Genomic DNA, 72,089 nt, shown 5'->3' with positions numbered 1-72,089 from the left:
CTTGCCCCACAGCTAGCTTTGTCAATGAGCAGTGGCTTGGGGGAGTGAGGTTTTATTTTGTTATGCCAATATTCCTGGCACAGTGTGCCCCTTCATAAATGAGGACTCATGAGTGCTTGCTCTCTCTTCACCGAGATGGATGCAAGAACACAGCCATCTGTGAATAAGGAGGAGAGATCTCTCCAAGAAGTCAACCTGATCTTGTACTTCTGGCCTCCAAAACTGCAAGAAGGAGTTTATGGGTTAAGCCATTCAGCCTATGGTATTGTTTGTCATAACAGCCCCAGCTGTATACTCTGCATGACCAAACAAATGCAAGCATTCTGTGTACAGAATATATTGTGGTCCAGGAGTGATGGGCATAGAAATTAAGAGCTACCAAATAACACTTCTTTGTACTGCTGGTCGCTGCAGAGTCGCATCGTTTATCTGAACTCAGTGCCTTTCTTTGTCAGGAAAATAAGATTGGCAATTATTTTGGACAACCACCCGGAACAGTAGAAAAGAATGCCTAAGATCTTTCAAGTGCTTTGTAAATGCTAGTAGAACAGGGAATAGAAGGGAAAATAAATCGTTCAAAGACACTGGCACGTTTGCATGAAAGAAAGCACAGGTAATGGACCAAATGCTTTAGAAGTTCTATAGCAGGCAGCTGGTCACTTTGCCTAAATAGCTTTCCTTTGCCTCTCCCTCTGCAAGTCAGGGCCTCACCAGATCCATTTGCATGCTGAGCCCAATTGGCATGTGAGTTTCCAAACCTTTGTCCAGAATAATCCCTAGGTTTTTTTTTTTTTCCTAACAGTATTAAAAGACGATTGGTAATAACAATAACAAAAAACACACAAGAGGTTCTTTTGGCAAGCACTCCTCAAAATTTTAGGATGGGTTCAGCTGTTTATGATACAAGTCTGTACAATTTGGGGAAATAGCAACACAGGTAGAATGCAGTCTCAAAAGGAAGGAACTGAGGATTCTGAGTATTTCCTAAATTAATAACTGTTGGCTCAGCCCTCTATAGATTCACACACACAAAACCCATACTAATCTTGTTTTAGAAGTTCATCAAACCAGTTATGCTTTAAAATGCATTTAAGAGGTATCATAACCACATTAAGAACTCTTGATGCAGACATCCCCGCCCATGGCAGGATGTTCCTTTCTGAAGTGTTCTGGCAATTATTAGATCTTAATACCATATTCCCTATGCAAAGACTCCCTGTTCATCAGCTATCCATATTTAGTAATTCCCAAATGCCTGTACCAAAGTTAAATCTGCCATCTACTCTTTCAGTTCCTTGGGGACTACAGGTTTCCTGACAGCTTCTCTAATTCAAAAGAACTGACTGGGTCTTTACCTAATAGCATCACATCAGTTACCTGCCTCCAAGGTCTCTTTGGTTCCCAAATTTCAGCTCATATCAACCGAACAGCTTGTCAGAATAAGACCTCCCGGGTCCCATCCCCAGAGATTCTGTTCTAGTGGGACTGAGGTGGGCTTGAGACTCTAGATTTCTAACATGTTCCTCAGTGATGCTGATGCAAAATGATATGAGACCACGAATCTGCCTCCTAAGAGTGGGTGAAATCCGGTTCTAAGCAACCTGCAGGCACCCTGACCAACACAGCCATACCAGTGACCCACTGTGCAGCAGGGACAGGAACCAGGTGGACTAACATAAGTCCACTTCCCCGTGGCCCTGCCAGATAAGTCCCAACACTCATGGTGAGTCACAGACCTGCCTGGGATGATATTGGCAATCAGAGTTATGTATTTACTTCATCAGTGTTCAGTTAAGGAAATAGCCAAGTTCAGAAAAAGGTGGTAGACTTCTAGTGGGTGCTTTAAAAAAATAAGATTATATATATACACACACATATATATATGCATATATATGTGTGTGTATACATATGTATACAATGCGTATACATATATATATAATTTAATTTATATATAATATGTATGTAAATAATATATATATGCACAAACATATACACTTGATAATATAGATAAATTCACATGTTCAATCCTTATGTGTACATATATACAATTATGTGCGTGTGTGTAAATGTATACACCCCACACAATCAGCCCATTGACACACTCTCACACACACTCATCTTTAAATAGGAACTTTTCTCTTTCCCTCTCTCCTTTGTGAGAATGCTCATTGTCATTTGCATCTTAATTTCTTCTTCAAAGTTGCCTGGATCTTCACCCTTTAAAATATTTCTCAATAATAAAGCTGCCAAGAGTGCGGGGCTGGTGGTGCCCTACAATGGGGCTCCTATGACTGGGCCACCCCTGGGGGCTGCCTGTCCCTGGCAGAGGATATCTCCCTAATCCCTATGTGACATGAGAGCAAGCTGAAGAGAGGAGTCCGCTTTCTGAATTCCTGTCTCTGCTCAGCCCTATAGGAAGCATGAACTCCCTCAAAGGGAGAATTCTGATAGGAAAGAAATGTCTCTCTCTCTGAAACTCCATCAAAGGAAGAAAGAAGTAGGAGCCCCTTACCTGTTGTTCCCAATATGAACAAAGGGACATTTTCCCTGAGGGTCGATGATTCTCAACAATGTTGTTGTTGACACTTTTATGAGAGTGTACAAAGGTCATGTTTATTGTACACCAGAGCCAGTAGGTCAAAATGTAATGTGTTCAAAGCAGTTATATAGAGGAAAGAATTAGAGAATTTTTGAGATTATTGCTTTATATTTCTCTCTCTCTCTCTCTCTCTCTCTCTCTCTCTCTCTCTCTCTCTCTCTCGTATTATGGATTGAACCCAGAGGGGCTTTACCACTGAGCCACATCCCCCACCTTTTTATTTATTTTTATTTTGAGACAGGGTCTCACTAAGTTGCTTAGGCCTTGCTAAGTTGCTGAGGCTGGTTTTGAACTCAGGATCCTCCTGCCTTTCTGGTATTACAGGCATGTGCCATGTGCCCGGCCTACTCTCTTCTTTGTGGAAGTCCACTTTGGTCACAAAGGTGACATGGTGTGGGCTCGCTCTCAGATCTTTCCTGCGTGTGTGGTTGGGCTGCCTGATGAAGACCTTCTGTTCCAGTGGCGTATGTCTGCCTTCTCACCTGTTACAAGAGCTTGCCAACCCAAGGCTTAGTCAGCAGTGCCCTCTTCCCAGAGTTTGTCAGCATCTGAAACCCCAAACGCACTGCCTCCCAATACCCAACTCAGGGGCCCTTATTTGAGAAAAACCTTCTGAAGAGTATGCCTCTGTCTTTTTCTCTAGACTCTTGAAAATCTGTCTTTGATTGAGGAACACCAAGAGAGAATGACGGTAGATCAAGGTGTTGGTTAAACCACGTTAACCCGATGGTGCTTTTCATTTGCTGTGTATTATTTGGTTGTCTAATCTGAGACATCTCCATAAGAGCAGAAAGGGTCTATTTACTCCACCAGCTGTGTCCACATCACCAAGAATCAATTTCTGAGGCATTTTGGGCACTCTGTGGTACTGTCCTTGTGACCTTCCCCTTTGAGTGAATCTTTGACTTTCCCATGCTCTTTCAAGAAGCAACTACAAGGATAACCTCCCTCCATTCTCATCTTCTCTCTGCTTTTTCAAGCCTTCCCTCCCCTGGCTGTCTGGTTTTCTTCTCCTCTCATTTCCTGTCACTTTCCTGAACAAGAAGCTGGTGGCTTCTTGGAAAGTCCCAGCACCTGGCTTTCCCTATTGGGCTCAGCTCCCTGGGAGCAGAAGTTCTTCACCAGACCCAACTGATTTTCAGAAGAGATTCAGGCTGATATTCTGGAGAATCAAATTCTCGCGTAGAATACTTGCACATCTCGCCAGCAGGGTGGCTTTGAGGACACGTGATCCTACAATCGCATGGGGCCATGCACTCAGAAAGGACTGGCCCTTGTTTTAAGGCTCTGTTGCTGCCATCTTGAAATTCTTAACACTTGTAAACAGAAAACCTGCACTTTTATCTTTTATCACTCTTGTAAATTACGTAACTCTCTGTGTTTGCAGGGCATACCGTGGTAGGAAAGAGGACAGGTGGCAGGATTAAAAGACTTACCCGTTTGGGGTTCAAGAGAAAAGCAGGTAGAGAAAGGGGCAGGAGCCAGTTCTCTGTGTTCATAGCTCTTCCCCACAGAGTACCTGCTCTGGCTTTGTGGCCCTCTAGTGTGAAAAGACTGACAGGCGTTCTTCCTCTTCATTCTGAGTCTGAGGCTGAGCACTGAGACTTTTATCAGAAATTACCAGGATGTGATCGCGCCTTGCTGAACTTTGAAGCTCTGATGAAAGGGCCAAGGACATGCTGGCTTCAGTTCACGCTGAAACGGCTGCAGAAAGCCAGCCTCCTGCGGTACTTATCCTTCCCTTGCACAGTTCAAAGCACTTAAGCATCATAATAAATTCTCTGTCAGCTTCCTCAGCTGAGGGGGAGAAAAAGCCTTTCTTCAACCCTTAATGGACTTATAATTTATTTATTCGTGAGCTGAAAATTTTGTTTCTGTTCCTTTTATAAAGAATGATATTAGAATTATTTTTATGTTCTTCAGCCTACATTCTATAGAAATAGTTGGGGCACAGTACAGGGAACTGCAGGACCTAAGCAAATGTAGCCACTGTTTCCAAATCACTGTGTTGGATCAATGGTGATGGAGAATTTGTTGTCTAAACCGAGTTCTCACGGGCTGAGGCTCCTTGGGTGAAGGACCCTGTTTGTTCCTCTTCATATTCCCATTGCAACACGCAAGACTTGGCACTCAAGAAGAGTCAACATAATTTTTTTGAAGGCATGACATTTAAAATTGTTTGAATCCCAGTAAGAGGACACATTTCAAAATGATTTTGAAAAGATTTTGTTGAATAACCACCTGTACCATTTATTGATATGGATCAGGCACTTGACCTATGCTAAGCCTGTGCCAACCTAATATAGTATTATTATTAATTCTATTTCAATAGATGGAAAACTGAGGCCTGGAGAAGTCAAGAGATTTTCACAGGTCCAACTAGATTTTTTTCATTTTTGTTTCATAATAGACTTTGTTTAGAAAGCACATAAACTTACTATAATTATGTTTCCAACCTAAATTTGTCTGTGGACTAATAAAACATTTTATAACCAACTGTAGAGAATTAAAAACCCTGTAATCAAAAAGAAAACTACAACATTACAAACAAGCTTTTTACTGACCATCAAAGGAAGAAAAAATGGAGAGAACCCTTTCTGCCAAGGTGTTCAATGAATTCAGTCAGTTTGGACCTGTTAGGTTCTAAGTCTTCCAGACACATAGGCAGTTAAATAATTTGGGCCAGAAAATGACACTAGATACTTAATGATGTTTGGTGTGGAGAGACATAGATTAAAATGAAAATTATCCTTCCATGGAGATGAATTCCAAATAATTTATGAGATACCCATCCTCAAAATAATGAAGCCTGTGTCTCAATTCCTTAAGCGTGGGCTGCACATAGTGATTTTCTTTCACAGAGTATAATACATACAGGGAGGAGAAGAGTAACTTCACGGTATAAGAGCTGACCAACATTTCCTCTGCCAGGTGATCAAGGTCAATATCAACAGCTGTGAGTCATGTTGGCAGCATGTGCCATGTCACAATATGAGAAGGCTTGCACAGTTCAAAGCACTCCACCGTCGTACCCCACAGACACCCACAAACTCTGTCTAACCATGAGAAAAACAGAAGACAAATGACAGTTACTCCTCCAAATAGTCAAAACAGACTGTCATTCAAAACAAACTGCTTTAGTCAGCTTTTTCATCGTTGTGACCAAAAGACCTGAAAAAAACATCTAGAACAGAAAAAGTTTATTTGGGGGCTTCTGGTTTCAGAGGTCTCAGTTCATAGATAGCTGGCTCCATTTCTTGGGGCCCAAGGTAAGGCAGAATATCATGGTGGAAGGTCATTGAGGAGGAAAATGATGCAAGACATCACACCAGGAGAGGGGAGAGAGAGAGAGAGAGAGAGAGAGAGAGAGAGAGAGAGAGAGAGAGCTCAACTCACCAAGGACAAAATATATACCCCAAATGTACCCCCCCAGGGACCACCACCTGCAGCCACACCATACCTGCCAGGGATCCCTAACAGGAATTAATTCACTGATTAGGTTAAGGCTTTCATAACCCAATCATTTCACCTCTAAACATCCTTACATTGTCTCACATGTGAGCTTTTGGCGGATAGCACACATCCAAACCCATAACACAAAGACTATGAGAAACTGTCACAGTCTACAGGGAACTAAGGAAATCTGAAAAATTCAATAATAATATACTGATATTGGTTCATTACTTGTCACAAATGTAAAATGCTAATAATAGGCCAAACTGTGTTAAATGGTGTTTGGGAGGTCTCTATACCATCTCTTTATTTTCTATAAATTCAAACCTATTCCAAAATTAAAATGTTATTTAAAAAGATAAAAGTGAGTTTCATCATATACTTAGTCATATAAAATTACTGGTTAAGCTCTCTTGATTGAGTTGTTTTGCTGCAAACCAGAAAGGCATGCTGGGTGAACATTTTATAGCTAATTTAACGATGATTACCTTCTGTAACGAGGGAGAAACCACAGTGTCCCATAATGAACCTGCTGCCTCCAGGAAGCACTCACCTCAGATCAAAGGCAGGGGAGCCAGAGGGCGTTGGAACTAGCAGATGGTGTCTGATGACCAGTCTGTGACTTCTGGTCTCAGAAAGGCCCAGGGAGCCAGGCAGCAAGACTTCTCCCTCTGAAGCCCCTGTCTTTTCTGAAGCAGGGGCTGCCAGGGCTGGTGGAGTTTAATTCAGAATGTTCTGAATGAATCAACGGGTGGCATATGAGTACTTTCTATCACATTAATGTTAATGTATTTCTACATGCTTAATGTGAAAGACTCAAAAATGACATCCCAAGGTTCCTAGTGAGGGCTCTCAGTACAACTTCCTTATCATTTCTTTGAAGGGGCTTATATTATGCTTCCAATTTTAGTGGAAATTGCAAATGGTAACTTTTGCACATATACCTTGGGGATTGGATGAGGGGATTAGTATCTGTGTGGAATGAGCCTGAGTGAAATGGGCTATTAAGGTAATATAGCCTTAGCAAAGGTTTCACGAGGCTTTCTTAGATGTGTAAGTCACAAGTCTTTCTGTGACAAACACGCAGGCACATGTCCTGCTCATGGAACAGTAGTTGAAAGGTCTGTGTGAAGTGGAAGACAAGAATGTCTTCCATGCTTTTAATATCAAATGGAAAATTAGCTGTAGGCATAATGCAATAATCTCAACTCTGAAAGCAATTCAAAGGTTGCAAAATTTTGTCAGATGTTTGCACATTATTTTACACATTTGCCAGGAAACATTTAAACCTCAACAGTGTGATGCCATGGATTTCCTCCAAACTATTCATCATTGGTTTTTACCATATTTCTTGTGGCAGAAAGAGCATACAACCTAAAAACCTGGCTCAGGTTATCAATGTCAGAAAAAATGCATTGTGTGGTGATAATTCGGTTCTTAGAAAATGGACTGATCTTATGTTTATAGCTAATTTAACGATGATTACCTTCTGTATGTTTGCCAGTTTCCATGTGTTTGATAACAAAAAAGCATAAAATGGAGAAAATTCTCACTTATACTTGAGTATCTTAATGATGATCACATACTGCTTATGTGGTGAAAAATTACTTTACCCTTTTTTAAAATATTTTTTTCATGTGTTATCTTAATTTTTTTTACTCTGAATGTGTGTTGCATTTATAATTGGAAAAACAAAGGTAATATAAAAAATCATTATGTTGTCTGTGCTTAGAGACTATGAAATATCAATTTGGTTTATTTATGTTTCTTTAAAGAGTAAGCCCTCTTTTATGAATATTCTATCTTTCATCTGTCTTTTTTATTTTTATTTTTTGGTGCTTGGCATTCAACGGAGAGATACCACTGAGTTACATGTCCAGCCCTTTCTAGATTTTGTTTTGAGACAGGGTCTCACTAAATTTTGCCCAGGCTGGTCTTAAAACCACCATCCTTCTGTCTCAGCCTCCCAAGTAGCTGGGCTTATAGTCTTATGCCACCAAGCCTGTCTCATCTGGCTTGTGCTTATGTTTCTTACCTTTCTTTCATAACTGAAGTGTGTTTTGTTCAATATTTACTACTCCAGATATTTACAGTGAGGTATACTGTGAAATTTTCTTTTAATCATAGTAAATTGAGTTACATTACTAATATAATAATAATTGCCTAGGTAGGCAATTATTAACCTTATTAATTCTGAATCTGATAATTCCTACATTACAAGAAAATTATATTTGCTTTGCTTTTAATGAGAGAAAGGTTTCCTAAGCAATCTGATAGTATCCCCATGCTCATCAGAGGATATTAATATATACAAGAGAATATGGGGCTTTTCGGAACTCTTAATAACCCTCATTTGCATATGATTATTCTACATAACATTTATTTGGTACATTAAAGATTATGCCAAAGCACTAGCTCAAATCTCAGTTTTTCTCATAAAGTGTTTAAAACTAAATAAGTAAGACAGAGAATATTTGTTCATTGTATATATGTGGTAATTGAAAAATCGTCAGGCTGCCCTGAAATATAGGCCAGGGGTAATTCCAGGTTCCAGAACTCACCCCTGGCTTCCTGCATTGATTTCTACCTTTGTCTGATTCCTGGAATTACTTTTGTACATGACATTGCCTTTTATCTAGAATTAGAAATGTATCTAAATATAAATATCCCAGGAATGGGGTCACATTGATTTAATTATATTAAAGTAGACATTGTTGATAGGATATTTTCTAAGGACAGTATTTGCATGTTGATTTCTTGGTTTATTTTTACCAAACTTATGTTGGGGCGGGTTGTTTCCTCAAATAGATGATTAGAAAGCTTAGCAAGGAAAATGCAATTGGGAGAAAAGGGAAATAGGAAGTTGGCATAAAGAACCACTAAAAAAATGCTAAAAGCTTTTGCACACATTTATGTGGGCATAATTGATCAACTGGCTTCAGAGTTCAAAGTTAGTTCTAAATGAAGATGGAAGAGTAAACATATATTTATTCACTCCTCCCTACAACCACCCCAAATAACAAATAATGAAATGTGGTAAAAAATAATCCTTGATGAAATAAGAGAATGGTCATACCCAAGCCATAGCCTCTTTGGATTCTATCTTTTAAATAATGTGAAATCTACAGTAAAACAGGTAGAGATACTCAAGGATACACACAGGTTCTCCGACCCTGAACAGGAAATGGAATTAAGTTTTCTAGTCACCATTACTCTCTCTGCAGTTACTTTGGTTACATCTTGGAGCTCGGGAGTAACTGTGGGTCTCTGAGGGTGTCCTTTCAGAAATTACAAAATTGGAGGGGAAATGGAACTAAAGGAGAATCCACTCCAATGAAGCCACTTCTGCTTGATCACAACCCAATCATCTAGCACTAGAGATTTCAGAAGTGAGGTGAGGAAGAGCAGAGAACATATAGAGCCATTTCCTCAAACTTTATTGTGTCTTGGATGCTGAAAATTGAGGGAACATGTACTCACAGAGGAAAGAAGGAACATGGAGGAAGAAGCAATCAGAGTATGTGGTGGAAAGATAAACACCAAGAAAAGAAATGTAAGCAAAAGGAAAAAACAAAAGATAAAGTATACATAAAAGTGGTTGTTTAAGTCAGCTTTTCATTGCTGTGACCAAAAGACTTGACAAGATCAATGTGGAGGAGAAAAAGGTGAATTGGCTCACAGTTTCAGAGGTCTCAGTCCATAGAAGGCCATCTCTGTTGCTCTTGGCCCAAGGTGAGGCAGAAAATCATGGCAGAAAGGCATGGTGGAAGAAAACAGCTCAGGACATGGCCACCAGGAAGCAGAGAGAGAGCTCCACTCACCAGGGACAAACTATATGCTCCAAAGGCACACCTCCTGGGACCCACCTCTTTCAGCCACCCCCTACCTGCCTAGAGTTAGCATCCAGTTAATCCCTATCAGGGGATGAATGCACTGATTAGGTTAAGGCTCTCATAATCTAATCCAGTCATTTTTAATCTAAAACTTTCTTGCATTGTTTCACACATGAGATTTTGAGGGACACCTAACACCTAAACCATAACAGAGGCCTTAATTGTTGGAGTCTGTAGACAAGTCAAAATAACACCTGGCATTTTGCCAGGGGAATGTTAGAGTTCGTAAACAAGTCTGGATGGTGCCTGGCAAAATTCCAGAGGGAGTGGTTTGAGAAGTAACAAAACCGAGCCATTAAGTGTAGAGATTCCTTATTGGTTGACTGTTGTATCTAGTTTATGCTAATTAGATAAGCTGTGTGGAATGTATAAATACTGCTCCTGTCCTGCAATAAAGGGCTCCCACTCCTGCTGTATCAAGCTACACAAGTTATTCCTCACCCCCCAGCTATTTTGCCCAGCCAGCCGGCCAGCGGCACTTAATCATTAAAAAAACATAAATAAACAAAATGGTATTTCAGTCTGAAAGTAATCACAGGCCACACAATGTATTCCTCTATTCCTTTTAAAGAAATTCAAAGGAGAGAATCAGGGATTGAAGGGAGAGAGGCAATCAATACCACGACACAAAAGTAAACTGGATGTTCACAGAAAAGCCACGAAAGCATAAAGCAAAAAGTATTTCAGAGATGAAAAAGCACACAAAAGCAACAGAGAATAAAGGAGGTATGACTAAGCCTTTTGCTCTTGGTCTGTCTGTGCAAACCCCAAATAAGGAAAGAGCAAAGGCATAGATAGAAATTATTATGGGATCCAATATACCCACAGAACAATGGACTTGAAAAAAATATGCTGAAAGATATAATAGAAAAAGCTTTCCTAAAATAAGTTTGTTAAGGTGCAGATTGAAAATGCAGTGTCTTGGAGAAAAAATAATTGAAACAGAATGGTCAACAATGAAACACATTCTTGAACATCAGAATATGGGCAAGAGTGGCATGTACATGTGGGCTGAAAAGTGAGTCTCCCATATAAAAGGAGAAAATATCAGATTTATTTCAGAATTATCCACACCCAGCATAGAAAAACGGGAGTTAATACTTAAAAAAAAAAATCTGGCAGTATTGGGTGGAATCAGAGGAAAAAGTATAACCCAAAACTTTATACCCAGCCAAACTTTCTTTCAGGTACAAAGGAGCAGGGCACATTCTCACACATGCAAGGATTCAGGGGAAACAAAGCCAAAGAGCTCTTGAGAAACCAAAACAAAAGTGAAAGTACTTTTTGTTGTTAAATTCTTGTCAAAACATTTGCATAAAAGTAACTCACTTAGGAACAGAAAATATAAACAGAGTGAGGAGGATATTGGCCACTTCCACATATAACTTCAAGATTAAATAACTTTGGAAATATGGTCACAAAAGAGAATGTAGGGGTTATAAAGCCTAATAATAATACCAAGATGGGAAGAGGAAAAGCAAAGTGCACTTATTTCCTCCTTGTTCATAACAAGGAGTCAGTTGATAAATACTAAAATTGAAAGCATGGGGTGGAGTGCAGCTGGGGGAAGGAGGTCTTGCCTAGCATGCATGAGGAGATGGATTTGATCCCCAGCATTGCAAAAGAAAAAAATAATAATGATCAACACACATCAACTTCTTCATACTGTCATAAACTCCCTTTTATATAAATTTCAGATTAAGTTTCAGGAGAAATAACTATTGCTTTGGTGAAGAAAGGCATATCTGAATTTTAGCCATTTCTTCACTATTACTGAGATTCATTTTTTTTTCTGTGAAATATAAGTTCAGTGCATTGCAATGCTCTGTAAAGCAGAAATAGCATCAGCAGTTTGATCTGAATTTCTGACCAACCTTTCCACCTTTAGAAGGCTGTGGAAGGTAGAGGTTAACAGCATCAACCCTGAAGAAGAGGTTCAAACCAGGACTACCAGTTGCACCTATTTATGCAAACTTCTCCTTGCTGTGTCTATTTTCTCTTTAGGAAATGAGGATAAAGATAATACATACCTCGGAATTACTTAGAAGATGAAAATGTCCATTTATTTCAGTGTTATTATCCCTGGCATATTGTAAGTAAAAAAGAAGTCACTTTCTCCTATGCTGTTTCATCTTTTCCTATTAGTTGAGCTAATATGTAGTTGGAAAATGACATCATCATTCATAAAACATAAATATTTTTAATCTAGTGAGTTGACAACTAGGACACAACCAAATTTCCTGATACTCAGTCTTCTGATTTATTTATTGAATTATGCCACCATGACCCTTCAAGAAAATCTTCACCATGATTTATTGGCACAATATATAGCAGGTTCCCATGGCTGAGACATTAAAAATCTATCAATTCTATAAATATTTCTTTTGACCAATTTCCTTTTCCCCATCAATCTTTAGAGCTGGGAATTTAACAGAAAATTGGTGTCAGTTTGGAATACTTTACCTTTGCACTTCTTACTTTATCTTCTGTTACCTTCCTGTGTCATTCACTGAGCTGATCCCATATATTTGAAATATGAAAAGCAAATATCTAAACAACAAATTAATGGAAATGTTCTAGACTTTCCTGACAATTAAGATCAACAATTCTACCAAGTTTTCTAGTTTAAAAGGAAACATAGCTCCTGGTACCATGTGGTTATAAAAGGTTATGGAAATTGATCCAATTACTTTATCACTCAATAAAATATTCATTGGGTGTCTACTCACATAAAGTATGTACTGAGGCAAAGAGTTGTGGACAGGAGTGATGTGATTCCTGCCCCATGGATCTTGCATCCTGGTGAGCCAGACAGGAATTTAACACTGATTTCATATAACAATTCCTTGAATAAATTTGTGAATATTTTGTAAACCAATTGGCCATATAAAAAATAAGCTAATAATATCTACTTCAGAAGGTTTAATATATATGATGTCTTATTATACATACTATGACCTCCCCCCTCTTAGTATGTTTTCTTAACTGCATGTTGTTTGAAAAGGAATCAATTTGAGGATAACCACTTAAAAGCCATTCATCATTCACATATTGCTTTATATTAAATACCACTTTGAGATAAATTTCATTTTTCAAAAACTTCCATCTGTTTCTCTAACAGCACAGTATCAAATTACTAAATTTTTATAAATATTGGCATTTCAGGAGTGTTTCTGAAATGAATTTGGTATCATCGTTTTGTTGCTAACACATATTAGACAACCCAAAAGTGCTCAGCCCTTGTAGATACCCACTTATCTCATGGGACACTCTGAATTCATAATATTTTTTCTGCTTGAAATAGTAGATCTTACAGGAATGTAGGCTTGCTAGCCTAGCAAGGAGACCATCAAGTTCAGGAATAAATTGAAATTTGAATGAGTGTGCCAAACCATAGTAGTTAGTGTTCCATCCCCTTCAGCTCTGAATGTTCTGTAGGAAAAGGTCTTGACTGCATTGATACAGACCAATAAAATCCGTCTAGAAAACCACCCACACACATAGCATCCCTTAATTTTCAACAAAGGCTCTGAGTATACAATGGGGAAGGCTAGAACATTAAATAGAAGGCACTGAGGAAACCGGATATACATATGCAAAAAATGAAATTGGACCTTTATCCCACACCCCAAAATGAATTCAAAATGGGTTAATTACTTAAATGGAGGACTTGAAACAACAAAAATTCTAGAAGAAAACATGGGGGTGAAGTTTTTGACTCCAGTCTTGGAAAAGCTTTTTATATTTGATCACAAAAGCATAGGTAACAAAAGAAAAAATAATCAAATGGAACTTTTACAAACTGAAAAGCTTCTGTACAATTATCAATAAAAAATTAAAAAGGCAATCTATGAAATAGAACAAAATATTTGCAAAACATATATCCAGTGAGGGTTAATATCAAAAATACATAACAAACTAGTGGAATTCAATAATAACAGTATCAGTAATTATCATCATCATCATCATCTCACAAAAAAGCCAAAAAAATCCCAATTACCCAATCAAAGGACCTGAACTGACACTCTTCCAAAGAGGACATACAAATAGGCACCAATAAATTAAAGTATGCTTAATATCACTCATCATCAGGGAAATATAAACTAAAACCACAATCAGCTATCACTTCATGCCTGTTATCATGACTGTATGAAAAAGTCAAAGTATAACAAGTGTCAGGAGAGCATGGACAAAAGGGAACACTTGCATACCACTGGAAGAATATAGATTAGCAGGGTAGAGCACTTGCCTAGCCTATGTGAGGCCCTGGGTTCAAACCCCACTATTGCAGAAAAAAATAAAATTTTTTTAAAAATTTGTTTTTTAGTTGTAGTTGGACACAATACCTTTATTTTATTTATTTATTTATTTATATGTGGTGCTGAGTATCAAACCCAGGGCCTTGCACGTGCTAGGCAAGCACTCTACCACTGAGCTACAACCCCAGCCCCCCAATGCAATTAGTACCGTTTTTTTTTTTTTTTTTTTTGCAAAAGAGTGTGGAAGTTTCCTAAATAACTGAAAACAGAACTATCCAAAGTTAAAGAGCCATAACGAGTGCAAGGAGAGATGGGGACAGAAGATGGAAAAGCTAACAAGCACATGGCAGATCAGGATACTAAACTACTTCTCATTTATCTTTTCCACCCTGATAGAAATTTAGGTGGAAAATCATAACCCATTATATGAAAGGACATCTCTGCTTTAGGAGGAAGTGTAAGAAAAATAAGAGGATGTGTCCATGAGAAAAACTATGGAAAGCTCAATAAGAAGACCAAACCAGGGCACATGAGTCTTTAAGAGGTGTTTAGATTCTGGTCTCCTTTCCTTAGAAGAGTCATTATTATTTAAAAAAAAATTGAAATGAACAGTCTTAATTTTTTTTTTTTTTTTTTTTTTTTTTTTTGTAATTCTTCAAACCTGAGCACCTCATCTAGTGGGTATGAGAACTAATGTCCTCTGGTATCATTTCTAAGAAGGGCGTTAGTATTCCAACAATAGCCAATGTCCCCTTGGCTGGGAGGGCATAACCTCTCAGAGACTGTCTGGAATGTCTACATTTAGTTTTCCATCAGGTAGCTTGCTCTTCTTTCTTTCATGCCCATATGGTAGATTAACAACAAAATAAGCCAGCCCCATCTCCGTGGAAACAAGCACAGATGTTCTGAAATTTGCCTGAAGAACCCACCAATGAACAACTCTGTATTTCTGTAATTAATTCAAATATTTTGCTGTCAGCTCTTTCTCTTTGAAGTCACAGATTGTTTTTCAGTTTGAAATTCACTTACTTCCCAATAATAGGAACAGATAGTTTTTTTTTTTTTCCTCTGGCGTGTCAAGATTCAGAAATCAGATTCCTCTTGAAAATCCCAGGCTCAGGAGTAACTCATCTGTAATCACCACTTGGAGCCCTTTATCCTCCTCATAAAGGTCACACCACTGTCACATGCACAGCATTGCTCTTCTTTTGTTATATCACCATCTGCTTCTGGAAGGATTTCTCCTGGATGGGCCAAAATACATATTTCCATTTCATAAATCAGAATCCTACACAGCTCTGTTTTAATAATTATGCAAACACCTTCTAAAACTTTTATCGCATTCATCCAATATTCATGTCCCCCTCCAAGTATTCCTGTAAACCAGAAGACCACAGCCCTTTTCTTCTTTGCTTTTTTCCTTCCTCTTATTGTTCATGTGGACACAGTACTGAAACCTGACCTTGGAAATGGACTTTACCTACCTGAATTCCTCAGTTGGAAATGGATTACATTTCCCCCCTCTGCTTATAGGCTGTGATGAAGAAATAGCGATCCATCGGGCAATAAGACAAGTTGATTGAAGCTAACACTGAAAGAAACTACCAAATGGATTTGTTCAATAACATTGGAAACTATTTTAGGTGAATCATAGCTTTATTAATAGACTGTTAGGACTATTAATACACATTATTGATTTTTAAAAATTTAGTGATAACATTCATTTGAACTTGAACGAATTTGTGTCCCCTGAAGGTCACTTGGATGGGGAGCAAAGAGACTCAAAGAAAATACAGATTAATGCAACAGGTAGGGTGAAGCTTTAATAAGGCTTTCCTGCCTGCCAAATGCCAGATCTCTGGGGAACGTTGCAATGGGAAGCAAGCTGCTCACACACAGATGCTAAGAAAGCTCCAGCCCCACCGCCCCCCCCAGTCCCCAGATGAGTTGAGGCAAAAAAAAAAAAAAAGACAAAATTCTTACCATTTCTCTTCTGTGTAACCCATTACTGCTGTGGAAAGCAAAATAAACTAACAAAATTAGAGACACAATTCTCAGGCTTCATGGATTTTATCATCTGATAGGAACATCACAAGAACCAGATATCTAATACTATTAAAGTTCTGTATCAACACACACTGATTGTGGCCATTAGGGACGCTAATGTGAGAGTAGAGAAGCCTGAGCTAAGTTATAACCCATGGATTACATAATGCTTCTTAGAATGTTCTTAATTTGTATCATAATGTCAGAATTATTCTTATTAGATGGAAGTTCATAGTTCTTACGGCAATTTCATAGTTCTTACGGCAATTTCATAGTTCAAGCTATTCTACTAGAAGAAATTATCTTCAAAGTGCATATAGAACAGTCATTTAAGTTTAGGTGGGACAAAATGATGATATGCATTTATGAAATATTTTACTAATGTGTTTTTTGTATAACTCAGAAACCAGAGGCAATGTTATTTAGGAAAGATGAGACATAATACATTCTTTATGGAAATTTTACCTCAGAATTTCTGTGCTATCATAGTTAAGGAATCCACAAATTTCTGTCTTCTGGGATATTTGGAGCTATAAGTCATGCCTCTGGATTTTATTTCTTAGCAATTGCCTGCAAATAATAAAGATTGCTGTATGACAGTTACCCAGAATTCCTAAATGATATCTCAGCCCTGAGATTTCTACGTACTTAACACTATACTAAATCACTGATAAACAAAGCAAACCTTGGGAATTCTAAGTTCAGACAAAAAACTTCTCAGTTATAATACTTTGGATCCTTCATTCCCATATATAAAGGGTGAAAAGCGTGTTTCATGTTGAAAGGACCATTTTACAAGGTAGATGTAATTTGCAATTAATAGAGGACACTGTGGCTTATCTGCACAGTCATGTGGTCCAACCAGCTCTTAATGATGCTTTGCTCTGGGCTTGGGGACTGCATGGAGAAGAGCACACAGTGTGGCTGTCAGCCAGTAGCACATGCACAGGTGAAAGTGCAACCGTGGCCTGAGGAAGGAGGTGAGTGAGACTGCCTGGGTGAGGTGATGTGGGGAAGGGAAACCTCACCTTGTGTGGCAGGTGGGGTCTCACTGGTGGTGGAAGGGTGGGAGATCCTGTGGGGCAAAGCCCACCTGTCCACCCTGGATACTAGCTAAGGAACTGGATGGAGAGTGCTGTGGGACCTCCTCAAGAAACCCAGGGATCTGAAAGCTGGGCACACGGTGGCACTAATGGTGGCACTGCTCAGAGTAAGTGTTATTAACCAGACCCAACAGAAATCTGGGGGCATTCAGGATTTTATTTCTTAGCAATTTTCTAAAAGTTATAGAAGGCATTCAGAGAAAACTAGCTATGATGCCGCTGCCAAACAGTGACCACTGTGATGGACGGCAGTAGATGCCACAGGATCAGCACATCCTTGAAGGAAGGCAGGAGTCCTCAAGAACAACCTCCTATGTCTGAGCTCAGTAGCAACCTGAGTCTTGAAGAGTTTAAGTACCTACCCTGCTTCTCATTCCTGTGCCCCTGGTCCAGTCTGCTCAGGTTGCCAGAGAGAGTCTTGCAAACCTTAAGTTAGGTCTTATTCTTTTGCTAAAGGATACAGTGACTCCTCTTTCAGTCAATAAGCATTACAGTTCTCACGGTGGCTCTGAGGCCTCATGTGAACTGGCTGCTGTCACTCCTAGGACTTGTCTCCTCCTGCCTAGTTCATGGTTACCTGGGCTGCTCTTTGGCTTTGGGATTAGGATGCCCCAAGAGCTCCTCCCTGGATGCTGGCTAAACCAAATACCTCCTGTGTCTCTGCTCACAGGGAACCATCTTAGGGATGTTCAGCACACCCTCCTGTTACAAAATTGCAACCTGCCAGCTAGGCACACACCTATAATCCCAGTGGCTCAGGAGGCTGAGACAGAAGATCACGAGTTCAAAGCCAGCCTCAGCAATTTAGTGAGGTCCTAAGCAACTCAGTGAGACCCTGTCTTTAAATGAAATACAAAATAGGGCAGGGGATGTGGCTTAGTGGTCCAGTGCCCCGTGAGTTCAATCCCCAGAACCAAAAAAAGAGAAAAAAAGAAATTGCATTCTGCCCATCTTTCCCCTCTGCTGCCATCCCTGATCTTCTCATCCATTCATTTTCTGACTTTTCACTAGGTTTTCTCATCTTCTCTCAAACTATGTAATTCACATATTATGTTCCCGATAGCTTTCTCCTCCTCTAAAAAGTGGGCTCAATGAAAATAGAGATCAATACCCATTTTCACTAATGTATCCCAAGTATCTTTGCTTAATAATGAGAGGAATTTCAGCAAAATGTTGGATGGAGGAATGGAGCCAATGAGTGAGTGAACTGGCAGATGACTGCATGGGGACCAGCGGCAGGACTAGGATTCATATTCAGGTTGTTTTCTGCCATTCACTCATCAGACGTGGACCAAGTGCCTGCACCACTGTGTACCAGGGAGAAAACAGAGTTGGCATTTGAATACTTCTGCAGTATAACTTGGGCTGCAAACTGTCCTAGAATTCTGGTCTGCTACATTAAAGCATAGCACTGCACAGACCGAGACCTTTATTCCTGTCAAAGAGAAGAGTTTTGATTCCCTTATGGATCATCTGTAATCCTATTCTTAACCAGCATAGGTGAACTTGAGCATTAATGATCAGAAGAACTTTCTCCGGCAACTCACTGAGCTGATGACAATAGTTCAAGATGCAATAATAAAACTGTCATCAGCTGAAAAATCTGTGGATGGCCTCTGTCCTGTGTCTGTTGCCAGCTCTGGGAGCCTCAGTGTTCGGAGTAAGAGTAGGCTGCTGCCGGGGTGGGCAGTGGACTTAATTAAATCATTAACCTTCATCGCCAGTTCTTTTTAAGCAGACAAAAACCCACCCCAGATGTAATTGGATGTTAATATGAAATATGGATCTTTAAGACTTTCTCGTATTCCATTTTTAGAACACAGACATAATTATCATGCTTAGCTGAACATGCTCTGGAAGGTGAACTCAATGATGGCACCAGAAGGCGTGCATAATTGGGAGTAAGCCCCCTGAGGAACGTGACGGTAATTTTTATAATTCTGCCCAAATGCGAGTCTCATTCTGCGGGGCCAGCAAACCCAGCATTGCATGGCAGAAATGAGATTACTGGGTCATGACAGTTCAGGTTCCCGGGCCAATAAAATATAAGCCACTTAGGTTATTTGTAGACACTTCAGTCAAGGTCATCACGGGAAATATAGACCTTCACATACCAGGGAGTGGTCCAGCTTGAGTGACAAGGTGGAAAACAATCCAAGGCTTGCCGAGAGTTCTGGCTGTGTAGCAGGCAAGGAAGCCCAGCCTGGGCTCTTCAGCTATTAACCAAGAGGGGACTTCAGCTCTAGCATTTCCTCTCAATCCCTCCTAAGGAATGATGCTAGCAATCTGTGTGAAGGCACTTAATTTTTCTACAGTGTTCTGCAGACATTCCCAGACCAAATTATGCTATAAAAATTTGCTAAATGAAATACAAGAGGTATCTTCCTGTCTGCAAACTGCAATGACAATGAGAGTCATGATATCCTGCGGTGCCATTTTGATGAAGGTGTGATGGCCACACCTCATCACTCCTTATGCTTGGGTCTGGAGCTACAGGGAAGGAGGGAGCCCACTCCCACAGAACCTTCCCATGGAGTCCACTTTTACATATTACCCAATTCTGTCTTAACAAGAATCTGACAGGGAGACACTGGTATTTCTCAATGTCAAAAAGCAAAAGGCTCAGAGAGGAATTAGGGAAACTCACCCTTAGTCGTGCAGCTAGAAAGGGCAGAGCAAGCAGCAGGTTTGCCCCACCTCCCAGCTTCACCTGTCTGTTTTTGGAGGGAGGACATGAGGTGTCCCTTAATTTTGTTGGATACTTGTAATTCCTCAGATTGTCACTTATAGCCTGGCAGATTTTTTTTCTATATACCTATGTGGGGAAGAAGAGACGTGTTACAAAGTCTAGAACAGACAGACAATCTCCAATTTATAATCATCTAAGTTATAAAAAAATTCCTAAAAACAAAATTCCTCTTCCATAAAACAACGGTACAGAAAATTAGAAGAGATTTTTTCCTTTTTTTTTTCTTTTGAGAATCTGTGAAATTAGAAAAGGAAACTATGAAGAGATGAGAGTAGATAACAATCAAACTCCATGGAAAGGCTGGCTGTCCATCTGTCTGGGCTGCACATCTTTAGGCCCCCCTCACAAATGCTCTGCCCAACCTGAGAGATCTCTCAGTTCACTTCTGCCAAACTCTGAAATGTCATGAAACAGAGGGTGTTTTTAGATTGAGGGCATCCACATTGGAGAATCCACATAGTTCCAGGTATTTTAATAGCTGCGGTTCACTGATCCATTGGGAATCATTTTTAGGGGATGGCTTCCAATGTCCAGCGAGTGTCCTCTGCACTCAGATTTGGATGAGGAAGGACTTGAAGCATGAAGTCTATTGGAAATGGAAACAGAACTGAGTGGAAAAGTGTTCCCAAAGGCAACTCAGGAAGGCTCTGGTCGCCCAGTACGAGCACAGCTGCCCGAGGCCAGTGTGAGTTTGAGGGCAACCTCAAGAGGTAATGCATTTTCACTTTAGAGGTGGCCAGTGGTCTGGCATGAGAAAAAGACAATCTTTATCAAATGAGGAAACAAAGAAGCTGTTGCTTATGGAATAAGAATGGATGTCCTGGGTAAGTAGCAATAATACACATCTGCAGATTTGGGCCATAATGCTAGGATGGTTTCTTTGGCATATTTTCAGATTCTCTTATTGGGTTAATTCTGTCAGAATGTTTTCAGAACTCTTAAAGGGGACAGGCGAATTCCTTTTAACTTGGTATCTCTCAATCAGGTTGCATATTAGAATTACCTGAGAGAGCCTAATAAGTCACCAGTGCCCAGAGATGATTCTGATATGATTGGTCTGTGGTGGTGTCCAGATATCAGTGACTTTATTCTGTAACCACCATTGAACTTAAAATTATGTACTCATTTAAAGTCCTGTAATCCTGAGCATCAGACATAGAGGATCAAAAAATATTGTTTTTAATCCACTCCCAGTATGTGAACATAAAAACTGAAACACATCTCCTTTGCCAAGGGGAAAAAAAAATCATCAGTCTTTGCAGCTTGGTTGGCGGGACAGGGTCGGTGCTTTCACAATGCGGAAGGTGGCACCAAGTGCTAACAAATTATAACAGAGGATGTTGGGGCAGATGTGCTTTTGATTGGACTGCATTTTCTAATCATCGGGTGGAAATTGTGTTCAGCAGACTGTGTCTGACTATATCAGAGCACAGAGCAGTGCGTGGCATGAATACAAGAGAAGCCCATCTCTAAGAAAACCAGAAAACTATAGGAGTTAAATTCAGTACCTGAGATAAAAGTGAATAATAGACTACAGAATCAAAATTTTTAAAACATAGTTACTTAGGGCCCTATGCAGACAAAATGATGCCGTGGGCCCTTAGGAATATAAAAATGAATTGAGGGTGGAGAGCTTATCCATTGCAAATGGGTCAAAAAGCACGTAACTATCACCTACAGTAGAAGAAAAGGTGTTATTTGAGACATCCAAAAGAAGGTTCCAGAATGATTAAAATGCAAAGATGGAAAACCACAGAGAAGTTTCAGAGCCAGACACACCAATGGTTTTATCCTTATAGTTTTAGTCACTAAATGTATATCTAGCTTTAATTGAGAAAATTAACATCTACCCAAACCTGGGTTCCCACGTGGGAACAAGGAAACCAAGCTTAACATCTTGCTGCAATGTCTACTAGTTATGAGTGTTATATGCCAGGAACAGACAATTGGCCCCTTGGAGATGGCAGAGACAAAACATTAGTGTGACCATGGAATTTGTCATCCAAATGGGGGCATGCTTTAGTATGAAAGGGGGTGATTGAATAATTACTGCCATAGCAATGGCAGTCCAGACATGGAAAGTCCCGGGAAAGCATCAGATATGGCCACCCTATACATGATACTGGGATGGATTGCTGCAAGGTTTCAGGAATTAGGGACTAGGGCAAAGGATGTGTAACAGACTATATGGTTTTAAATTTTGTATTTATCACTCACCTAGCTATGTACTCTTGAATCAGTTAACCAATGGGATTCTCAATGCCAAAATGGGGATGGCAATAGCATCTACTTTATAAGCAAGTATGCAAACTAAGGGTTTAATGTTATATCATGGGCGAGTCTGTAGGGCATAATAAGTACCCAGGAAGGTTTAGTCAATGTTATTACCACCAGGAGTGGTGAAAAATTTACAATCGGAAGTGGGACAAAAAACATTGGAAAGTCAACTGTTATTAATAAAATAAAGGACTTTCAGAAGTACAGGATGCAATCCGCCAGATGTGGAGAAAAGAACAATGGGTCATTTGAGAGTAATTTACTAGTGTTATAAGACCCAAAACCTTGCAGAATGAGTGAGCTGGAAAGAAAAGAAAAGTGCCTGTTGCCATAGAAGAATCTCCCTCAGAGGTTGGCAGGACAATAGGACCCAGGTATTTGGAAACTGAATGGGAAAATAGGAAAGAGAGGGAGCTCTTGGACCCTCTCATTGACCAAGAGGAAGGTGTTCATGGAGAAGGTGTGCTTGAAGTAGACAGCAGGGTAATTAGCAGGGGTAATTAGTAGTTCTGAAGGCAGGGTCAGAATCAAGGTCAGCTATGAGGGATTTGAATTTATAAAGATAGGGAAAAACTGCCTTTTGTTTGCTAAGCTTTCTCTTATTGATGTGAGAAAATAAAAAATAGGAGCAGACATAGAAAAATGTTTGTAGGGAAGCCTAATTTTGCCTCTGGGTTCTTGCTTTTCTGGAAGTAGAGGGAGGTCCCCTCCATAACCAACTACATAGGCAATTTTGCAACAGCCTATTTAATATGCTCTCACCCTAAACAGTCACTAAGAGTAATAAAGTTCCCTTGAGTCTGCATCAAATCACTCTCCTCTCCTCATCCAAACTTCTTCAAAATTAATTAAATTTCTCTCACTGCTTAGCTGTTCTCATTTATTTCTAAACCCATTGCCACCTGGCTTCTAATCCCATCCCACCCTATCATATTTGGGGCACTTAATTTTTGTTCTCATATTGGAAAGCGTTATGGTTTAGATATGAGGTGTTGTTTCCAAATCATGTGTGAGACAATGCAGGAATTTTCAGAGGTGAAGTGATTAAATGATAAGAGGTGTAATCTAATCAGTGGATTAATCACTGATATGGATTAACTATGTAGCTGGGGTGGTAGCTTACTGGGGGTGGGCCTTTGGGTTTTCTATTTTGTTTCTGGTGAGCAGAATTCTCTCTGCTCCCTGGTTGCTCTGTCTTGAGTTTCTTTCCTCTGCCTTCCACCATGATGTTCTGCCTGACTTTGGTTCCAGAGCAATGGAGTCACCAACCATGAACTGAATCTCTGAAACCATGAGCCAAGGTAAACATTTCTTCTTCTATGTTTTTGTCAGGTCTTTGGTTATAGCAATTTAAAAGCTAATTAAAACAAAAAGTGAATGGAGGCTTTTCAGTGCTTATACTAATAAACCTGCCAGACCCAATGGCTCTCAAGTTTCATCGGAAACTTTTCTTTCTTTTCCCATGTTCTCATTCTGACCATCATCCATCTCCGCAATGCTGTTGCTCCTCAGAGTTCTGCTTCAGCCTCCCATTCTCACTCTCCATAGTTTACTGGATGGTATCAGCTGCTCTACGATGTTCTTACCTAACTCCTTGCTGAAGGAAATCTGGGTTCTGACACAGGTACCAGAAGCCCAGCCTCTCTGAAAGAGAATTCTCATTAAACACTCCTCCCCTTCCCACATCTCCAAAATCCCTCCTTAAAGTCCAAGTGTAGGTTCTGAAGCTAGAGTGCCTGAGGATAAATTCTTGCTCCATCATTTCCCAAATATGTGACTTATGTAAGATATTTAACATTTTTATACCACCTGTTTTTCTCTTGACAATGAAAATAATAAAATTTCTCCTTGGTTTCTTGTGGGGATGAAATGAAAGTAACATGAAAGCCACGTTGAAGTGTGACTTCACAGACGTGTGTGAATCTCAGTAGTGGGGAGTGCGCAGGTAACACTAGCTGATCCTGCTCCTGTATTGCGCTCTCTTCTCCCTGGGGCATTACTGCCCCTCTCTCAGGCTAGAAGCCTAGGGAGCATTTGTGATTTTGCCTTTTTCACTTTCTGCATCTCATCAGAGACCAACCCTCAGTGATTTTATTACTAAGGCATTTCTTGATTCTGTCTCCTCTTTCCATGACTGATATTCCTTTCAATTTAAACACTCATTGAGTATTTCTGGATTACTGTCACAGTTTCCCAAAGGGCCTCCTGGACACCAGATGCGTCTCCTTCAAATCCATTTTAAAATCAGCCTCCAGAGTGACTAACTTGAAATTCAAATATGATACTCTCATATTCAAGTTAAAATTCAAGTTAGAGGCACCTGTGTTGATGCAGGTATGTGAACGAGGAGCTTGATGCTGAATCTTTAAAGCACTACAGGAGTGTCATGGAATCCTGGACATAAACATGGGCACTCAAAGGAGACTGGTTCAGCTGGATTGGATAGACTTCCAGAAAAAGATGCTCATGGCTGTTGTGGAGAGTGCGAAGAGCAGCAGCATTCTCTTGTTCTCTTACTCAAAATGTTATGTTCTTTAACTCATACAGTGTGTGTGTGTGTGTGTGTGTGCGCGCACACGCACGTGCATGTATGTGACTACAACATGAAATACAAACCAAGGAAAATGATCACTCTCTACTAACAGTGCTAGTGAGAGCAATTATGTCATGGGGCCTGGGGGAAGGCTCTGATAAAAGAAAAAAGGCCAAGAAAAAGGTTGACACATGAAAAATTACTGGAAAATTAGTTTATAGCAGAAATAAGAAGAGATGGTAGGTTAAGTTCATACAAAAAACAAACGATGGCGATTTTAAGCCTCAGGAGAAGTTTTAAATTAATAAGTATATAGAAGATTCTCTCTCTCTCTCTCTCTCTCTCTCTCTCTCTATATATATATATATATATATATATATGTATATATATATATATATATAATCTATGGAAAATAGTTGTAAATAATTTTAAAAAGGGTTTTCAAAAATAGGACAATTTATTTAATCATTGATTGTAAGCTATTATCAGAACAAAATAAGATTTGAGTTAAGAAACCCTAATGTTTCATGTAGATCAAGAGACCACGTTGACTGGGTGAGGTGGTACACACTTGCAGTCTCAGCTATTAGGGAGGCTGAGTGAGGCAGGAGGATCATTTAAGCCAAGAGTTGAAGACCAGCCTGGGCAACACAGCAAGTAAGATTCTGTCAACAAACAAATGGAAAAAATAAATGCAAACATACTGGAGATTGAGGTGGGAGAAGGGGATTTGAAGTAAGCTGGAAATTTTAATTATATAATGACCTGAGGTCCTAAGGAAAGACCTGAGACCTTCTTAAATGTCTGCTCTGCTACATAACCACTCTAGTACATAATCATTTTGGCCATCATCCTCCAGCATGCCCCATATGGCCAAATCAAAACACAAAAACAAACAAACAAAAAAAGCAAAAAATCTCAAACAAACAAAACGACTTTAAAGACAACCCAAAAGTCAAACATATTTATCAGAGATAAAGATATAGATATTGATATGGCTCTTATTTGAATATCATTGGATAATAATTTAAAAAACCTTTTTCAGAAGACTTGGAGTATATTCTCTTCCCTATTGTATTGACTGGGACTTATATCATATTCCTATTTCTGTACTGACTACTGGCAAACATTCCTACTGGCAAAAGAGCAGAATGACCATCATTGAACTAGAATAATTTCCATTCTCCAACTGGACCATGGAGCAAGCCTTTGTCCTGAGCACACGAGAGGAGAAGGAATGCCACAGAGAAAAGGGCATGACTGTTCCGCAGACTGCATCTGTTTTCTGAATATTTCACTGTCATTTAAATTGCAATAGTGGGAAAAGCAGCAAGTCTGGATAAAACCTCCCAGAATAATAAGCCCCCTAATTATTGTAAGTTTGGCTCCTGTATTTCTTGGTATTTCATTGAACCAGGGATGGAGAGTTCTCTTGGCCTGGCCTGCACTGCCACCCTTGTGGGTCTTTGCAGAGAAGGACAGTGGGAGAAGCAGATCTTGGACAGTGTCCCATTGCTAAAACATGTTAATGGCCTCTTTTAAATTGCAAAAGCAGAGATTCAAAGTGAGCTCACTTCCAGACATATCTTTGCAAAACATGGCTGGAAATGTGCTCATCTGCAACTATCAGATGGAGTCACTGGGAGGAGGGACACCCTGGGCAGGGTGACATGACTCAAGATGGAAAGCTAAAACTTTATTATTCCCTAGAACAAAATTAAGTAGATTAGCTTGAAAATAGTCAAATGTCTAATGATAGCCTAGAGTAAAACTCTAATTTCTTGAATTACTTGGACACTGGCATTGCAGTTTTGGTCATCTCAGAATTAATGGGGGGAAAAGGCTATAACTTAGGTGTAAACTTCTATATTTTCCCTGCCTTGGGAAATATAGTGAAAGTTATTGAACAAAATGCGATTTAAGTTTCACTGTGTATAACTCTTAGATATTGCTGATGCAGATATTAAGCTGGCTGTTTTTTTCTTTCTTTCTGTATTTTTTTTTTTAATTCCAGGATATATCCTAGGAATTTGATTGTGAAATGTATATGTGTTTGATGGAGAGTGTGTGGGAGACATTCCCCCAAACCAATAAAACAAAACAAAACAGAAAGTGCTCAAACCTTGATTGATGAATGCAGTTTATGAGTTGAGTTCTATTTGATTGACATCTGACTCTAGATTACTCTTCCTATTTTCTGCTCCATTCATGATTCCTCTCTCTTGCATCAGCATGAACCCACTTTCATGAGTCATGTGCATCTCATGGCTCACAGAGACAGCCCCAGTGCTTCTGATGGTTCATAATCTGCATTTGATTAGATGTGTGTTCACGTGCCTTGTTGACCTAATTCTTACAGAAGCTGTCTACATTCAGCAGAGCAGGCCACAGCATCCCTGTTTTATAGATAAATAGAGTTTAAGGGTAAGTCGGTTTTCCAAGGTCACACCACTGAAAGGTACTAAATTGGGATTGAAGCCCAAGTATTTTTCACTAGGTTCAGAATTCTATCCACTCCTGGTATACAAAGTCCAAATATATTGTTATGTCCTAATTTGACATATTCCATTGAAATTCTGTAACAACATTCATACTGGTGAGAACATAAGGGTGATTTCTTTACAAATAAACATGCAATGAGGATGTGCTGCTGTTCTTGTTAAACTGGAAGGATTCCCAAGGAGGAATCAAGGAGGCTTTTGAGTAAGTAGGCTAAATTGAAGTGTTGTCTAATGCTTGTCTCTTGTGTTTTCAACTCTACCTTTTCCTGCCTTCTGTGAAAGTTTTTTCTAGTCATCACATTTTCTTTGAATATACTTTACTTCCCAGCAACATTCAAACATGGTCCTTAATCTCACCCTCCCTCTTCTCCATTACCTTCTCAGCTAATCTCTCCCTTTGGGGGCCACCACCAATCCAAAGAACTGTGTTAACTGTGTTTCTATTTTAATTTCTATAACTTAATTCTCAGTCTATGGCCTGATAGTTTTTAGATTACTTAGCACTACAAATTATACCAATGATAGTTCAATCACTTGTCATCTAAAACGGGAAAAATAGGAGAATGAAAGATGGGCTACTCATGATGACACCCTTATAGTATAAATGAGGACCTTCCCGGGCACACCAGTACCTATGGGAATCTTATAAATCAGCACCTCTCACACTCCTCACCTGGCTTGATTGCTTGGGAGCATTGCTCCCTTAAACCTTTTTTATAGTATGTTTTTTCACACTGCCTCTGTGGCAATGCACACTTTGGTTTTTCCATAAACTTCTGGTTGTTCTGTGTAATTATATGAGGGATCCCACTTTTTCCTATTGAAGTTGTGTGTTTCCCAGGGGTGATTCCAGTCTTCTCCTCAGCCTCTATGAATGCCACTCCTTCCATGGTTTCAGCTATCATGTAACGATGCAGACTCACAACATCCACAACAGAGGCTCCTGCTTCTCCTTTGATACTCAGGTCCCTCTATCCTACTGTGCGCAAGACCTCTACTTTTGGCTGTCCCACAGATACCAGAAATCCAGCATGCCAAAATCTAAAATCACCGACCACCTTGCCTTTACTTCCTTGAAATTGCTGTGCTTGACTTTCAACTTCAGATTGGTCACACATGCTTTCTGATTCCTATCTTCTGTCCCCTTCTATTTTTCACCTATCTCGATTTGAGCCTGAATGTTATTTATTCCAAAGACTCCCCGGATTCCAATAAATTAGTTATAAATGTTCCCCTTATGAAAACCCAGAAAACCACCCTGTACTTCCCTCAACACGGCTGTTACCAGGTTGAAATGCATTGGCACCTTGATGCCCTGCTCCCCCAGTGGACAGCAAGAAGCAAGGCAGTCAGGAGTCCTTTCTTGTGTGTGTGTGTGTGTGTGTGTGTGTGTGTCTGTCTGTCTGTCTGTCTGTCCATACCCGGGCCCTAACAGAGTCAATCACATATAATATGTGTATAATAAATTCATATGGCAGAATGTACAAATTATTGAATGAATAATAACATTTCAGTTGATCCCTGAAGAATAGGTAAGCTCTAATACTCTGCATTATGAAAGATCTTCCACATACAAAGATAGTATGTCACAATGTCACAGTACGTGGAGTTAGAAAGTTTGGGGACATCAATTAGAAGCTGTGAAGAATATACCTGGACAGGAATAGTAAGTAAACTAAATAACAGAATACACCTGGCATAGAGGAGCCAGACCGAAAGTTGGAGCAGTAATAGAGGTGAGAAAGGGTGCTTTTGATAAGAGTCTGGATATTACAGGGAACCTTGATAATCATGTAGATGGATTTTCTGACTACATCAATGAAATCAAATCAACAATGGTTTTATCCTGGCTGGTGACTGGACCCACTATTAGAGAAAAAAAGAAGAAACAACAACAACAATAACAAAGTTTCCAATACTTAGCAAGTGTCTAGAAACTATCAGTGTGCTTTTCTTTCTTGTCAGCAAAAGCCAATGATAGATTTTTGTTTTCCAGTATAGAATAAGATGTTAGCAATTAATGGACTGGTAGTATATATTATAGCTCAGGCATTTTAAAAGCTACTTTGTGAAAACATGGGAACAAATACTGTTCTTTAAAGTTTCTTTATTTGAGTAGCTCTCTCCCCAGAATATTGCACTAAACCCTGAATATTAGTTACAATTAAGGTAAGTCTGTTTCTATCAATTAGAAACATTCTGAGCACCTAACAACAAAGGTGCATTCTGCTGAATTCATTGAGAATATTTCTAAGATATTCTCCTTTATAAAGTGTTTTTATTAGAAAAGAAAAAAGAAATTATCAAAAAGTAGAAAAAAAAAATAGTCCTCAGATTTGTTCTTAGAAGAAGTGTGTGACACACACCAGGCACCAATGGTCTTTAAAACAGTAGATGGTGGTGATGACCAGCATCAGGTTGTTAAAGGATCAATGAGGAAAGATTTGGACTTCTCTGAACACAGAGAAGCTGAGCATCCAAATGACTTCTTATCCTAATTCCCCATCCTAATCCCATCCTTTCCCAAATAGCAAAACTTCACTTCTGAGGAAGAGGGCAGAAGGCAGAGCAGACACATTATAATTCTCAGACATATTTCCTTGTTCATGAGTCTTTTGATCAGCATTTCTCAAAGTGTGTTATGGTTTGGACATGAGGAGTCCCCCAAAAGCTCATGTGTAAGAAAATGCAAGCAAATTTAGAGGTGAGATGATTGGGTTAGGAGAGCCTTAACCTAATCAGTGCATTCATCTCCTGACAGGGATTAACTGGGTGGTAACTATGGCTGGAGGAGGTGTGTCCCTGGGGATGTGCCTTTGGGGTTTATATTTTGGTGAGCAGAGGCTCATTGCTTCCTGGTTGCCATGTTCTGACCTGCTTTCTTCCACCACACCTTGTCACCATGATGTTCTGCCTTACCTTGGCCCAAAGCAAAGGAGTCAATGAGCTATAGACTGAGACCTCTGAAAATGTGAGTCCCAAATAAACTTTTCCTCTCTTTGTTGTTCTTGTCAGGTCTTGTGATCACAGCTACAAAAAAAGCTGACTATGGCAGGGCTATATCCAATGTTGATGATCATACAATGTGGATGATCCACATTATATTTTATAAAAAGTAAATAGATAAGAACAATAAATGCAAGCCTGGGTCACATAATGTAGGGCTGAACATCACTCTGTAAATTTTTGTTTCTGTCATTCTGTCATGTGTGTATGTGTGAGGAGGGGGGCAGGTCTCACTGAGTCATATGTGCAATACAATGTCAAATACATTTCTCCCATTCATGCACGAGCAAAAATGTTTGAAAGATCCTGCCCTTCCTCAGTCAGCTCCCCTGTTCTGTTCTGCATTCAGCAGAGTGTGTTATTACCAGAAATTTCCACTTCTCACATCTCCTTCAACATAAGAGATGAACACAGGCTCTCTTCATAGGTTGTATGTTTGTGTGTGTTGAAAAACTAACAGAAACAAGTGTTCTATTTATCCTTCTTTCATCATAATTCAATAATATTCAGGCTCTGGCTGAAAAATGTACAGAATGGTCCAATCCTTGGTCTCCATGCATGACCTAAACCTGCATTACAGACTTGGTTGTTAAAGAATTTTACCTTTAAGAACACTTTATCCCAGTGGCTTTGGAGGCTGAGGTAGGAAGGTCACAAGTGCAAGGACAACCTCAGCAATTTAGTGAGACTCTCAGCAACTTAGTGAGAGCCTGTGTAAAATAAAAAAAATAATAATAAAAAATAAAAAACGGCTGGGGGTGTGGCTTAGTGGCTAAGTAATAACTCCTATGTTAACTTTCTGGTACAAAAAAAAAAGATTTTATACTTAAATGGAGCCTTACAACTATATTTTTATTTATTGTCTGTCTATTCTCACCCTTGCTTCCTCTATTTTTATCTTTTGCCCCACTTTTACTAATCCTTGACATTCATTTCCAAAGAGAAATGGCTTTGAAGGTTATATTGATGCAGCTGCCCAAGCTTTCAAGATCATAAGAAGATAACTGTACAAATTGCTAATGGGAAAACCTTTTTAAATACTTAAGAAAGTGATGCCAAAGTAGAAATTGCTTTAACAGTGGCCTAAGGACCCAGAGTTCCAGTTTTTCTAATAATGGAGGATTCAGTAAACTTCATTGTTAACAAAGAAATTCAATCATTGTTGTTTGGTACCATAGCTCTGAGCTGAGCAGTCAGATGGTGTCTTTGCTCCACTGAACTTATCCTTTAAAACGGAGGATTTGGTCATTCAGTAGCTCTGTGGAGATGACAGTGAGCTTAGTACTGGCTGTCTCAGAACTGCCTCTTTACCAGACTAAAGTCCACTTTTTTTGTACCCAGGATTGAACTCCAGGGTAAAACACTGAGCTACATCCTCACCCCCTTTAATTTATTTATTTATTTTTTTCCTGAGACAGGATTTCACTAGTTGCTTAAGGCCTTGCTAATTTGCTGAGACAGGCTTTGGATTGTGCTCCTCCTGCCTCAGCCTCCTGAGTTGCTGGCATTACAGGTGTGCATCACTGCGCCCAGCCAAGGTCCACCTCTGTTAAGTGGTCCTGAGTCTGTCTGCAGTGATGAGAATCTAACTACCTGTGTTATGTCCCTCCCTCGCAGGAACTCTGGAGGGTGAGCCAACAAAGTGGAGGAAGCCACTTGGTTCCTCAGACAGTGCCAGACACAACAAGGAACAGATCCATTCTTCGGGCCACCCATTTCAAGAGGTAAGGCATATGGAAAATCATGGAAATAGTAAAAGCAAGTGATCATGGAAGCTGGAGGGATTATAGGCCATGCATGGTGGATGATTGTGGCAGTCCATGAAACTTGGGTCCAAAGCCACAGCCACAGTTTGTGCTTTCACATTCTAATAATGACATACCTGTGCCATGCTTTTAGTTTGCACTTTGTAAATTATGTTTATGTGTTACTTTTGGGGGAGGTTTGGGGTACTGGGGATTGAACTCAAGTGCACTCAGCCACAGAGCCACATCCCCATTCCTATTTTGTATTTTATGTAGAGACAGGGTCTCACTGAGCTGCTTAGCACCTTGCTGTTGCTGAGGCTGGCTTTGAGCTCAATCCTCTTGCCTCAGCCATATGTTACTTTTGTCTGATCCTTTCAACGTCACTACGAGGTAGTACGGAACTGTTTAAAAGGCTTTACAGATAATAAAATAGGCAATCCAAGAGATTGAATAATTGCTCCAGTGTCACAGAGTCCCTTGACATTAGAACTGACACCCGAAGGGGGAGCTACATAATATCATGCAGCTTGCAGAATACCATGGGGTAGTCTTGGAGAGTGTATTCAGTGACCGGTTGATTAAACAATCAAGAAGAGCAGAGATGGGCTGGAAAAGAGGGCAACTAAATAATCAGTGACCTAGGGATGGGGGAGGCAGGTTGAAGAAGCAGCTCAGAATGTGTAAGAGAGTAAGTAAAATGACAAATGGCCCTGGTGCTGGAGGGACTGGAGAGAAGGAACGCCAGGTTAGCATCACTCTCAGTCAATAAGATGCTTCCATTATGCACTGTCTGTTTGCATTTCCCTATACTTTCCATAGCAGCCTAGTAACTTTCAAATCAGTCAAGTTCTCCCAAAGAACTGTCACCATCCCCTGTGTTTCTTGAGACCACAATACTAGCACTTCAGCCAACTCAACCCTGATGAGCCAAAACTTCAATCCTTTGCTGGGTCCTGCTCCTGCCATTGAGAATCTATCATGCTAAAAACAAAACAAAGCGACAACCACTCAGGACCCCAAAGCAAGGAAGCTACCTGCTGGTGATCTGGATCATTGTGCTTGAGTTCTCCCGCAAGGTGTCCTATTTGCCATCCAAGAGGAGGAGGTGAATTATCAACAACAAAACACACACTCCTCAAAACTGTGGCTAAGAAATAACAGCTGATGTGCATTATTTCTAAATGGATTAGAAGCAAAGCTGTTAATCTATTAGGGTGGATGGTGTGGAAGGAGCTGGCTGGCTCCTCATGTGTGTGTGCATAATTTTAGACCTGTAAACTATCTTGAGCTCAATGTATGGGTTGCTTAGAGAAAAATATACAATTTCCCTTAGCAATTACAACACAGAATAGGGAGAAAAATGAATGATTGTTGAAATAATTATACAAAGCACTACTAGAAATGAAGTCCATGTTAACCTAGGGAGAGGTCTGTAGACCTGCTGTCTTGAAGGAGAGGGAAACTGAAATCATAGATGTTTTTCATTTTCTTGTGGGCAGTACACAGAGCAAAAAGTGATCTATTAGGATGTAGAACCCTGCATTTTAATTCTCCATTTACCCAGTTGATCATCTATTAATTACTTTACTCATTTAAGCAATACTCATTGAGTGCCAGGTACATGCAGGTGCATTAGGAGGAATAAGAGCAGTCTTCTAGTGGGAAAGATAGTTAATTAGTGATATGGTATGTGACCATGATAAATGCTACTGAAAAATGAAGCAGAATAAGGACATGACCAATCACGTCTGGAGAACACTCTTTAGTTTGACCAGAATTTTGTGGAAGGCAGAAGACTGAGATGACCCCAAGATCCCCTCCCCTGTGTAGACACCCTGTGCAACACCCTCTCCTGGGTGTTAATGGGACTTAGGCATATAATGAGATTTCATATATGAGATCATATTAAATTGTAAGGTAAAATGGATTTTGCAGGTATAATCAAGACCTTTGATTTATTGACTTTCAGTAAATTAAAATGCAGATTTTCCTGGGTGAACTGGACCTAATTTAGTGGGGCCCTTAAAGGAGAGATTGGAATCAGGAGAGACACTCTCTTCCCTGATGGCTAAGAAGAAAGTTAGGAGCCATGTTGTGAACCATCCATGGAGGCCATATAACAAGGAGCTGAACATGGTCCTGATGGGAGACCTATTTAACTTCCAGTAAAAACCTGGGGTATGGTCCTACAACTACTAGGAGCCCAGTTCTTTCAACAACTGGTATGTCCTTGGAAGAGGGCATCAAGTTCCAGATGACACTGAAGTCAGGCAGGACTTTGGTTTTAGTCCTATAAGACCCTGAGGACAGCCTGGTGTGGTGGTGCGCCTATAATACCAGTGACTCTGTAGGCTGGGGTAGGAGAATTCCAAGTTCAGGCCATCCTCAACAACTAAGTAGACCCTGCGTCAAAATAAATAAACAAACATAAAAATGGCTGGAAATGGCTCAGTGGTAGAGCACCCTTGGGTTCCATACCCAGTATCAAAACAAAATAAAACACACAAACAATAACAAAATCCAGCTATGCTGTACCTGGAGTTTGAACTTACAGAAACTGTGAGATTATAAAAGTTGTATTGTTAACTAAGCAATAGAAAACTAGTACAGAATTACTTCAGGAGTTACTGATTTTGTCTTCTTCAAAGGCAAGCCATCCAAACAGCTTGCCAATACTCCTCACCAAATCTCAGAATGTCAAACCTGCCAGAAATTCACTTTCCAGGGAAAAAAACAAGAGTTAGAGCAACCAGAGACCCTCATGGTATCAGTCAGGATGACGGCTTCCTTTAGCACATCGTCTTCCCCTTGCTACCCTACTGACCACTTTTGGGGGGACTGAATTGGTCACCAAGCACACAGTACAAGAATGTCCCAGAGACAATCCTGACTTCAAGAGAGAGAGTTGGCTCCCCTGCCTCAAAGCTCCTTAGTGTAATGATGTTTTATTGCTCTTTATGACAGCCCATTACCCCCAAACGAAGGGAGGACAGCAGAAAATGAATATTTTATTGGCTCCCATACAGTGGGCATGGCCTGAAGTAAAAATAAATGTTCTATGACATTCATCTTTATAAAATGCCTTCTCCCTAACCATAAAAGGGATCCAATGATCTATCTTTTTACACATCTCTCAGCAGTAATGATAGTAAATAATTGTGGTCATAGTCTCAGATGGTCTGCCTGCTGGGAAAAGTTATGTCCAGGTAGTAAGAATTTTTTTTTTAACACAGAGGACTATCATAAATGTGCTGGTTGGGGATCTTCTTCTCTTCAATATTGATGGTAGATTTTTCTCGATCAGATGAAGATTGACATTTACTATAGGATTATCCAGGATTTTCTGTAGAATCATGACTTCCAGTGTATTGATATTTCAGAAAAAAAATATAAAATTAACAAATATCCCAAACACGCAATTCCCTTTTGCTGCAAATGGGACTGAGGACTTGCTATGGCTATGAGAAGATTCTCAAGGAGGGTAAACAAATAAAGAAACCAGAGGAAAGAGTAAAGTCAAGGGAGAAAAAATAATATCCCAAAAGTTTCATTCATGTTACAGGATGGGTTAATAGTTCAACTGGGGCAGATTTTGATGGTTATATCTGGTTTAATCATTGAACTGTCCTATACATTGTATTAAATTCTGCTTATTTATCTTGTAGTTTTAGATGGAAGTTATCAATTACTTTATTAATTTCTTTGCATCATTAAAAATGACACACTATTCCTTCTTTGTTAAAACATCCCCTTCTGTCGTATTCTTTTTCTCTTCATGTTGTCAATTTTCATCTAGCATTTTAGCTATTCAATCTCATTTTATTCTTCCAGCATTTTCTCCTCTTATCAAGCATTTCATTTTGAAATTTCTTAGGATTTGTCTTCAAACATATTCACTCCTCGCTCCACATCACATGCATGCCTATTACTTCAATTACCAGTTACATTCAGAATGTTGTGGCAATATAGCTACTGTATTACTAGACACATCATGATTTCAAGGTGTCTTAGTCAGTTCGAGCTGCTATAACAAAATTTCCGCAGACTGGGTAGCTTATAAACAACAGACACATATTGCTCATAGTTCTGGAGGCTGGAAATCTGAGCGCAGGATGTTAGTGTGTTTGGAGTTCTAGTAAGGACCCTCTTCTAGGCTACAGATGGATGACTTCTCATAATATCTTCCAATGGTAGGAAGAAGGTAAGAGAGATGACTGGTATCCCTTTCATAATGCACTAATTCCTTCCATCTTGGTCCACTCTCATGACCTACTCACCTCCCAAAATCCCCTCCTCCTAATATCATCACATTGGGGGTTAGGATTTCAGTATGTAAATTTGGAGAGACACAGACACACATTCCATAGAACCAGGCAGAAGGAAAGGAGAAGACCCATAGTGTGGGCACAAGAGTGCACATTGGCTAGGAGAGGGAAGACCGTTCTTGAAGTTCCTACCAAAGTTCTTTTGGGTGTCTTGCAGGAGCAGGCTGAGCCATGGGACCAACCTGATGTGTTACGGATATTAAGGAGTGAGCTTTTAGTTGAGTATATTGTATCTTTAAACAAAATCAGAGTTTTGTTGGCAGTGACAATGAGGATAATGAATTATGGGTAGGCAATGACTCCCAAGTCTTTATCTTTAGTCTTGATCAAAATTTGAAAATCTAAATTGATGTATAAAGTGTCTTAACATTTTCAATCAGATATCTTTGAACATTTCAAAGAGTCTAAAGTAATATTCCTCACTCATTTTTTTTGTGTCTTCATTTTTCTATTGTCAGGAAATGATTCTGTTAATTATCTGATCAAAGTCAAAACCTTTACATGATGTTTACTTCTTCCTCTCTCATCATTTCCCTCTACACAAAAATTACCATGTCCCATCACATCTTGAATTTACTTCATTCTAACCTTTCTACCCAAGTCTAAGCTACCATCCATCCTTCCTTGCCTGGAATAATGTAATAGCTTCCTAACAAGTCTGTTTCATCAAATTTCACCTATTATCAATATATTCTTTTTAAATTTTTACTTCCAGTAATTTTTAAAAAATGAATTTTAACCTCCTCTGGTTAAAGTTAATTAATGTTCTTTTACCCTTTGATCAACATCTCCCTTTTTCCCATCCACTCCCTGGTGATGGATTTGTTAATTAGCCCAATTTAATCATTCCATATTATAAAAATGTGTCAAAACATCATGCTCTACCCCATATATATATATATATATATATATATATATATATATATATATATATATTATTTTTCAGTTCAAAATGAAAATTAAGCAAAAAACAAACAAACAACAACAAAAGAAACAAAATAAATAAAACACTATATGTAAGGTTCTTGCTTAGCATCTGGACAGCCATCTTAAGTGACAGCCGCCATTTTAAGAAAAATTTTGTTTTCCCTCCCAAGGGCATTTCTGAGAAAGGCTCACCACTCCCACATACCAACCCGACCATTAACCACCCATCTTAGGACCCACCTCACTCTAATTCCTGAGCTTGCCCCATAAAAGTCCTGAAACCCCAAGCCCGTTTTGCCTCTCTCCATCTATGGAGAGATGGCCTTTATTTGTCATCTCTTCCTGGTCTCCATCTTTCTTTTCTCGCTCTCACTCTCCCGTCTCCCTGTTCCTCGCTTTCCTTTCACCATAGTTTCCGATGTGCTTACTGTGGTCTAAAACCCCTGTCCTACTAGGCCCTTCCTCTCCTCTCCAGACTCCCACTACTCCTCTCTCCACTTGAAGCTCTGGGGGCTCCCCCAGTGTTTGAACATGGTATGCAGAAGTGCTTCATTAGTAAACTAATTCTTGTGAGACTACTGTGAGAAATGAGCATATTCCTTTCTATAAACAATCACTGTAAATGCTGCTGTGGATGAGTTGGAACAGTCCCTTAAACTCATTTGTGACTTTCCTCTGAAGGGCAGCCTTTAGGGCAATGTGGAAGCAAGACCCAGCATCCTGTCATTCTAGTCCCCTGGCCTCAACCACGCCATGCTTACACCCTCACATACTCATACCTTCAAAGCACTCGTGAGCAATGTAGATTTCGATGTCATTTTGTGGGGAGAAGCAGGAGAGGATTTACATTGACTACCACACAGGAAACTGCTTAACTGATACCTCTCAATGGGCCTTTGGGCATTATGTCACCTGCCCCCCATGACTCAGTCCTTTTCTTCTTACCTGCTTTCCTTTCTTTCCTTCCTTGATGATTATGAGGCCAGTCTTACCCCACAATAAGCTGGTCAAGATGTCAACAGTCATTCATTTATCCAAACCCACAGCTGGGCTTTCTGGGTTTGTAGATGTCACTCAAGGTTCTGCCTCAAATATCTAAGTTTCCATGGCTTGGACCCCAGCTGTATGACATGTGGCTTCCTGGTAATGCACTGTATATATAGCCTGAGTTGCCATTTGGTTCAACCAGGGTGGTGAGGGCTCTAGGCACAAATTATGTTGAAACCCCTTTGCAGTTTTGATTTGTTATCACATTGGAGGCTAGTTAAATGTTGTTCAGAAGTAGTAGGTCAATACTGTAACCAACGTTTCTAAATTCAAATTCCTTACTGAGTTTCATAGTGTAATAAATCAAATACTAATTAATAGTGGAAAGCTAAAAGAAGAGTAATCACTTTGTGACAATAAAATAGGTCATGGATTTTGTGAGTTGGGTAATATTCTGTTCAGTAGAATTCATTTTTAAGCTATTTAAAAGAATTGTTAAATTTCCAATTGTTTTTATTTTAGAGAAGAGGAATGAGATTTAAAATGTTATTTGCAGTTTAGCTTTATAACCCAGATCAAGTTAATAAATCATTTCTTCTAGATGATATGGAGCATCAGATAAGTGCTGGTATCAAGCTCAGGTGAAGAATGAAGACACTTCACTGGCAATAAATCTGAAATCTAAGAGATGGAGGAGGGTTGATTAAAAAAAAAAACCCTGTAGAGATAGAGAAATAAAGGATTCAATTATAGATTATAGTGTGCTATCAAAGGTATTTTAATGCAACTTTTAGAGAAAATAAATTAAATAAAGAAATTATAAAATATCAATGTTGAAATTAATGAAGTTTTTAAATACTAAGAGCAACTATTCTGATGAGTTAGTTTGTGCTGAAGGAGGTGCAGGAATTCATGATTATAAATCTCTAAGGCTTGAGCAGAGGTACTATTTGTAGTCCAGGTAGAACACACCTATTGATCATGCTTTGGGATTCAGATCGTCTCAGAGGATTATAGGTTATCAGATCTTCTAAAATTTATTTTAATATATTTCTCTGGAGTTAAATTTCATTCAGGAACTTATGACAAATAACATGCCATTTTAAATTTTATCCCTCAGTTATTTGCATTATTTATATTTCCACACACCTATCTATTCTCAACAAAAACTCTTCATATGCAGCTAAAAGATGATATTTTCTCATGCTTTTCTACCCACGCATAAGATGAGCAAGACTGAGTTCCCAACCCAAAATATAACCCCTTGCAGGATAATCCATAAGTATTCATCTAGATGGTTAGATTGATGGCCTATTTTCCTCATTGACTATTTGATTTTCCCCTACAACACACATTTTTTCCATTAGTAAATATTTTTTAGTAATAAAAAAGTATATATTTTTAATTCCTTGAAAATATTCCCATGCAACCAGTTCCTGCACCCTCTGACACCATAAGCCACCTCACCTCTTGATTATTGCCATAGTCTTCTACTGGGGCTCCTCCTCCCTGCCCCCAGGCCCCTGAGCAGCAAAGAGATCCTGTTAAAAATGGAAAGCCGAGCTGGGGATGTGGCTCAAGTGGTAGTACGCTCGCCTGGCATGCATGGGGGTGCTGGGTGCACTCGCCTGGCATGCATGGGGCGCTGGGATCGATCCTCAGCACCACATAAAAAACTAAAAATAAATATTAAAAAAAATTCTCTCTCTCTTTAAAAAAAAACTGGAGTGTTAAAAAGAAAAAGAAAAAGAAAGCGGGTCATGTCACTCCTCTGCTTGAATTGTATTCCTCCCTGTGTTAGTCCCCACCACGGCCTGATCTACTGGGCTCTGTCGCTACCACTACCCCATGTTTAGAGTCCCCAGACTTACTGGACTCCTGTGTTTGTTGAGGTGCTCTGAGAAACAGATACCAAGATGGGTGAGAAGGGCAGGCGATATGTTGGGAGGAGCTGTCAAAAGATAAACATGGCCAGACACTAGATCAGATGGTGGACGGATTTCGTTCAGTAACTACTGACAGCAGGGAAAGAGCTGAGCTGCTGCATCCTAATTTGTGCAGAGGTGGTTTGGGCATTTTAAAGGGAGAAAGACGGCCAGTAGAGTCAGAGAAGTGAAAAATTATCAAGGGCTGGTCATTTGAATGCAGTGAGGCCAGCTGTGTCTGCTGGCTGACAGTGAGGTAAGCTAGGATTCTATCCTCCCACTGAGACCCACGACAGAGGCCCTATTTTTCCTGGTGATTCCATTTCAAAGGAATGGCTCTCAGGTCCTTGGAAGAGACACTTGTGAACTCCAAGAGATGCATATTCACCACTCAGGGCTTTCTGGTAAAGGCTCTAAGAAAGGAAGCCAAAGGCCTAGCATGAGGTGTCAGGCAGATCAAGAGTGAATTTTCTGGTGTGCAGTGTTAAGCTTTCTCATTTCAGTGGGGTCTGGGGTCTTTCTGGGAACCCACCTAGTAGCCTTGCAGTGTAGGCACTTGGATGGGGTTTTTAGGTGCTGAGGGGTCCCCAGTTATCACAGTGCCTGTGAGCTGAGGGAGAAAGCAGAGTTAGTAGTCAGAGCCTTCAGAAGGTGACAAAGGTCTGGTACCCGTGAAAGGAAGTAGGGAAGGAGGGAGAATTAGGTTAGAAGGGTCTCAGCCTCCCAGTCATTCTAACAGAGTGTGGGCCAGTCTGAGGAGATGCCCTCTAAGTCATCCATTAGAGGAGTCCCGCAGGCCACAAGAAAGGGACTATATCATCGTCCACACAATTACTGCCTGGGAGAAGCCCATGGGAACCATGAACATGGTGCTGGATTCAGAGAGATGCAGGCGGCCCTGTAGCCAATTGCTGCTTGCACAGCAGGGAATCCAGGTAATGAATATTCATGAGCACCTCATCCCCCTCACTGTCACCCCTCTGCCCTTGATGCTTCCTCTGCCTGGAATATTCTTGCACTGATACCCATAGGCTCTTTTCCATCGGTGGTGTCTCAGGCTGCATCCAAAATCCCCATCCCAGGGAAGCTTCCGCACTCACCCTCAATCAGATGTTACCCCACCAACATTTTGTATCTTGTTTCTCTGATGAATTTTTTCTCCTTTACAATAATTGCCAATTAGAATATCTTATATTATATCATTTATTGTCTGTCTCCACCCAACCCCCACTATATTCCTAGCACCTAGAATGGTCCTGGAGACATCGTAGGCACTTAATGAAGGCAATGCGACTGTGGACTCCACCTCACAACCCTCTCGTCTTCCTCCTGCAGCTTGGTAAAAGTCAAGTGCCATCTTCTCATAGAGCTCAGACAGTGTTGGATCAAGCATTATTTACAGACCAAAAGCTTTCAGCTGAGTACAAGATGTATTTTACTTTTTTAATCTTTAAAAATGTCTCACCAATAGAGTAAATGTTGACTTTCCACTCAGTGAACTAAATTTTGGGTGATTTGTAGAGTTGAGATCCTCTTGAAAAGCCACCTAAAAATGTAAAACCTTCTTCTACTAAGGATTTTATTCTAGGATTTGTTGTCTTCTGATACAAGGGGATGAGGGAGTTGGAGCCAGGATGTGGTAGGTAATTTCAGAATGTGCACTCAGTTTTATATATATTTATACATTTAAGTTTGCTAGTTTTTCACAGCCCAATTTAGTAGGTTATTAAAAAAAAAACCTGACTCTATCAATTATATCCCTTGTTGCTAACTACTTTAGGGTTTGTAACCAATGTTGACTTTCAGCATTAGGGTAAAAATTTCTGTACCAGTTAGGATTTGAAGGATACTTGCATAATAGACTTGTCATAATAATGGATGAAAATAAAAAATGATCTCTGCCAGACCAATGAAGATTAAACAATGACCTCTGGAAGGAATATTTCACTCTCAGATTTTATTTTCAACTTCCGAAGCTAAGCTGAACCAAGATAATAAAGCAAGCTTGACATGTATACTGCCAGTCTGTTTATGACTCCCAGTTTTATCACAATACAAATAGATAAATAATAGGAGCCTATAATGCTTGTCTCAGAAATAATAGTTAAACTGAAACTCAGTATGCAGGAAACAAAAGATGAATGGTCTTTCATAAACATGTTTTTATAACATAATCTGTTCGTATAAACAACTGGCAGCATTCTTTGGGGATTCTTATTAGTCAGGATTTTCAAAGCTACAATGAATGGATTGAGTTTCAGAACTATTTCCCAATTTTATGTTTGGTGGAAACATCTGTTAACTGTATGTAAATGAACAAGACATTCTGTTCTTTGAGAAACCAAACAAAGAACCCTCAAAGTAGGACAATTTAGTAAATAAGGAAATATAGCTTCTTCAAAGGAAGACAAGAAATATCTAAGGAGAGATTTTATTTAAAGGTAGTACTTTTTTTTTTTTCTCTTGAAAATTGCTCTATTTGGATCAAGTGAGGAATGGATATTTCCCTTTGATTCACAACCTGTCCAGAGCTTTTGGCTTGCTTTATTCCTGGTCTTCAGACGGGCTGAAGTTAGAAAACAGATTTGTCTCAAGAAAGAAGTGTGCACCAGACAGCGAGAAGAGACTAGGCAGTAAATCTAGCTCAGTTAATATTTCCACATGTCTGGCAAATGCCCTTGGAAGGCCAGGAGTCCAGACAGTTAGGAGCAGATGCCTCGGCATGGGCCTTCCTTGCATATCCTATTCAGTCTCTGCACCAGACTGATGTTGCTCATCTTGTACATACTAATTTTGCATGAGCTGAACTTGGCTAGAGGGCGAGGGAGTAGCCCTGGTGTGCTGTTAGCTAGAGACAGCATGAATAACGGTAGGAGTCAGCCGGATACAACCATGTGCAAAGGTGGAAAAGTCTCACCTTATGAAGAGCTTGCAAATGTGTTTTTGTAACTCAAAGGGAACTGTTTGTTTCCTTAAATTCTAGCTCTTAGGGGGAAAAATTCTAAAAATTAATATCATCATGATGTTTAGGAGTTTTAATCTCTATTCATTACACTTAAATATCTCAATTGTGCTTTAATATTTAGTACATGAAGTCTTCTGTGTTATGTGAATATAACTGCTGTTTATATACAAGAAATATAACACTTGTAGTTCGTAAATATAATTCACACACTTTCTTCAACAAATATTATTGGATCTTAATGGATAGTCTTTCATTTCGTTTTCTTTTTCTTTCATTTAGGAAGACAGATTAGCTAGTTCTGTCTTAGAATAACATTTTATTCAGAGTTTCTTTAAAATAGGAGGTGATTCATCTTCCTGGTATCTTGTCAATATTCTGAACTTTTGGGTGAAAACCTCTCACTGTTTTCAATATGCCTTTTCTGGTTTCTGGTTGATCTTCCCCTCAGCAGTAATTTTCTTTAGTGCCTACTATATGAAGAGCTCTGCTTTTGATTTTCTGTGTTCATCTCATTTCTCCTAGATTTATATGAATGTTCATTTAGAGGTAATGAAAACTCCCTCAAAAATATTTTCTTTTGAATACTGATGAATTTAGAGGACCTCTACTTTTTTTTTTTTGTAGCTACATTCCAGTATATTTAAACTAAATTGGGGTCTTTCTGTTTATAGATTTTCATTTCCTATTCTGCTCTGAATCTCCTCTCTAAAGCAATTGTGTAAATGATGTTAAAACAATATAGGCATCATTGATGAAACCATCCAAGGAAAAGCAAGTGCACAAAGAAAATAGTGTATATACCTCCATTTCCCAGAAAGAAAGAAAAAAAAAAGAAGTTCAGAATTGGTGTGTGTGTGTGTGTGTGTGTGTGTGTATGCCTCTGAGTGTGAGTTGGCTCAGAGTTTTTGCTCCAAATCTCTGCTGTGACCACTGAGTACCCAGAAGCATGAGGCATAAGAATTATTTGTCCGCCCTCCAGGAAACACCTGCTACTTCTGATTTCACAGCACTAACAACACCAGAACTGAAGGTGAGCCCATCTTGGCCTCAGCGGTCCTCTTCTGGTCAACAATAATGCTGGGTTATCTGAGCCTGGCCCAAGGTCACTCTCATGGTTTCTTTTTCTAGAATTCATGGCCCTATCAGTCACATACAGCCCAGTCTGATGCCTTGAATGTGAATCCAGACATGTTTACCAGAAATTAGCTTCCTGAATGTTCCCACTGTCATCCAGAGCTTCTGGAAGCTAATCTGGACAAGCTCTTGGGATCTGCACTCTACCCCCTGGATTTTATAAATGAGGAGACATTGATGCCATTCCATTTATGTATTATTTTCTTTTTACCCGTCAATTTTCTTCTGTACAACTCTATAGAACACAAACTCAGAGACCATTGATTTTTAGATCTTATGAGCATACCCCTCTTTTACCTAATTGATCTAATAGGTAAGATCTGTTGCTTTAACATCTTGATTTTATGACAGTTTTATCAATCTTACAGACAATTCTGATATATTTGGTATCCTAGCATACACTACTACAAGGTGTGTCTATACAGGAATAGAAATGAGAAAAAAAAATAAAACTCATCTTAGAAGCATACATGGGCTGGAAGTAATGGTGAATATTATTATTTCAATAACTTCACCCAAATTGGGGTAAGCCTTGAATGACAAGCTTAGGAGCCTCATTTTTTTTTTTCCTGGAGGGAAGGAGGATAACAGTACGAAAACAAAACTCTGGGGAGATTGACCTGACATCAGAGAGATGTCCTGCACCACAGACAAATCAGAAAAAATACCAGCTGATTTGAATCCTTGTCCAATATTCCATAACACAATTTTTGAGAAGTCATTTTTGTTGTTTTAGAGTCCTGCTCTCAAAATAAAAGAGTTCAAAACAAGATTTATTTCTCTTCTGAACCCAGCAACTACATTTTATTTCATCTTTGATAAAGTCATAATGTAATTAATCAAGCTCATGATTTCAATTATGTTGGAGTAAGTCTGTAAGTAAATGATGTGTTTGGAAGGAGGAGCAGAAGGAATCTTTTAAAAGTAGAGAAAAAAAAAACATAAAAATCCATGTGCTGAAACAGTGGGTTGATGAGTTTGCCTTATGTAATAATTTTTGCATCCAAAATCACCACCTCTAGACTGTTTTGACTTTAGGGAAGTTTTGAAAGCAAAAACCAAGGCATTATTGTAGGAACAGTACCACTCACAATAAGTTTTTCAGGGATGAATCATGGCAATTACAGGTCCCAGGAGTGTGCTGACTGAATCTGAGAAGCAGAAAGTAAATTTTCCCACTGATTGAAGATGCCATTTTGATGATAGTTGAGACCTCCTTACTTTTGTAATAATAGTTATTATTATTAATTTGTCATTTGCTATGAGCAGGTGTTTTGGAAACAAATACCACACTATATGACCTTGCCCAAGGTACTTAAGATATTTAGTTTCTCATTTGCCAGAGGATAATGTAGAATTAAATATTTCTTATACTCTCCTAATGCTAATTCTAAATCATGGCACTTATTTTCATACACAACGAAAATGTAACCTTTGGATAAATAATTTGATCATTAATGTTGAATGCTCAGTCTGTATTCATCCAGTTAATAGATTCACTGAGAAATTGTTCTGTCTCTGATGTGGCTTCATTGCTTGAAAAACAAAGGTGTGCTGAAGCCACCTGCCTTCCTCTAACATCAGTTGGTGGAGCTTTCTCTTTCCTGAGCTTTATTTTAATAGACATGGATCTAAGCCTCTTTTAGAGGATATATCTATAGTTTGTTTGTAGAAAGGTTCGATTTTAGAAAGGAACTTCTACGGGGTTTCCTCTTAAATAGGGTGGGAGTTATTTTCTCATGACTTCTTCAAAACATCCCAGAAGTTACTTGTAAGATTTATTTCATAAATAAAAAACTGAACAGTGACTCTTACATACATTGTGCTTTCCGAATTACTTTGTGCCAAGATAAATCTACAGGTTTGGTCATTGGAACCCCTGTGCCCTTAAAACAATTCCCAGACTGCTAACATAAAATGGAAGACACAAAAGCAAGTTTACCCTAAAGCTAATAATGTACAAGACGGGTCTCCCCTAACTTGCACGAGGGTCTTTCAGAGACCCTGGGAAGGACTTTAACAATGTATTCTTATAGCTGTTTGCAAGTCACAAAAATAGTATTTTGATATTTAGTTCTGATGTGTTAAGACCACTGCCTCCTCTCTAACCCCCCATCACACCTCCCTTCCCTCTGTAAACACCTGAGCAGCCAAGGATATTTTTGAGATTTCTCTGAGGGTAAATTAATTCGGGGGTGGATATAGTTTGGGTTTGGTGCTGTGTGGTTATTATGATTCTCAGCCGTTTCTGGGGTAGAGTCAAATTATAATCACCTATTCCAAGTGCAGAAAAACAGTTCCAAAAGTTTTTCTATCACCCCCTGTGCCAACTTGCAGAGCATCAGTTTATAAATAACCAGGCCAAGGGTTGTCCTGCAATATGAATATAGACAGTCCTACTGGCTCTGTGAGAAAGTTAATAGAGGAGGGGAAACAAATCTTGTTCACAGAGACTGAGGCTAATCTGTGCAAAATCCTTCCAGTCATCAATCTGCAGAATTTTAAGTTAAAGATTGGTTTCTTATGGACTCCTGGTCAAAACAGGAATTCTATTCAATAATGTTGTGCATTCAATTGTATGTATGTTTGTGAAATCACGTGCAATGGATTCATATGGGAGAAACTTAGTATGAGGTTTTCTCAAAGTCAACAATGCTCAATATTTCCATCACATGACCAATAACATGTGGTGAAGCTAAAAATCTCGTTCTCTTTGTTCTTTATAACAAGATGCAAATTTTCATCAATCATACTGGATGTGTTAATTTCCTAGGGCTGTCATAACAACGGGCCACCAACTGGGTGACTTAAAACAATGGGGATTGACTGTTTCATTGTTAATTCCAGAAGTCTGAAATCAAAGTGCTGGTGAAGCCATTCACCCTTGAGGCTTCAATGAGGGTCTTTCTTTGTCTTTGCCTCTTCAACTTCAGGTGACCCAACCCCAGCTGTGGCAGCACTGTGCTGGTCTCTGCCTCAGTCCTTGCTGAATCTTTGTCCTATGTTCCAGTGATTTCACATGGACACGAGTCACATGGATCAGGGACTCACCCAACTCCAGTGTGACCTCATCTTAATTGCATCTATAACAACTCTATTTCCAAAATGAGATCATATTCTGAGATACTGGGGGGTTAGGATTTCAACACACTTTTGGAAGGGGATACAAAGGAAACACAAATAAACCCACAAACTGGGGGTGGGGGGAAGCTAACTTATTATCTCTTAGTTCTCTCCACAGAGAAAAATGTTGATAAATTCTTATCAGATGAAGAAGTGATCATAAATATTCAGCAAAAATATTGGTTTGGGGGTAAGGGGAGAAATAAGTATGGGGCACTTAATTAAGAAAGAAAAACATTTTCAAAGTTTTTTTTCTGATGCTTATGTAATTTAGTCTGTTTTAAGTTTGAAAGTTATTGTGATTTATTTTTTTAAATGCACTTTTATATTATTTATTCACAAATGATTATGCTTCTCTTGTATAGAAATCTGCCACATCCAGAAATAGTTTGTGGTCCAGGTCAAGCAATGTTTGCAGGGTCACGTGACTGGTCTCTGTTTGCTGTGGGTTTGTCATGCCTCCATCATCCCAGGACATGGGACGAGGTGCTGGATTCTGCCATAGTTTCCTGTTCTCAATGCTGCCATCGCTGGTGCCCATCTTACCCACAGTAGAAAGCCGAGATCTTACAGAGGCCCACAGGGCTGACTACCTCTCACTCCCATCCTTATCCCTGCTCCTCTCTTGGCTTCAAAAGGGAGGAGCATAGAAGAGGCTCAGTCAACTGTCATTGGCGATGGAGTCACAGATTTTGTTGTTGTTGATATTAACCCATAAATAAGAACCTTATCTTATGAAGGCCCGAAGTCAAAATGAGTTGATGTGTGAACACAGTGTTTTTCCTTCTGTGCTCACAACACTTTCAAAACTTTACTTGAGACATGAGAGATGTGGAAAAACAAATTGTTCTGTTTTCTATATTCTCATACTTCTGGTCACCACGATGTGTATATGTGTGGAGGGGTGGTTTCCCTCGCTGAGAAGTTCTCCATAGATTCCAACTGGGTGTCTTACAATTCAATTCCATTTTGTGGCTAGATTTAGCACAGATTCCCCAGGTTAAAGAGCTCAGTCCCAAAAAACTGCTCTTACTTCAGTCTCCCGGCTCCAGTCACAGGTCCTGGTTCCCAGTTTACTCACCACTATTCTCCCACTGAGCTTCAAATTTGAGTTTCCCACTTCCCTCTTTATGAGTTTGATAATTTGCTAGTGTGTCCCAAAGAAGCCAGAAAAATAGTTTACTTATCATTGTTAATATATTCCAAAGGATATTTTAAAGGATAAAAATGAACATCCAGATGAAGTCATATGTAGGGGGAGGTTCAGACAGGCTCTGAGTGCAGGAGTGTCTTTTCTGTAGACTGGGTGCTACCTTCCTGGTGCAGGGGTGTGTTCTTCACCACATGGGGGCTCCCTGAATCCTGCAGGGATTGTTATGGAGGCTTCACCAAGCAGGCCTGATGGATGACTAACTCTCCTTCCCAGAGATAGGTCCAAGTCTCTACTCATGGCTTGGTCTTTCTGCTGACCATCCTTCAAGAGTCCACTGACAATCATCATCCCATTACAACAAAAGTTGCTCCGACCATTCAGGAAATTGCAAGGAATTAGGAGCTCTGGGAAAAAAACCGAGCACAAAGATCAAAGTATGTTTCTTATTATAAATAATAACCACACAGGTATACATGATGCAATCTCATTCTTACAGTCACGCCACCTATCCCTGTTCTTGGTTGTGATTCGGCTGCTCCTTTTGATAAGTTTTTTTTTTTTTTTTTAGTAGTTTTTATTGACATTTATTGTCTGTTTGTGTCTATGGGTGTGGGGTGGGTGCTCTTGAAGACATAGGCTATTTGTCTATTGAAGACAAAGGCTGAGCAGAAGAGGATCCTATCCTTTCCTGGGAGACAGGAGTTAATTACCAGAATGAATAATTGTCACTGTTTGACCTCCAGACAGGATTAGGGCTCCTCCATGCTGCTTACCCTCCCCAGGAGATCTCTTGTTTGAGATTTGTGGCTGAGCTGCTTTAGCAGACATAGTTGTAGCAAACAGCAGGTTCCTCTAGGTGTGGCCCCTTGTTATTATCCTATTGGCTTGAATCAGCATTAATTGCTTGGAAAATGAGGGTTCGATTTGCAGAGACACCTGCGGTGTTTCTAATGCTCATCTTGGTAGCAAAGCAAGCTGTTTTCATCCATGGAGTCCAGAGAATAGTTATGCTCCTATGCACAGCCAGGTCTCGCCATCATTTATACTGCCAGGAAAGAGACATGGTGTCTAGTTCTGCAAACACTTTTCATCTTGGTAGAAAGTCGTTCGTCTTCTAAGAAATGCAACATAAAGCTGCAATGGAAACTTGTTTATGATGAACATCCAGTCTCTTGTGATTATCTCAGTTTTGCTTTCCTGTTGATAGTTTTGTATCAGAAACATAGATCTTTAATGCCCGGGAAATGTCATAGATTTGGCTTTTATACATGTACTGTGGTTGAGTTACTTCATTTTTGCTTTCGGTGCTGATACAGTCTGTTTGTGTTAGGTTGTGGGTAGTGCATGTATATGTTTGTGATCACTTAGGATCCGATTTCAATTTTAAATTATCATTTTCTAGCATATCATGTTTGAGTGAGCCAGATTGAAATTGCACCATGATAGATCCGAAGCATACTAGAATTGATTGAGTTTTGGGAAAGAGGGTCTGCTCTGCTGAGGGGTGTAGGACCCAGATGTCAGTAGCCTACAGTCATCCATGAGAATGCAAGGAAGTTTTGCACGAATCCTAGGCACAGACAGGGTTAAACGAGTTTATTTTGATTATGCTCTATAATACTTGAAAGAAAAATATTCATCTCTCTTAAGAATTTCAGTAGCATAGAAGAGTTAATTTAAAAAAGACTTTTAGGAGCTGTCAAAAAGTGAAAACTTAGTTTTGTTATTGTTAAATTGTTAAATTGCTGTGCTCCCGGTCAATCTCTCCAGCCCAGGAAGAAAGTGACATGATCATCAGGACAAACCTCCTGATTTGGAGGTGGACAATGATCACCAGGTTTGTTAGGAACCAGATCTCACACAGCGTATTCATTTCTGTCTTCTGTGAGGAAAGAAGTAAAATTGAGATCTGATGGGTGTGAGGGCAGATGCTTTAAAGACTTCCTAGAAATGGACACACTCAGCCAGTCTCAGTTGTCCAATAAAGTGAGAAAGAACTGGACATTCTTCGGTATAATCATGATCGCCACCAGTGTAAATAAGTACAGGAAAGGAAGCAGCTGAGAGCGCAGGTCAGGAGTTGTGAGACTGACAGGAAGACGGGTGAGAGCAGCTGTGTGTCATCGGGAGCAGGCAGGGGAGAGTCTTCTAGTCCTCTCAAGTGCCGTGCCTTGCTTTCTAGGGAAGACTGGTTTCAAGAAATAAGTCACAAGAAGGGCCAAGGAGCTGAAGTGGGTTCCCAGACACGTATCTGTGCCCCTATCAGCCTTGCAAAGTTTTTGTGTAAACTCAGAAGAGCAGACACCTTAATAGTGTGGAAGCCCCCATTTTAGAAGCGTATGTCCCCTGTCTGGTAAAAGCCCAGGTTTGCACTGAAAAGATTGGGGTTTTGATCTTTTCTCTGTCACTTCTGGTTCTGAGATATTGAGTAAAATAATTCATTTCTCCAAACTGGAGACTGTGATACCACACCCCTTTGGGTCATTAGAAAGCTTAAATGGGAAAACCCATATCATTTATTTAGCATAGTGTTGGGCATAGTTAAGTGGTCAATACATGGTCACACAAACAACGAAAATCCAGAACTATATACACACAAAGATCTTTGTGTTTCATACACATATGTCACAGATATCTCAAAAGCATATAGTATCAAAAAGCCAGTTCTGAAATACACAAAATTTTACATTCACTCATATTTTCCAAGACAATATTCCAGGAAAATAGACTGTATTTGCAAAGTTACACTGATGTTCTTTGGATCTTTGCCTATATTCTACAGCAGATCCTAACAGCGATCCATAATTCTTTGAATGTTTATGTAGAAAAAGAATATCTCTACCTATAGGCCACTCAGAGGAAACAGCATAAATGCACCCTATATTTCACACAGGCACAAGTACATTCTTTGCAAGCTATAGAATGTGCTATTTCAAAAACATTTTACTGGAAATGGTTCTCATTCCAAATATTTCAGATAACTAGCAATGATAATAAAAACATTCACTTTAGAGGAAAATGCCTCCATATGCTAAGTCCAATCACATCAACATGACTGCATTGCTCTGCTGCTGAATTTTAAATGTGATAAAAGTTCAACATTGCAGTACACTTGAATGAAGGTAGAGAATGATAGAAAACTAAGTGTCCTGAGAAAAATGTCCTCCTTATCATCTTGTGACAACTGTCTCCTGTGATTTGACTGGCCCTAAGGAGTTCTTTTCAGAACTTCAAGACTTAGGTCATTGTTGGTAGACCATTCCTCATCCATTGGCCAAAGGGACCTTCAGAATAACAGCCACTATCATCCCCAAGCTGAGGGCCTTCCTGGAGACCTCTGCTCTCCAAATCTCCCCAGCATTAGAGAATATTATGGCTCTTAGAGTGGGATGGGACCTCTAGGCCACCTGCCTCAAAGCAAGAAAGACATGTTGACCCCATCTTAAAGCCTGATTGACTGGGACTCTAAGGAGACCCAGCAGCTAAGTGCAATGCACCATCCTGAAGCATGAAAAGGAAAGGGGAAAAAATTAAGGAAATCTGAAAAAGTATGGATGTTGAAATTATCAATATTGGCTCATTAACTGTGATAAATGTACCATACTATTGTAAGATCTTAACAATAGGGGAAATTATGTGTGGGGTGTATTGGAAGTCTCCGTACTATTATAAATCTGAAAATCTTCTAAAATAAAAAGTTTAGTAAGAAAAAAAACACAATGGCTTAAACCCATTACTCAGTTCTCTATTTTGAAGCGGAATGATAAAGCTAATGTTTTATTCTAATTGATTAATGTTACAAATGCTTAAAATATTATATAGGCAATTTCTTTGCTTTTGCAGTCGGTAATCTTTATCCCTGATGAAATCAATTCTGGTCAGAATGCCAATGGGATCAACTGTGGACTTATCCCAGAATACAGTCTGTTCTCAGGCCCCTGACATCCATGGAAGTGTCTCATTAAAGATTCTCACACCTGACCAGCCACCATATGCCCAGAGGCCATGAACCTCTCAGCTAGTTGTTCCTGGAGCGAGGGTCCTCATGGGAGTAGGAAATGCCCACTGAAGGCTCATTTGGACAGGCTTTTCCCTCAGATGAAAAGGAACACCTGAATAACAGTCTCGACTTTGGGTCCTATTCCCCAGTCTCAGTCTTCACACCATTTTCCTCCACGATAGAAGAAGCTGATAGATCTCCTGGGCCAGCTCTTTCACCCTACAACTAAGGAAACAGAGTTCAAGTGAGGAAATGGCCAGGCCCAGTTCACAGAGTCAGCCAGTCTCAGCATTGGAAGCAGAACAAAGAGGTCAGTGCAGCTCCAACACTGGCAAGTAAGCACTCAGAGCTCAGGTTTTAAAGCAGAGATATCAAATCAATGATTGTGTAAAAGTACAGAATTGTTGGCTGTTTTGGCTTCCTTTATCATTCCAGTGTATTAGTCCACTTTCCCCACTACTGTAACAAAATACCTGAAGTTAGGTAATGTACAAGTAAATAGATTTATTTATCTCAGAGTTTTGGAGACAGTTGTCCAAATGACATGGCACCAACTCTGGTGATAAAACTCCTGGCTTCATTACATTATGGTGGGTGGTATTGTGGTGGGAACATGTGTGAGAACAATCACAGGGTGAGACAGGAAGCTTGAGAGCAAGGAGGGGCCAGTCTTGTTCTCTTCCAACAACTTGCTCTCAGGGGAATAACTGCTCACTCTACGAGACCAGAATTAATCATTTCAGAAGGCCATGTTCCCAAAGACCTAATTCACTCCTACCGGGCTCCAATATTGCAACATCAAGGACCAAGCTTCCAACACAGTGGCCTCCGGGGACACATGCAAATCATGTCCACACCACAACATGCACTTAAACCAACGAATCACTTTTTGGGTTGACACACTAAATCACTGAGAGTTGGGATTAGCATTTCTTTAAGCTCACACTTATTTCTGAGAAAAATAATATGTAGTCATTGCTAATGTTTTAAAACTTATTTAACTTCCTGAAAATGATGCTATACATTTCTCTATAATCCCTGAGCTGAAAAAAGAAATTATAATCAAAAACCCTTTGAACTAAATGCTGATGTATATTGGGCACATTAAAATACATCTGTTACATATACTGTTTTAGTAGAGTCATTTTCATGAAATATCTTACATTGCTGCTTATTCTGATTGATTTATTAATGTCTCTACATGTAGCTAGCCCCCTTTACATTTACATTTCTCAATTACATGTCCAAGGAGAATACTCAATGGTTGAATGAACAAAGAAATACCTGCTAAGATAACATAAATATTATTTTTCTTAAATAGTGGTCTTTCTGATAGCTTCTCCTAAAGTATACATAAATAATTAAGAAACTAGATGACTGCTATCAGAAATTACAAAGCATATTTAAAATTATTTGAAATAATGAAACAAAACAATTTTTCACTACATGGTATTGTGATATAGTCCTCTGAGATTTCAACATGTTTTCTTAAGCTTAATACTTTGCATTTCCATAGTTGCTAACAAGATGTCAATTAACTTGCTCTAGATATTATATCTGTCATTTGGATAGCATCCTCAACAGCTTATTTTATTAATTTTGATATTTATAAGTCTTTGATTAAAAAATAGCAATACCAAAGTCACATGTGCTATTTTCTACAAAAATGTAACTTAAAAATTTTAAAACATATCTAGGTAGTAAATGTTCTTTTTTTCCAGAAAATTAGAAAATATAGATTAGGAGACAAAAATAACCTAAAATGTCATCAAAGATAACCATTGTCAATAATTTGTCAATAATTTGTCCTAATTTTAAACATACTCATCCAACTGTTACTGATTAAGTCATTAGGTTTTTTTTTTTCCTTTTTTTTACTTTGAGCACAATTCTACTTACCAGAGATCTTAACTGCAAATAATTATATATAATGTAACTCTACTAGAAGGTTATTAGGAACCATTAAACATAGAAGCTGACTTTAAAATAATCAGGAACCAAAGGAAGTTGGTTAGCAGGAATTGCAGCAACGCATGTCACAGGAGCCCCCTGGAGGGAGGGTGCAGGGGACACCTCCACCACCACAGAGGCATCTGCTGCCACTAGAGAGGGCCTCCAGCACCACTGTGTCAGCTCTCACAGGACATCAGACACCACCAGACTGGACCATGAAAAGACCCAGTGAAGTTCTCCGAGGATATAACTGCTAATTCAGGATGTAAAGAATCTACCTTGAGGACCTCGAAATATCTCTAAGGCTAGACAGAAAATCATCAAATATAAAATAGCCAATAAGTGCAATGATGTTGAACAAAGGTAGGTCCAGTTATGCAGCCTTCAGATCTTCATTGGATGGAAGAACTGGGCCATCCTACATTTTAAATGGGACAGGGACAATGTGGGCTAGGAGGACAATAACCCTCTCTTGAAGGTTTTGAAAAATGGACTATAAAAAAGAAATCAAGTTATAGAAAAAAAAAATAAAGCTCAGACCTCAAACTCAGTTGTGAGTCCTGATTCATAAATAACCTTGGTCAGCAGAACTAGTGCCTCTCTAGGGCCCTGAGATGATCTCAGCTTCCATGAAGACATTTAAAGAAATCAGATTTCAACTGTTAGCATTTTTGTGTGAAGGAGGATTCTGTGACATTTGGCATGCTAAGTATTTTTAACATTAGAGATAATTTCTTACGAGCGAGTAATTGAAATTTAAACTGTTTTGAGTAATTGACTTGGTTAAGATTTGAAGTAGAAATTGACTAGGAAATTGGATGTTACATTGAGATTAATCATCTTGAGAAAGAGAACCATTCTGATCCTGAGCCAAGAGAGAATTTTGTGGTGTGATATGACCAGAAGCCCCTTCTGGAGATGATCATTAACAAACATGATAAAACGCTTGAACAACTTTCTGATAGGCATTAATTAGTTTAGAAACCTCTGACCCTAACTGACTTTATATGCCTTGTGAAATGTCTCAGGAACCTTAATCGGCTTGCAAATGGCATCCTAATAAGAATTTTTTGAAGTCCAGTCTGACGTGTTTATTTTACTACTTTCCCCCTGTAAAATGCCTTTAATGAGGCAAACTCTTTGAATCACTCAGAATGGCTGTTCCCTTATGGCTAAACTTTGTTTGACCTCAGCTCTGAACTGACTCATCTGAGAAGGTACTTTAAAATAATATGTATGTTTAATTCATCAGATTGTAAAAGTTGCCATAGTATCTGAGACTCTTCTGTCACTCAGAAAATAGTACTCAAAACAATAATCATCAGTACTAAATTCATCCGTTCAGTAAAAACCGAATTTGAATTATCCATTCAAGTTCAAGGAATGTGATGGATCAGATTTATAAATGAGAACAAGTGGTTCCCAAGGCTTACAAAAAACATAAAACTTTACCAAGATATATTGATTTACAAATAGAATGATATGATTTATAATCTGAATTTAAAGTTAAGGATGAATAAATTCTCGGAGTTGGGAGTTTTAATAATAACTAGATAGACTTTTTTGAAAGTTTGGTTTCTGCATAATCTTTTCTGCACACAAAAGCCTCCTGAAGGGGCATCAAAAATCCTCACATTGATCTCATCAAAACTTGCACAAGGAAGGTTCACTCAATGAACAGAGGAAGGGGGCTTGGATACTGAGAAGTCACAATAATAACCAAAGCCTGCGATGGGAATATGCCTATTTATTTGCTACCCCAAACTCATTCATTATGAAATCTTTTACAAGTATTACCTTGAATGGAATCATGAAGCAAATCTTTTCTTAAAATTGGTACTTAAACTTTTCCTTTTCAAGTCGGGTCCTAAGAGCGGTTAACACAGCCATGGGTTTTTCTGTTTTGTTTTGCTTTTTGAACGTTCACTCTTTCCCTTCTGAATGGAATGGAAATTAAAAAAAAAAAAAAACTTTGAAAATGAACCAGGCACTGTGACAGACTTGTGCCCCAAATGAGAATGCTGCAAAGGCAGGGGGCAGTTTTGCTTGCTTTTTCTCCCGGCCATCATGTTCCTAGAGTCTGCAGTGTGATAGATGCCTAATAAATACTTGTTAGGTGACTAACACAAAAATGGACTATTAAAATGTCCACCTAATAGCAACCATCTTCCAACCTGCAGTTCTCAATTCTCACTTTTGCAGGTTTCATACACTATTTTTATTTCTGGGTCACTCCAGAAGCAAACAACACCTAAATTCACCTCTGGGATTTAGACTGGCTTCTAGGGTTGAATTACTTTTTTGACTCCAAAGGGCAAAACTGAATTCATCTAGTGATCAGGACAGAGCTGGAGAGGTTTTAAGCAAGGTTCAGCCACAGAATCAGTGGCCAGTTTGGCATTTAGAGGGATTAGGTTGAGGGGTAGAGCAGAGGTTGGGGTAGAGTCCTGGGCTGGGAGCAAGAATCTGCAAGATCAAATCCAGACAAATGCAAGGGCTTTGGTTTGGGGTTACCTCAGGCCAGAAGGATTAGACAGAGGATGGAGAAAGAGCTGAGACTGGATGAGATCTTAAAACTTGGGACAGACAAATTTTATAACCCAAATGCATCTTTGGGGCAAAACAGTGGATGCTAGGTGTGAGCTGTTTGCTTTCTGCTCTGGGGTTAGGCAAACCCCTTTCCTGGTAGGAGCATTTTCCATGGAGTGGGTGTGGCTTCATTCCAGGAAGGAAGCATCCATCCCTCTGTGACTCAGTTTACTCCTAGGACCTTACTATTTTTTGCTCAAGAACAAAGAGAAACAACTTCTGGTTTAACAGAAGTGTAGCGTCTCAAGGTTATCAGTGTTTCTGCTAACTCAGTCTTAGACACAGCCACTTACTTTGTACTCTCTTTGAGTCACAGTGAACTCCCATACCCCTTGGCCCACTGGAAGGAGCTCTGTGTCCATGCAGCATTGTGTATACTGTATGCAAATGGGACATCAAATATCCATGAACATGCACATTGACTGTTTCTCCTCTGACCACCTGTGTGCTCCATTATCCTATCAGACTTCAGTACAAAACACAAGTTCAAAGACAGAATTATTAAGAATTAGCAGCAAGCATTAAACCAAGCATAGGTCCTTCAGTGCCAACTGCACAGGCTGCGTACCCATGAAGCCACTCCTGTTAGATTTGGAAGACAAATAGAAATCTTCTAGAAATAAGCCACAGCAATAAAGCTTGGCAGCTTGGGAAAGCAAGATTCCCAGAAAACCTGCATCATGCAGTACTTTTGAGCAGGGAGAAAAGTGCTAAAATCTTCAATAAGTAAAGGTGAGGAGGAAACACAGGCACTTCTTCAGTGGACATAAACATCTCTCTCTTTACTTACCATGCTAAGGGGAAACTAATCCTAGCACTTCATGGGCTAGTGCATTTTTAAGAGAAGCAACTTTCTTGGGTTCAAAGAAGCACAGATACAGGTACTTCAAAATATCATATATTGAAATAAATGATTTAATACAGAATGAAAGTGGTCTCTGGTGTAAGAAAAGTCTTTCAACACTTTTTATGCTTATTGAAGTCAGTCTTTCAGATAATTCTGTGGCCAAAGGAACTCATGTTTCCTTAGAAATAATGTGATGGTAGTTGGGTGGGCAAGTTAATTTAAAATGAATAGAGACTTGGCGTGGTTTTAGAGTATAATGTTCGTAGTGCCATTTAGAACAAAGCTTCGTGTGTGTGTGTGTGTGTGTCTTCGTGTGTGTGTCTTCGTGTGTGCGCGCGTGCACTTGTTTACAAGAAGTAAGTTCCCTTTTTTAGGAACTGCTTATTTTACCCAAAAGGAGCATGTCTTCCTGAAGTCTTGTAATGGTGGAAATAGTGGGTAGGAGTTTCCTCTGATCCTAAAAACTGTGTTGGCACCTATGGGAAGCACACAGACACAGAGACATGATGGTATGGCTTGTTAACAACCTACCTTCACAGAAGAAAGGATTGTGGAAGAAAGATAAGAGTGTGTCTCTGGGGACTTTGCAAAATGTTGGGTGTGCATCCCTTTACTGTATATTCTAGGGTGAATTCCCTCTGCTTATGCGCCTCTCTCTGAGCAGAAACTTTAACTTTCTCATGCTGTTATTGAAATATAATTTAGAAGAACTCAGTTGTCCTATGCTATAGTTTGAATCTTGTTTGTTCACCCATGTGGCAGTGTTAAGAGGCACTGGCCCTTTAAGAGGTAACTAGGTCATTAAGAGGGATTAATCACCTCTGATGGGACTGGATTAGCTATCATGAGAGTGGGATGTTATCCAGCAGGTGCAGCCTTGCCTTTCATCTCTTTGCAAATGTTTCTCCATTATGAACTGAAGTAGCACAAGGCCCTCAGCAGAAACTGAGCCAGGTGTTCTTGCAATTCTCATTCTCCAAAATCATGAGCCAAATGAACTTCTTTCCTTTATGGATTTCACAGTCTCAGGTATCCTGGTATAGCAGCAGAAAACACACTAAGACATCTCATGATTATTAAAGATGATGAAATATGATGGCTGCAGGAAAAACAGGGAAATTTTTTAAACACCTTTTCGAACAACTGTATTTCCAACAGAACAAGACTATGAAATAAGAATAAGAATGTATCATTAAATCAGATGATGGATCTATCAATACTCAGAATACAAATGCTAATGATAGTGGGTAATATTTATTTTGAGTTTACTTACCATAGCAATGTAGGCGGCGCAATTTATCTGCATTAATTCATCGATCCTCACGTCATTCCCGTAATGGACATATTATTGCATACAGCATTTTAAAATTGAATTTACAGTCACCAAAATGCAAAGGAACTAGATCAAGAGGATTATAAGTGGCAAAGTTAAGATCCAAACCCATGACCTGCTAAGGGAATCCTGTCTCAGCATTGTGCTATTATGCTCTTATTTCTGACATAGCTTCTAATGGTGTATGCTCAAAATTATTGATTCTTTTTTGAACACTATGACAAAAGTTATTATTTTCCTTTTGAATTGAAATACCACTCAGAAGTGTTTGGCAAACATGTGTGTTCACTTAAAAATGAAATTCATTCATGTGTTATTAAAAACTATAAAACATGTTATCTCTACATAATGGAATTGAAAATATTTGACTACAGAGGGAATAGATAGAAATTGAGAGATTTAAAATACTAGTATATCAAATTGAACTAACACAACCCCTATTCTCCCACTTTAGTTCTTTCTGATAGACAAAGAAAAAAATGTGACAAAGCAATATTATTCTATTTTTATATCATCCAAAGAACAATGTAACTGAATTTATAAAATGCATATATCATTATAATTTTTTCATAGGCTTCCAAATACCATACAAATTCCATGCCTTTATAAAACATACGGTCAGCAGCAAGCAGAATGTTTGACACGTATGTAGAATATCTCTAAGAAATTGTTTATGGAGTCAGTAAATTAATTATTTATTACTAATTATAATGCATAATGGCTAGAAAGGGAAGTAATGAAACCCATATTAAATGATTTTATTATTTCTAGTGGAAAACTAGAAGGGAAATAAAAATAAATAAAAATATCACATTTATTTCAGTAAGAATTTGGAATAAACAAAGAATCATGTGAGCTGCTGACCACATAAAAGTGACTATTTGTAAGAATTAAGATTTAAAAATATAGAGACACAAGAGTACTTAACCAAATGGAAATGAGTTTCTCTGGGTTGTAATGGATAGTGTGGGAGTAGCTACTGAGATTGAGAGTGGCTTATACTAGAGTAAATATAATCTTGCAGCTGTGTACTCAGGAAAAATGGCTTTCTCACAACAAAAGCCATCCTTTATAATCACGGCAGTAAACTCTGGTGGAGAATAGGGTGCCCCACTGGAGGACCTTCTGGGCCAACTATAGTTATTCTCTCCTTGACGAAATTGAAAGGATTCACAGGCATAAAAAGTCCTGATGTTATCTGAATATTATAAATTAAAAATTGATCATCTTCTCTGTTACTTCTAAGTGGAAAAATGACGGTTAGTTTCCTCTTGCTGTTAAAATATATAATCTTCTCATGTACAAATAATTTTCCAATTATTTAAAAAGGCTGCTTAAAAGTTGGTTTAATATTTGAAGTTAAGTTATACATTACTAGGATAATTTTTAAGGTTTTTACTACGTAGGGTAATTTTTAAGGTTTTCACTAGATGTAAGAGATATGCATGAACATATATTAATATCATGTTTCAATACCCAAAATTCTTTTTTCATCAGGTAGATGTATTAATATATGGATCTCCAGCACGTTACACATACATGCCGTTTCTCCTTTTTCTATTTTTGTGGTTTATAATCATCTTCACAAAAGTGACTCTATATTATCCTCTTTGCAAACTAATTTTTGAGCATGTTAGAAAAAACTCTGGTTAGGAAAGTAGCCTATGTCTTTTATATGACATTTTAGGCTTAGTCTTGCTGCACTCTTTGCCACCCTTCCTTACTGCCACCTCTACCTGTTTCTATTACAATCAACCACTTGAAAGTTTTCAGTTAGAAGCTTATCCATCCTTCCTCTTCACCACTCTCCCTCCTTCCTCAGTCATATGGAAAAACATTCCCTCAACTAAAAGCTTAGAATGATCTTAGTACACCCAGCTTCTGAGAACTTGGCTTCAAATTCTAGTATTTTTAGTTAAATTTAGTTAACACAAGATCTTACAGAATGGGAAAGTTTATTTTAAAATACTACTCAAAATGGCTATTAAAATTAAAAACAAAACAAAATAGCAAAAAGTAACTAACTCCTCAGAAGAAATAACCTATTTAAAACCAGAAGTATGATTTGAGAATGAAAAGTAATTGTAGTATCCTACAGGGGGACACAGAATTACAACCAATTCAGAACATTTTAAAATTAAGGAACGTATACCTTCAATCAAAATAAAATCTGGCAGGAGAGGAACTAAAACACCTTTGCAGATTCAAAAACAAAAGATTGTGTTGAAATGGGATTCTCAAATTCCACTACCGAGGGAGAAAGAATTTCTTGCATGTCCAATCTGTGATGTATCCCAGAGTTATCCAAAAACACACAGCAAAATACAGAGCAAAATGTTGACCTGCACTACTACCAAGGGAAGGGGCTGAGGGAGGGATGGGTTTCCAGTGCTTTTCATGAAAGCTTAGTCCAACCCATATGCAGAATAAAGCTGCACTGTAAGCAGGAACAAGGGGGTAGATAGAGATCTGAGATTCCTGCTGTCGTATTGCCTTCAAGAAAAGAAGAGTAGAGGTGAGGGCTCAGGGGTTAGTCAGAAGTCCAGTGGCAGCGTAAGCAGGGCGGGGCCAGGGCTTTGATTCTGTGCAGCAAGGGGAAGACAGTTTCCCTTGTCTTGATCGGAAGCCATGAAAACCCACCTTCCTTCCACCTCCACAGACTGAGTGTAAGCCGCTTTGCTCTCCTAGACAACACAAAGTTTGTACTGTTGCTAATCATTTTTATTTCTTCTATTTTCTTAGTAAAGAGATAAAAATTAAGATAAGTACCATCACCTAGTGGGATATGCGGGAGACCATAGAATATTATTACAGCAGAGCAGGGCCTCTGCCTTAGCAGCTTGACATGAATCTCAACATTGTATTGAAACAACCTGTCATTTACCTCTGATAAAATATTAAAGACTGTTTTTTATACTTAAATGGTTTTATCGTATTTTAACTCATGTTACGATTTGGATGTGAGGTGTCCACCAACAGTTCACACGTGAGATAATGCAAGAAGGTTCAGAGAAGAAATGATTGGGTTATGGGAGCTTTAACATAATCAGCGAATCAGTCACCTGATGGGATGAACCGAGTGGGAACTAAAGGCAAGTGGGGTGTGCCTGGAGGCAGCAGGCCATCAGGGGCCTGGATTTGGGGTACCTATTTGTATCTGATGCGTGGAGTCACTCGCTGGCTTCCTGCTCCTCATGGGAGCTGCTTTCCTCTGTGCTAGGCTTTTCCGCTATGATGTTCTGCCTCACCTCAAACCCAGAGGAATGGAGCCAGCTCCCCATGGACAGCGACTTCTGAAACCGTGAGCCCCTGAATAAACTTTTCCTTCCTTAAAATTGTTCTAGTCATATCTTTTAGTCACAGCAGTGAAAAAGCTGACTAATAGAAAATCCACTTCAGTTACAGATTCCATAAAATATAGAGCATATTTTATTTAAAGTAATGAAAGTTGCCTAATGCTATATTCACAGCCATCCAAAATGTTTTTAAATGAAAGCGTTTATTTTTGTAGTATTCTTTGTAACACACAGCATGCCCTTCTCGTTAGATTTTGTAGCACTAAACTTACCTTCTGATTTATTGTCTTATCCCCGTGTGTGGGAAAAGTAGGTAGCACAGAATGGGAACCCTTCAATGAGGATTCGTTGAATGAATGAAACACATAAAAGAGGAAAAGTATGGGAAAGCAATACATGTTGTTTACCGAATAATCTTTTATTGCTATAAAACTACTTTAGCTACTACTCTCCCCAAGTCACTGTGACATCTGTAAGGTTTCAGGAAAACCAAAACATACTGCATCAATGATTCATGGGAAAATGTAACATATCTCTTCCCTGCACTGTCAAATTTTATTTATTTATTTTTCATCTTCCTTTCATTCTCTCTGCACTCAATATTCTACAAAAAAAAAATCAGGAGTTTGCTTAGTAAATTTTTAATTTCAATGGAGAAGATAGTATTCTAACAAAGGAAATTTGTAAGGGGAAGTAATTTGGAAGGTAGACCCGCATTTGACATTCTCATGTCACCCAGCATATGTAGCTACTTTTTCAAAAAACTAAATAATCATCCCAGAAAAGAAAGCTTAATTAACATCTGAGGTGCAAGGTTCAATCACTAAACAACAGTTTTAATAAATTACAAATGTCTTTTTCTTCAGAAGTGCTTTGAAAATTTAAAAGCAATGGAATATACTCATTCAGAAGCACAATATTAATTCTTCCTTTGAACAACTTTTCTTCCTAATTGAATCTACTAAGACCTTGGGACTCGCAACCTACTTACAATGCTTAATTAGTGTTTTAAATTCAGTTGGATCAGAATTAAGTTCTAGTTAGGTCAAAGGAACTTGAAGTGAACCAAATCTCCCACAGTACCATTGTACATGTGGACATCAACAGGAAGAAAGCAACTGTTGAAGGTGTACAATCACAACCAACAGGCATTGGGTGCAGTGTGGTCCTTAAAAGCAGAGAACATGAGCTCCACATTTACCCATCTTTCCCCTGAAGATATTTTCCAGCTTACTGCAGCAAAGCAGAGAATCAAGGTTGAAAACAGTAGTCTGGCTAGACTTCAGAGAAATAAGCTAGAGATGGGACCATCAGATTTGCAAGACATTGAGGGACAATGTCATGGAAGGGAGGGGACCAGAGCAGGGGGAATCCAGACATGTCTTCAGAGCAACTCCTTCCAAGTTAAGGACAGAGCAACTAAGAAATGCATTTGTTCATGGTAATTTCCAAGAAAGAAACTCAATGGAAAGCAGAATTTAGAAGGCTAAAGAGCTTACACAGATTTTAATAATGGAGTGATGCTGGAGAATGAAAAATGAAGTCCACTTGACCTGTGGTCCACGCAGTCCATATAGTCTGCTTGGGCTGCCCTCACAAATGCCAGGGACTGGAAGGTTTAAACATAGAAGCCTTTTTACTCAGTTCTGGGAGCTAGAATCCTGAGATGAGGGTGGCCACAGGCTGAGTTCTGGTGAGGGTTCTCTCCCTGACTCCCTGAGGGTTAGAAGGAGAATCCTTCGTTCATGTGTGTGGGTCTTCTGTGCCTCAGCTGATTAGGCAAAGCCCAGTGAGGGGGGCATCCTAGTGTAAGTACAGGGACACAGTGTTATGGAGCTAGGACCTTCTGAGAAACTGAGGCAGCACAAACAATCCCCCTCTTAAACCCTTAATTCTTGTGATTAAGTCAGAAAGACTTCAGACATGTTGCTCAGAGTTACAGGGATGAGTTTACTAAAGGATAGGGAAAAGGAAAAGGAGATACTCTCAAGGGAGAGGATGGGACCTCTCAGGGAGGAGAGGGACCATGTGCCATCTTCAGCTCTCCAGTTTTATTGGGGATCCCAGAGAAGGTTCCAGACAGTCCCACCCAGGTCCCCACCTCTCAACTTTTGACTGACAGCAAGATGACATCAGACTTTTCAAGTCCCCACTGTCCGTGGCAACTTTAAGTCACCTTGGCCCGTGCTCACTGGTTCTAATTGGATTCTTAACCATATAGTCTCACAGATTGTATAAGATAAGGAACTACCCTTATCTCCCAGAGTTTCAGGATCTGGTCACAAAAGGGCTTCTCTTTCAGGGTACCCTGGGTTCCTCTTATTAACATTTTTTTGGACCTGAATTTCTCCTGCAGTGAACAGGTAGTTTCCTGAGGAATGTAACATATCCTATCCTATCCATGGAAGCCAGGCAAGGTTGCAGGTAAATTGCTTCTTGGAAAAAAAAAAAAAACATGTGGGGGTTAGCACAGTGGGCCCATTTAACGGAATTATTCTCTTAACCTCATGTTCCCACCATCCTCATCTGTCTGATCCCTAACAACAGGATACCCTGGACCACCATGCACCCTACCACAGCCACCTACAACTTTAAGCCAAAGCATTTTCTTATATAGAAGAAACAAGAAAAATCTCTTGAAAACACAACAAAATTGAAATGACAACAAACAATAAAATCTGAACATTCCTATATTCACATTGAATAGAATGGGAAATTAAAAGGGTTTTTTTCACAAAGATCATTTCTGGACCAGATGGCATCACAGGTGAATTTTTTCAAATATTGAAGGAAGGAGTTACACAAGTGAGATACAAATTCTCTCAGAAAATGAAAAAGACACAAGGTTTCCTAGTTCACTTTTGAGGTTTTCATGACCTTGACGCTAAAATCTGAAAAGGACATTGAAAAAAATTACAGTCTAATATTTCTCATGAATATAGATAGGCAAAGTCCTAAACAAACATTAAATCAAATTCAATCCCATGAAGAAGGGATAATATATGATGATTAATTGGATTGATATCAGGACACCTGGCCAAGATAAGTTTAATAGTCAGAAATCAATGAATGTAGATGCCTTCCTTAACAATAAAGAAAAACACTGTATGGCTATTTCCATGGAGATTCAAGTTAAGCACCAGCAAACTGGAACTTCCTCAGTCTCATAAGATCTACCCAGACCCTTCAGCTAACACCACATTCAATATGGAAATATGAGATTATTTTCCTTTGACCCTGAAGCTACATTGAAGATGCTCATCTCACCTCTATGTAGCATTGGCCTGGAGGCTCTGGGCACTGCAATAAAGAAAAAGAAATAACAAGTTTCATGTTTTAATAAGAATAAATAAATCAGTATATACCAATGACAATGAAAACATCACTATTATTTTTTAAATTTAAATTAAATGCACTCCAAATTGTAGGAGTTGCCTCTTATCTGCAGTTTCACTCTGTGGTGGTTTGTTGCCCGTGCTCAATTATGAATTTAAAAATACCAGAAATAAACAATTCATGAATTTTGAATAACTTTCATAATGTTATACTGTTATAATTGTTCCATTTTATTATTTGTTATTGTTGTTAATTTCTAGTTTATAAAATAAACTTTATTATAGGTTCGTATAAGGAAAATAGTACATATAGGGTTCCATAGTATACAGTTTCAGGTGCCCACTTGGGGATCTCAGAACCTATGTCCCCTGGATAAGAAGGAACCACTGTGTGTGTGAGTGCACATGTGTGCCTGGTCACGTGGGTGTTCATGTGTGTATCATGGGGCAAGTTCAGACTTGAAGAAACAATGCTAATGTTTCCCTTGAAAAATAAACATGTGAGAATGAGCAGGACACTTCCAAGGAAACAAAAAAGAAAATAGGGAACAATTAGTGGTGATGTCGCCCAATGTATGTTTTCAAAGTATTAAACAATGAATAATTTCTAAAATGGAAAGAAGGCCTATATGAACAATAGTTCATTTTTAAAAGCACTGTTGCTTTTATTAAAAATATATGCTCTGTAGCTATAAGCATCCTTAGATGTGTATTACTTGTGTTTTCTACAAAAAAAAAAAAAATCACCTAGTCACTGTTTTATTGTGTGGGTAAGAGCATTGAAGCAAACTTAAAGTGAAAAATTCCATGTTTATAACTGAAGTTGCCATGCTGTACACTGGGTCAAAATTGTCCACAGTGTTACCTTTGAGAAGCAAGAATGGAGAGGATGGAGAGTTTCCATTTTATTTATTTTTTTTACTCTAAACATTACCATGTGTATATTTATTTGATTTCATTATCACTCTTAAGACAGGAGATTAAGCAGTGAAATTATGAAGTGCTGTCATCTTTGCTTCTTTGTATGTATCTACAAAAATAATACATTTTATAATAAAAAGGAAAAGAGCTGGTCTGCATGATCTTTTTTTGTAATATGGTAAAGGTTTTTTTTTATTCTAATTTGTTATATAAGTCAGCAGAATGTATTATAATTCATATTACATACATAGAGCACAATTTTTCATATCTCTGGTGTATATAAAGTATATTCACACCATTCGTGTCATTATAAATGTATTTAGGATAATGATATCCATCTCATTCCACCATCTTTTTTACCCCCATGCCCCTTTCATTCCCCTCTTACCCCTTTGCCCTATCTAGAGTTTGTTTAAACCTCCCCTGCTCCTCCTCCCAAGCCCACTATGAATCACCCTCCTCATATCAGAGAAAACATTTAGCCTTTGGTTTTTTTGGATTGGCTAACTTCACTTAGCATTGTATTCTCCAACTCCATTCATTTACCTGCAAATGCCATGAATGTATTCTCTTTTATTGCTGAGTAATATTCCATTGTGTATGCACATCACATTTTCTTTATTCATTCATCTACTGAAGGGCATCTAGGTTGGTTCCACAGTTTAGCTATTGTGAATTGTGCTGCTATAAATATTAATGTGGCTGTATCACTGCAGTATGCTGTTTTAAAGTCCTTTGGATATAGACCAAGGAGTGTGATAGCTTGGTCAAATGGTGGTTCCATTCCAGGTTTTCTAAGGAATCTCCATACTGCTTTCCATATTGGCTGCACCAACTTGGAGTCCTACCAGCAATGTATGAGTGTCTCTTTTCCCCCACATCCTCAACAACACTTATTGTTGTTTGTGTTCTTAATAGCTGCCATTCTGACTGGAGTGAGATGAAATCTTAAGAGTAGTTTTGATCTGCATTTCTCTAATTGCTAGAGATGATGAACATTTTTTCATATATTTGTTGATTGATTGTATATCATCTTGTGAGAAGTGTCTGTTCAGTTCCTTGACTCATTTATTGATTGGGCTATTTGTTTTTGTGCTGTTTATCTTTTTGAGTTTTTTATATATCCCAGAGATTAGTACTCTATCTGATGTGTGAGTGGTAAATATTTGCTCCCAAGATATAGGCTCTCTATTCACCTCACTGATTGTTTCTTTTGTTCTGCATGATATTTAGGAGGTACTGCTTGCAATCCTCTCATACTAGAGCTCTAATACTAGAGCCACAGCAGTCGGTATTAAAGATACACACAAAACACTAAGTGGGGAAACCAATGGTTTTTGTTTAAGTTTCATAAAAGAAATCCCACTCAAAGTGTCTTTTACCCCTGAGTCTTTTGAAAGTTCTTTTAGAAATACTGCATTTTGCTCAAGTACTTTCAGTAGGAGCTCAGAGTCCTTTACATCCCGTGTGAATGCTTTTTTTTTTTTTTTTTTTTGAATAGAGTGTCACTGGAAAATTTTGAAGACTTTCTTCTTTACCCAAAATATTAAATTACTTCATCATTGGAAATTCCGTGTGTACTATCATTTCCCAACAAATATCCTGGTAACCTCACAGGAGCAGGAAATGAGTTAAAGTCATAAAATGCCATAAACATTTCAAATGAGTTCACATGTCTGTGCCCAGCTTGCGACAGTGTGCAACCCTGGGCAGCCCATGCCAGAAGAAGTTACGTGACTCCACCGACCTCCTGGCTACCAGATGGAAAAGTTGCAGAAATGAGAGGCCAGAGGCTTTGTGCAGATCAAAACAAGAGCCTTTGCAAATGAGGAACTGGAGAATGCTGGGAAGCCTGCACAGAAAGCAGAACTTTACCTAAATTACCTAAATGGAAATTGCTCACCAGTAGCTCCATCCTGCTAGACACTCCTGGTCAATCTGTGCGGAAATTAGCAGTTAAAACTACAGAGACAACAAGACAACAAATAAAGCAAAACCCCAAGCCAAGTATTTTGTATTTGGAATGTTTTCTTGTCGTAAAACTAGAGGAAAAATGTGGAGTGACCCAGTAGGAATTTTAATAAACTTTACTTTGTTTCTTTGATTTTCCTTTTAAAAATATCTTAACTACCATTTTCATGATTTTCGCCAATTGAGTCAGAGACACCCCGATCCAGTCCAACGTGTGCTGCCAGAATAGAGAGAGAAGCATTAGCTCTGCCTCTTATGTCATTTATAAATTAAAAAAAAAAAGAACAAGAAGACGAAGAAGAAAGTGTTTGTGCTAGTTTAAAAGGGAAGCAGAAATATAGTAAAAACAGAACAGGTAGTCTTCATATTTCAAAGGCAAGTTCTTCAAAATATGTGAGTCACTGTTTGAAACTTGAGTCAGTTTTTCTCATAGAAAGAATGTGAAACTGTGTGAAGGGTCATCAGTCGAGCAAGGCTACATACATGATTACCTTTACCTATTTCATGGTTTAACATTTAGGAAAATAGGTCCTGGGAATCTTAGTCAAGATTTGTCAGTGTAAGTAACAGAAACCAGTGAGCTGGCCATGAAATAGAAATTCATTTGGAGTGAACAGGGTTATCTCTCCAAACTTGGGAATGTAAACTGGCTGTCTGAGAACTAGGATCAGGAAGTAACTGTAAAACTGTCATTACGACACTTGTGTCTCTTGTCTCTGTCTCCCTGACCCATCATTGCACAGCCGTTTTCTTGTCTCTCTGCACATGGCAGATACTGTGCATGGCCTCTTAGTAGCTTCTGAGGTACATTGAATAGTCCATATTAGACTGAGTCTTGTTTTTAATTCCAAATACACATTTAATTGGCCAACTTTGGGTCAGTTTAGTGCTGTGAGGAGGATGTAGGTGTTAGGGGAATTAGTGTCAAAATCCATTATAGTGTAGCATCTGAAGATGATACCACTGGCCAAGAAGATGGTGGCAATGATGGTAGTTGGTACAGCTCAAGAGAGGAATGTGTAGCTTCAGGAGTGTCTTATTAACTCTTCCTTTTTATATAAGAGAAAACACCTCTCTGCATTTTCAGTCCTGTAGGTCAGCCTGACTGCCATAGTCAGGGAAAATTGAGATGTTTTCTGACATCACTTCTCTTACTTATGTGATATACATACATATTCTTCATGGTTGGGGTCTGCTAGGCCTTCCATACATTTTTAATATATATTTTCAAACTTCATTGAAATTGTAGGAGTGAAGGGAAATTTCCCCTATACCCAAAGTTAAAATAGGAAAAAGACTCACAAATTTATTAATAGGAAAAAAATCACAAAATGGGGGGGAATCACAGAAGAATGATTACCCACAGCCAAAAATGATTCAGAAGCTTATAGACACAATTCCTATAGAGGAAGAGAGAAGAGAGAAATGTAGACAATTTTGAAAGGAATAGCAAATGGTTTTTAGTGAAATCTAAGGTGACTTGGAGAACATATAGCCTCTATCTGCTAAATATGTCTCTCAACAAGTTCTCTTGAAAAGAAATCTGAGCACTTCCCAGGATGGCAAAGAGTTGAACATTCTTAATAGTTTTCTTCATAATCTTAAACATATTTATTGTAGTTTTTTTTCCCTTTTAAGAGTTTCAGCCTGGATATCCAAATAAATTATGGGTTTGTTTCTTGTGTCTATTGTGTCCCTTGATTCTGATCAAATGCCTTTTTAATCAAGATTCCTATTTCTTCTACTTAATGATTAACATTATAAAAATATTATCTTTTTTCAAAGAGATGAACAAATATAGTGCAAAGGATCATTCTGCTATACTTTTTAGCTGTAATGAGGGCATGTTCTTATCCATTATTCCCAAACCCTACTTTATGCGTAAGACTTCTATGGTGAGAGCCTTTGTGGATGCTAAAGAAAAATATAGTGGAGTTTATAAAGGATTTTATAACATGAAAAATCTTAGAACCCCAGAGTTGGTCTCCACAACATAAATGAAAACTCTGATCACCATTTTGGCATCCTGTCTCCTGTCTCCTATATTATTTTGACAATTATCTTATACATTCATAACTTAAGAGTCAGTCAAGAGTCAAAGTAGAATAAGCGTAAAACTTTTAGGACTACCTTCTTTTTGATTCTCTTCTCTGAGGACATAGACCTTCAGTTTCCAGCTTTAGATTTGAATTCTAATTCGTTATGCTGCAGCAAAGTGGGATTTTAAGTACTGAAAATATATACTATGAAAATCATACTACTGGGTGATTTGTAGGCAAAAGAAAATTTGAAAACCATAGGCTTAGAATCTAGACCTAGATAAACTTTGCTTTGCTTTTATGGGATCCCACCTAGGCTGGGTGTCATAATTACCACCTCTGTTTGCTAGCGAGAAAAACAAAACTGAAGTTCTTGTGGCCAGCACTGTGACACACTCATGAGCATGCTGCTTTCCCCCACCCTCCATGGAACATGCACAGGTTAAGTTTACGCAATTTGGCTTCCATGCTTCTCTACCCATCCTTCATTAAGCCTTGTTACAAATTTCAGCCTGTCTGGAAGTCTGCAGTCTTGCCAGACTGCTTAACTTGGAACACTGCTTACCTTGGAAGTTATATATATATATATATATATATATATATATATATATATATATATACACATACATACATACACATATACACTTAGTTTTTAGTTGTAGTTGGACACAATACCTTTGTTTGATTTGTTTATTTTTATGTGGTGCTGAGGAATGAACCCAGGGCATCACACATTCTAGGCAAGCACTATACCACTGAGTCACAACCCCAGCCCCACCTTGGAAGCCTCAATGTGATAGATTTGATAAGGACCACCCAACATTCTGGAACCCAAACTGTCTACTGATTACAAGAATTTCAACTGCTCAGAAACTGCAGTTTGTTTCCTACAGATATCAACATAAGCCTCCACTGACTCCAACTATACTGAAATGGGTTTGACATCAGCCATCCTCTTTGGGAGGCTGATCTATAGCCAGGTCATTTTCCAAAGATTGGCCCTGCAACTTTCTGTTTTATTTTTTTCATTTTGGTCCCATTTTTCTATAGGCTTGGTTGTCTTGTAGTTATTGATTTGTGAGATTTCCTTAAGTCTTTT

Source organism: Marmota monax, unplaced genomic scaffold (assembly GCF_021218885.2).
Source record: "Marmota monax isolate L192 unplaced genomic scaffold, Marmota_monax_Labrador192_F-V1.1 WCK01_AAM20220418_F8-fsc00041, whole genome shotgun sequence".
NCBI lineage: Eukaryota > Metazoa > Chordata > Mammalia > Rodentia > Sciuridae > Marmota > Marmota monax.
The sequence above is the reverse complement of the archived record's forward strand: the minus strand, read 5'-3'. Positions refer to the sequence as shown.